Here is a 72089-nt window from a genome sequence, read left to right as displayed (position 1 = left end):
GTATACTAGCATAATTGATGGACTGAAACCAGTTTAAACCTGTTTAGGATACTTAGTTCCTCACAATACAAGCAGTGATTGCCACACACTTGTATTCTTAAGTGATTGAGATGCATCAGAAGAAGACAGGGCACCCTGCAATACTTTAAAATGTCTTGGATCTTCTCAGGGCATTTGGAGTTTGTAAATGGCTTATGGAGTGTCAGTTCCATTACCTGGACTTTGCTGAATCAAAATTAAGTGAAGTACACAAGTGAAATAGAAGGGGCTATAAAATGAAGGGACACCATGGAATCCACTTTACATTTAATGGAGAGCATCATCCGCTTTTGGAGACAGAGGCACCAAATGGGGGTACTTCAGTGATATCGTTCAGTCAGAAACATTGATGCACAGGTCAACATTGATCTGAGGGAAAGGAAAAGGAAGGGGCAAGCTTTTGTAGGGAAAGACTCAGCATCTTCCCTTGTAGCCTAACAATCCTCAATACACATTTAAACACTTTGAAAGGACACTGCAAGAACAAAATACTTCTTGAAATATGAAGACAAGTGTCTCAATAACACTAAAAGACCTATCAAACTCTCTGTTGTTCAAAAGTTCTTACAACCCAGATAATAAGGGGGAAAATTTCAATAGTGTTTCAGAATTCAAGAGGCAAAAAATGTTCCTTTTACATTCTCCAACTTATTTAAGACATTTTCAAGATGGATTCCTTTAAGATAGTTTGCTTGGTGTTCAATGTTGGGGTCAATGGAAGATCTATGACTGGTTTTCACAACTTTTATTTGAACATTAAAAATAAATTTTGATTTATCTGGGTTCTCTGGCATCATTTTCTCTAAAGTAAACTGCCACCTTCTCTGAGCTGCTATGGGCCCAAAACACCAACAGATGCAATAGGGGTATCTATAATTTCCACCCATAAGAATTAATAACAGCTGATGAGATGTTATTGAGTTGATTAGTACTAGAGGAAAAAGTTAACCCTCCCCCAATTAATCCTCACACAAGTTTGTGAGGTAGGTTTGGCTGAGTCTCTTGTAGCTTTACAAATAATTCACAGAACAACCAGAGGAGAGAAGCTATTCTTGCTAGCCAAGGGCTAAACTTGGTATGTGGAAATCAGGTGCGCAGGGAGGGGTGGTGGTTCTGTAGACTATGACAAAAACAAAAGTGTAATTTTGGCCTGCTCTGTAGAGCCTCAGTTTCGTAGACAATGGCCACTCTCCATGCTCAGGTTTTACAGAAAACCTGAATATGCCAACCCAGTTTGGCTCATTATCTGGCCTGGATCCCCCACTTTTCTTTTTCTTCTTTTAGAGTCTTTAAGATTTCTAGATCCAGAGCTAGAGTAGAGAATATGCAGAAGGTCTTCTGCTGAAGTTAAGCAGTGAAAACAGGCACATTTTGCCTTCTCTTTGTTCTAGCTAATGAGGGAAGTCATTATAGTGATTGGCAGATAAGGAAAGCGAGAGGGACTGCTAAATTTCTCTATTGCTTTGAGAGAGTTGCTTCTTCTGAGCTTCTAGGATTTTCAACTCCAGGTTCGGAAATTCCTGGATATTTGGTGGTGTACCCTGTAAGTGAAGGGGAGGGACCTCAGCTAGGGTTGCCAGGTCCTACCTGGCTGCCAGTGGGGGGAGACTTAGAGTTTTATACCAAAATGCTAGAGTGCCTTCCATATGACATGCCCAGTGCAATTACATCACTTCCAGGAGACATCATCATGCCAGGCATCAACAGAGTTCTTTGGGGGTGGGGCTCTCCCCCTGCTGGCAGGTTAGAGATCCCAAGATCAGGGGAAACCCCACTCCCAGTGGGAGCTTGGGAACCCTAACCAGCAGAGTACAATTCCATAAGGGTCACATTCCAAAGCAGCTATTTTCTCCAGGGGAACTGATCTGGAGGAGGTTGAGGAGGGACATGATTGCTTTCTTTAAGTTTTTGAAGATCTGTTGCTTAGAGGATGGCAGGGAGTTGTTCCTGTTGGCAGCAGAGGAGAAAACTTGTAATAATGGGTTTAAATTAAAAGCAGGAAGGTACCTGCTGGATATTAGGAAAAACCTTTTTACAGTGAGAGTTGTTCAACAGTGGAATCAGCTACCCTGAGAGGTGGTGAGCTCCCCTCACTGGCAGCCTTTAAGCAGTGGCTGGATAAACACGTTGGGGGTGAGTCTAGGCTGATCTTGCATTGAGCAGGGGGTTGGATTAGATGGCCTGTATTGCCCCTTCCAACTCTGTGATTCTATGATTCTGTCTCCTGTATTTTGGAGATCAGTTGTAACTCTTGGAGATCACCAGTCCCCACTTGAAGTCTAGCAGCCCTAAGGCCTGTCAAAAGCAACTGATAGCTCCCTCAGTGTTTTCTGGCTTCTAAAAGCAAGTAATTTTTTAGGAAAGCTACCTCAGACGTGATTGTGAATTTTCAAATCATTTTTGCAAAAATAATAAAAATAGAATCTTTCAATCACATCCCCAGATACTAAAGCTGGAAGCAGGTGAAAAACTAAGAGATGTTTATATTTTCAAATCTGGGAAGTTGTTTTTGAGGGTGCGTGAGTAAGTGCAATAAAGCTAAATTGGGTAGCATCACATAGTAGGTATAAGGTTGCCAACCTTTTCCAGGGTTGCCAACTTCCAGGTGAGGCCTGGAGAGCTTTTGGAATTACAACTGATTTTCAGTCTACAGATATCAGCTCAGATGGAGAAAATGGCTGCTTTCGAGGATGGGCTGTATGGTATGACATTTCTACTGAAGTCTCCCCTCCCCAACCCCCCTCCCCAGACTCCACCCTCAAATCTCCAAAAGTTTCCTAACCCCCAATTGACTAAAGACTAAAGCCTGTCTTTCAGGTGCCTGAGGCCACATCAGCTCCTCTCAATTACATTTATATTGTGTGTAATGTTCATTTACAACATATTTTATTGCATACTGACAGCTTGAAATCAGTGCACACAATTTAAAAGGTTGTGTAAGAGCTTTTTCCCTCTGGAGGCTTATTTGTGTGTGGATATTTCCACTTTTGTGGCATTGGTTGGCTCAGCTGAATTTTTTTTTAATCAAAATGAGTAGCTTTTTGGCATTAGTCCCAAAATCAAGCCTTGCTGTATAACAGGGAGTGCCAAGGTTGAAGCATAATCAGAGCTAATCTCAGATTTGTAGGGTCAACACATACTGGGAAGATCCATGTCCTTTGTTCCTAAATCACATACTGCAAGCCAGAGATTTTATATTAGAAAACTCTAAGGATTGGAGATAATTTGGTTTATTGAAATAAAAGTTACTGCCTGGTAATTACTTTCTTTTTACACTGCCCAGGTTCAAAAAGCCTGGAAAGGCAGATGAATAACAAGAGTCTATTTACAGTATGCTCACAAAAAACTTTGCAACCCAGGCTAAACTTTCTGCCCCGTTGGATTCTCTTCTTTCTAGTTTCAAAGGGTAGCCATGTTGGTTCACAGCAGAACAATTTTATCATCAAGGGATGGAATCAATTCCCCCTTTCTTCTGATTCATGCTTCCAGATCACCTCTGAGTACAAGACAGAAAAGGTATTGATTGGTCACTGGGACTCATGGCTCAGCCCTAGGGCCCTTAACTGCTTGAGTGGCACTCAGGCAGTATATAACTCAGCTGTCCACTCTATTTTCTAGTGGAAAGGTCTGCACCATAGAGATAGAGCTATGCCACTCTGTGTCTGTAGACAAGAATAGATACTTGTCACTTTCACTTGAAGATTGGAAGTTCAGATTTCTTTTCCTATTTCTATGAGAAGTTCTGAAAGAACCTCAAGAGCTCATTTCATATGGAAGTAGTACAGGAAGAAAGGGTTAGCCTTCCATTGCATAGCACTGCTATCTTAAAGCCATATTAGCCCTCTTCACAAACTGGAGTGAACACATGTACATCCTTCATTTATGTGCATACATCTGTAATAAAGAGCCAACATGTCTTCTTGTTACAAGTGGAGCTGGGAACCAATATCTGGATAAGTGCATTGTTTCAATCACAAGCTTAGCTAGACACACATTCAATGTAACATGAGAATTCCTTATGTGAAGAGAAAAAACAAGTGTATGCTGTACATGGACTATATGTACTAGAGAACAGGGCACATACAGGTTTTTGAAGACCAAACAAAATGTCTGAAGTCTCAGGCTGCGATCACAATAACACAATAATGTACTTTCAATCCATTTTCAATAAAATTTCCAACTGGATTTTACCAGTTCACACAGTAAAACCCAGTTGGAAAGTACATTGAAAAGGGATTGAAAGTGCATTATTGCATGCATGTGATTGTAGCCTTAGTCTCAAAAGTCCAGGCCACATTGTTTTAGACCTGTAAAGCTTGCATGTCAATGATGGTCATGATCATTGATCTCTCGTAGACCTAAACAAACTAGTGAGAAGCCTTTTTTGGCAGGTTGACAATTGCATTTTGCTGTGTGTTTAGAAGGTTATTCTGGGGCTGCTGGTTACTTATACCTGTACTGTTTTATCATTGTAGTAAGTGTTTTAGTTTGTCTATTGTTTTATTGTGGACTTAAATTTTGTATGCTTGCTTGAGCACTGCTCACACCAAGATACCTTAAGAGCCATCTTCTCCCATATGAACCTGATGCTAAAAAGCTGGAACTTCTGGCAGCCAGACAGTTGTAGGATGTGGCTACACTGCACACAGAGGATTAGATAAACATATGGAGCAGAGATCCATTGGTGGCTATTAGCCAGAAAGTATAGATGGAACACTATATCTGGGGCAGTGATGCTCTGTATTCTTGGTGCCTGGGAGGCAATGGTGGAAGGAATTCTGGAGTCTCTGGCCCTGCTGGTAGACCTTCTGGTGGTACCTGGGTTTTGGCCACTATGTGACACAAAGGCTGCATACAGCCAGGCAGTTTTAGGTGACTCAGAGATGCCTCAGAAATCAACTAGAAAAACCTGTCTGAATTAGCACATCTGCTGCCCGCCCCCATCCCGTACTCAACCTGTCCTCTGGTGTCCTCAGAGCAGCTCAAAAAGCTACCACTTCCAAAGTGGTAGCACATTTCCGAGCTGCACGGCAGTCACCCCACTAACTTCTGGACGCGGATCTGTGCAAGCGAGGTGCCTTGGTGGTGTGAACCTGCCAAGTCACCACAAGCCATTTCCAGCCTTTTTTTTTTTTGTTAAAAATTATTGATTTCAACCACATAAGTGCATGAGCACACATGCACATAACCAGCAAATAAATAGGGAAAAAGAAAACCCAGACCAAGCTACAGGGATGGCATGCAACAGTCATCTGATCGTGCCAAGTCACCCTGCAGATGGGATGGGAATGGCTTGCAGGGGAACATGTGGATGGTTTTAGGATGCTTCTTTCTGAGCTGGCCCAATTTGGAATGCCTCCCATGCACCCCAAAGTGCCTGTCCGTAAGCTGCCAGAGTGTTGGACTGGATGGTACATTGGCCTAATCCAACACGGTTTCTCTTACGTTCTTATGTTACTTCAGTCACCTTCTGTTGCCTTTGCCATCTGAGGCTAGATAGGTGGTGATCCAAGAAACACCTTTCTTGGTCATGGCGGTAAAACTCTGGCACTCCCTATCCAGAGATATTTGTCTGTCTATTTCCCTCTATTAGAGTCTTCTGCTAACAGATGAAGAATGTTCTGTTTTCATTTGGCTTACCCCCAATAACACATAGTGACCCTCCTCCGTGGTTCTAGCATTGTTTGTTTACATGTTTTTATTGAATTTTTGTATAATTCTGTTTCTAATTGCTCAAACAATTTAATGTTCTATGTGTGCTGCCTTGAGGACCCTGATCACATGGAAAGGCAACATCAAAATATTTTAAATGAACTAACCATATAAATCAGTTTAGAAATAATGCAGGTTTGATTTTCACAGCTGACTTGAAGAAGGAGCTAATCTTGTGGGGCTCCAAGATTATACTGGTTGCTTGAGCAGGGAGCTGTTGCTGCCTTATAGAGTAGGGTAGCTTCCTTAGGTGCTTTGGCCCTGTATACCTGGAGAAGGTGGTTTACATATCTCTCTGGAAAGCCACTCACCAGATTTGTACTGCTGTTTTACAAAAAAGAACCCTGGTATTACAGGTTCCCCAAAGCTTGCTGCTTGCATTGGGAACTGATGGTGTTTTACAGATGAATGCTATCTGGATGTCTGTCTGTTTTACTATTCTCAACCTTTTAACCTTAAATAAACCCCCATCCCTTCTCCCAAATTTTGTAGGTTTCCAATAGTCTCTGATGCAGAAGGAAACCAAACCATGTTAAGTGTTGCCACTGGTTCTTTGTATTGCTCAAGCAAGGGAGGAGCATATCATGGTATACATAGCCCTTGCTTGCCATTTGTTATATTTTATTATGCATACAGGGAGAATGTATACACATTATCACTATTTTGTCTGAAAGGAGCAACACATGCATTTTATGCTTTGGTAAAAACACAGACGTTCTGGTACATGTGTAGCATGGTTGAAAATATGGGTGTTGCTCCTTTCAGACAAAATGGCAATGATGTTTATTGGGAGGATCATGGGTATCCCCCCCTGGGGATGGATTTAACTTACAGGGAAATTTCCTGGAGTACCCCTGGTAGCCAGGAGAAAGCAGAGCCAGGCCCCAGAAACTGTATCAAAGCCTCAGGGGCCATTTGACCCACCCTCTCATCAGCAGTGGTGGTTGATGTCAGCTCAGCAACTCTCTCCTCCTGCATTGCTTCCAGTTTGGGGGATGATGCAGTATTTGAGTGAATGCCCATTGTCAGCCCCACTGAACTCTATGGCCCTGCAGTGTTGGCTGGTAGAATGGCAGGGGCCTCTCAGCTTGACTTCCTCCAGGGACATTTTCACTTCCAATTTTGCTCCTGAGTCTCCCCACATGCAGATGACTGTAACATCTTAAAAGGGCTAATGTTTCACATGTGCACACATGCAGAAAAACAGACGACGTCCTTCCACTGATTTGGCGATGTGTAGATCACAAGGCAGAAATGTCTAATGCCTTTCTGATTAATATTTAGTTGACCTGGTAAAACTCAGGTGTGAAATCTGAAAGGTCAGAGGCTAATTCATCATGTCATCTGTCACAAAAAGGGAACCTAAGCAAATATGTGCCTGGACTGATTATTGAGCTTTCCAGGAAAGAAAGCCCCTGCATACCATATGTATACGTATATGTTGTTGTTGGAATTCCCACCCCCACCAATTTCTCACCTAGCATTCATTTACTGGATTTCTGTCTCACTCTCTCTTCTTTCTTTTTAAAAGATCTCATCAGAAAGATAATTGCAAGCATTTCATTTCTCCCAGAGACAAAAAAAAAAAAAAAAAAAAAAAAAAGAAAAAAGGAAGGGAAGGGAAATCAGCTTGCTAAAGTTCTAAAAAGGATGCAACATTCAGCCCCAGTTTTAGCTGTGCTGTGTGTGGAGTGAAACAGCAATGCAGGGGTGGCAGAATCAGCTTGTCTGTGACACTGACCAGATTTTTTTCCTTTCCTTTCCTTTAAAAAAAAAAGAAAAGAAAACCAAGGGAAAGGAGAAAGAAATAGCATAAGAATGCTAAAAATTTTATGGAAAAAGGTAGAACTTTGCTCACAAGCTTACTCATAAATTCCAAAAAAGTAGTTCTTAATGATACACTTAGAGTAAATCATCTGCCTTGAGAGACAGGCAGTCTCTGGTGACCCGTACGCCAGCCACCAGAGACTAGCAGCCTCACTGCTTTCAGCTAAATGTACTCTCATATTAATATTTTAAAATGCCATAATGCCTCTCTGAAAACCTCAGAGGACAGATACATCAATTTGCGAGGTCTTCACTCCAGGAAATAGAAACAGGGATAATCTGCCATTAAAAGAAATAGTTCATTATGCCTGCTTCTTGGGAGCACATAAACTACGTCCTGAACATACTTAAGTTGCAAATCCTCACTTTAATGGGAAGGGAACCACCGTGCCCTAGAGCATTATTGTCCCACTGTTTATTAGTACAAAAAGGTTTGTTGTGGTATGAAATCTTAAGCGCGTCGCGATGATCAATCAGCTTCAAAGAGAGACTCTACCCTCAGCCAGAAATCATTACAGATCCATCAATTAAACATAAAGTTTCTATTTTCAGGATGACTCGCAGGACAAAGGATCAGCAATGCATCATAGTTAGAGGCAGCAATTTTACCAGTGCAAGGCTCCTGTCGTTATGGTTCCCCCCTTTTTTCTTTCCCATCTCCCCCTCCCTGTGCATTATATGATTATTTCCCTTTTTATTTTGCTAACATTTCTCTTTTATTCTCATCCAAAGGGAAGAGGAGGGGGGACCCAGTGTATTTTCATAAAGATGACAAAAAATAGGTAGGCACTTTGGAAGCAGAAAAGGTGGGAGAGATTATTCATTAGGATCCTCTAATTCATTCAGTGTACAACATGGATGATTGGTTCTGAGGTGGAATGGCTGCTATGTAGAGAAATCACTTTCCTCTGGCCAGAATCCACACCACAGCAGCTGAACATGTATATGCCGATTATGTAAGAGCTCACCTAGACACAATTTATTTATTGAGAAAATGTATATTCCACATCTTGAGGCATATTTCAAACTAAAACAATGCAGCAAAAGCAAAGAAGCTATTAAAACAAGCCAGGACATCAAAACAGAATAAAACAAACATTGAATTGCCCAAAATGATGTTAATAAAACAGCTTTAAAAACAGGGGTTTTGTTTCCCTTTTAAAAAAGATGGACTCCCTTAGTTCCCTAAGCTTAAGTAAAAACAAATGTTGGCCCTGTAAGCAAGGAGATGGAAAGTAGGTGCCAGCAGGGTTGCGGACTCTGAGGTGGGAAACATGGGGAGATTTGGGAATGGAACCTAGGGAAAGTGGAGTTTGTGTTCAATTCTGGTCACCACACAAAAAAGACATTATAGCATTGGAAAAAGTGCAGAAAAGGGCAACTAGAGTGATATGCGCAATGAAATACTGAAAGATGGGAAAAGAACAGTAGCGTTCTAGTAATGAAAAAATTAGAGAAAGCCTGGAAAACAGTGTATAGTAAAGAATGGCACCATCAGATTACTCAGAGGAAGGATCATAAAGATCCAAAACAAGAACGGACCGGTTTTGCATCGTTGGATTGTATTGTTTGGAAAGAACCTGATATTATCTTATGGACAGTAGTGAAGTTGTGTGCTTTGGATGGTATTTGTCACTGAATTTGTTACTGAAATTTACATTGTAATACTATGTTGTGAATGGAAAGTATTGTAATTATATTTTGATATTGTTTTGTAACACGGAGAGTATCTTTTCTGTCATTAATCTGAATTATGGCAAGTATCCCAATGCAAGTTTATTTAAGTGGCAGACAACCCCACCATATAGGTCACATATGGACCAGGACAAATGTCATGGTAGCATTGTACAATTCACTTTTAATTTTTGTTTTTGGTAAAATCCCATGAGTTTGGTTAGGTAATATTTGAATTACCTTCCACTCAGTTTCATAGCTGGACAGGATTAAAATCTGAAGCCGATATGCTATCTACCACAGCAGACCATCAAAGTCATCTGTTTAAATGAGTCTTATTTCATAAATGATGATAAATACAAAATAAGGAACTATTAACCCTGTACTGGATGGCCCAGGCTAGTCTGATCTTGTTAGACCTCAGAAGCTAAGCTGAGTTGGCCCCTTGTTTGTATTTGGATGTGAGACCTACAAGGAAGTTCAAGGTCATGGTGCAGAGGCAGGCAATGGCAATCACATCTGAATGTCTTTTGCCTTGAAAACCCTACCAGATCACTGTGTTGGCTGTGACTTGATGGCACTTCACACACACACACACACACACACAACATTGCTAAATATTATTCAAAATAGGCCTATGTACACAATTAAATATCTATTTACACATAATGTTTTGGTTGCACAGTGGGACTAGAGAAGCACTGCGGAATAGTAGGCTGCAGTAAAACACTATGCTCCCTCCCAATACAAGGCAGTGTCTGCCACCCTCCCTGATTTTTTATTGTTGTTTTAGGGCAGTGTGGTGTTCTAAGGTCTCTTTCCTGCATAATTCTTTATAATGTTAATGCAGGGATGCTCATGCCACCCTTTTTTATAAGAATGGCATCGATATATACAGGGATGGGGAAAGGAGTGTAAGAATACCCATGCACAGGGCATTTACTGTTCAGTTTTGAGTATTTGATAAGGCTTCACTTATTTCAAGTGTTTGATGACACTGCTTGCCCCTTACAAACTGATTGTGATTTGAATAGACAGGCAATTCTTGGTTCTGAGCAAATATATGGTTGCATCCATAAAGACTGGTAACATGATTTTTTTTAAGGAGAAGCTGCAATTCTCAGGATGTTAAATGTCTTTGGCAGTGTTCTTTTCTCTTTTGTGCTTCTGAATAATTGTCAAAGGCACACAGCTCTGAGTATATACACCTGTCCAGATGGACTCTAGTGTAGCAAGCAACCTGTGTTTCTTTCCTGCCTTTGAGATCAAGATTCAAGCAACTCTAGAGGCTCAAACAAAGGGCAGTCAAAAGATTCAGTAATGCCTTTTGATTTCCTCCACCCCATCAGCCTTTATCAATATTAAATTGCAACTTGCACTTATTTTTCAGTTTTAAATCTTCAGATCCCGATTGGAAATCCTTCTCATCAGGCTTTCAAAGCTGTCATGATGCATCTTGCTCACTTCCTACATAGCAGCAAGCACCGCTCAAGACCTGTCGCAGGGACTTGGCTGCTCCATGAGCAACCCAGGGTGATTTGTTGATTGCACAGGAGTTATTTGGGAGCTGAATTAAGGTGATGGTTCATGGATGGTTACACACCAGTCATTGCCCATAATTCATTGACGTTTTCATCGATGTCTTCACACCTCCACTGGAGTGAATATGTGTTTGTGTACCGATCGCTCAGATTGCTACACACCTAAACACTGATGTGTTTATCTCCATCTAGGAAGTCATAGGCTGCTGTCTGTCTCTAAAGGCAAAACATTAAGAAACAAGATTACCAACTCTCTTGATGTCAGACGTTCTGTTATCTGGTTGGAGGCTTGGGCTGATGTTGGACCAGGGGATGAAACCATGGAGACAAAGCTTTAGAGTTTTGGCAAGGTCTGGGTGGGGGAGGCTAGTGGGGAAAAATAATATGTTTGGCAAAAATGTGCAACCAAAAAAAGTGGCTAAAGTGGGATGTAAGTTCAGTTTTTAGAAGTTAAATCAAAGAATAGTTAAACAAAAAATGATATCAGAGTTGGTTAGCTATTCAAACTAGTAAACTGCAAAGCAATTAAACAGAAAATGAAAAAATCTGGAAAAACTGATGGAAGTATATTGAATTTTTAAAATATAATTGAAGTATTCATATAATTTTTCTTTAAAATATTTAGCCACCTTTTTCCCTTGCAGAACTCAAGGTGACTTACAATATAAATAAAATGATTATTTTAAAAATCACAACAAAATAATATGATTAAAACAGCAATTATATAGACACATAAAAGGTCACAATTCAAAACCTCCAATCAGAACTGCCAATAAATAAAAACCATATCAGTCAAATGCAGTCCTAAATAAAACTGTGTTCAACTGCCTCCTGAAGATTGAGGAAGGGCAAAATAATAGAGCTTTTAGTTTTAGTTTAGTCCTAGTCCTATTGCTTTAAAAATACACACCTTAAGGAAAAGATACATGTATAAAAATGTTAATATCACAACTTGGATGTTCTCTGAATGACTGAGTGCAGGAACATAGAAATGCATAGAAATTAATAAATAATTTCACATCTACATGCACACACGCACACACACACGCAGCATTACTATTGTATTTTTGCCTCTGTTTGAATTAGAGAAGTCTGCTGATGAGTAATAGGTACACAAAGAGGTACAGATTTGTCCATAGTCCAAAGGTCAGGTGTGCATGATTCAGAAACGCCACTTAGGTTTCCTATGATCAAATTTCTATGGGATGAAGCTTCCTTCCTCCTTCCCAAAAAAGATGTATAAGCAAACCTTGGTATCATCCTTCCAGCATCTCTCCTTCTTCTCTTTCCCATCCTCCTCATAAACAAAGGGGGAGGATAAATGAGACATTAAATGCCCCTTGCAATATGCCTTGAAAGTCAGCAGATTCAAGCTGCACCTATAGAAGAAACATATTCTTAAACAAGTCAAGGACTTGTTTAAAGCAGAAAACATCCTTTTAGACATCACATTGACTCCCACAGGCTTATACAAATGAGGGTCAACTATAGAATTCTCAGATGTAAACTCATGATGAAGGGCTGCCTTGAACTCCACCCCCATTTGCCTTAAAATGCCTGGCTTCAGTTGAGCCCAACATGTTTCTGAAAAGGCTATGAACACAGCAGGGTTTTTACTGAACATACTTTGATCATACTTGCAGTCCTAGACTGATATTAATTACATACAAATTAATAAAGCCATTAATGACTATAAAGTAATTACAAGTACAGATTAAAAGATAATATGGGTTATACTTGAACAAAGCAGGAATCACATTGCAGCTTTAAGACCAACCAATTTTTATTTAGAACGTAAGCTTTCGTGTGCCCTTAAGCACACTTCATCATGCTTTGTTCAACTGCTTCAGACCAACACGGCTGCCTACTTGGATCTATCTACATGGGTTATACTTGTTTTGCATGTCCTGACATGACTATCCCAAGCTAGGTGGATTTCGTCGGATCTCAGAAGCTAAGCAGGGTTGGCCCTGGCACTATTATTTGGATGGGAGACCTCTGAATAATACCAGAGGTTGTGACGCAGAGGCAAGCAATGGCAAACCACCTCTGAATGTCTCTTGCCTTGAAAACCCTACAAGGTTGCCATAAGTCAGCTATGATTTGACAGCAAAAAATAGCAACATTTTTTTTTTCGCTTATTCTATTCAGAAGTGCCAATACAGTTCTGAAATCACTTTTCTTTAGTATCCCATTCACCCAAAGAACTCGAAGTTGCTCACTGGGAGTCCTTATCCCTTCATATTTTCTCAACAATGCTATGGACTAGTGTAAAGTACTGGGGTCGGCGCAGTAAGAGACCAGAGTCGGAGAGTGATTTCAGCAAGCTTTACTTCAGGAACACCAACACAGACTGAGCTCTATTCAAACCTCCCGCTCCTTTATACAATTCTTGCCCCCTTCTGATTGGACCTTAACTATGTACATGGATTGGCTATTTACAGAGGCCTAAGGGCCTATCAGGGTACAGTATGAGCCTAGATGTAGATTGGCTACTTATGTTTCAATCCTTCCCCCGATTGGGCACGCTTAGGCCTTCTCTGGAACCCTGGTGTGGAGTACAAGCTTGGCTTGTTCAGCTTCCCTCCAAAAGTAACAGTTCCCTCCAAAAGTAACAGTTCTCCATTTGAACCTAGGACACAACACCTAGTCACTACTTCAAGCTAGCAGCAGCTTAGTTCAGATGTCGCAGGAAACCAAGGTTTTATGAAACTATCGATGGCAGGGGTCCCTTGCAGGGACCTTTGAAATTCTGACACAGTGTGGTGGACAGATGCAAAATGACTGCCACAAAATGGCTGCTGCAGCAGGTGGAACCAACCATGAAATGGCTGTTGCAGCATACCTTCAATCACACAGTGAAGATCCTTGTGCTGTTGTGGTAGCTGCCACCAAAGCAATGTTTTTAAAACTGTACAACCAATCAAATCTCTAGCAACCAATCAGAAGCCTTGCTAGGCAAAAGCCCCACCTGGCCCCACCCTCTTTCTTAAAACAGTTGGCAAGCACCAAGAATGGTATTGGCATGTGCCATGGAACCATACCATGTACGGTTACTATGAATATCGAAACACCAGCCACTCCACTGACTATGATTAGATAGAATACTTTAAGAAAACATCTTAAATCATGTTCTGAAGTTGGGTCCCAGTTTTCTAGAAGATGTTGGTTAAAAGGTTGGTTAAAATGTATTAAATAATTACATTTATTTAACTATGATTAAGTCTTTACAATGGCTTGGATGCAGACAGCTCTCCAACTTCATCTCACTGAATTCATATGGTTACTGTAGCCCCATCTCATATGGCTTTTGTCCATGTAGGTCTCATGCTCCTTTGCATAGCCTCTGGTTAAAAGGATCCACCCTTAGGGGGCCCACTATTTTCACCCAGAGAAAAACTGGCTGGCTTCAACCCAGTGGTTTTGCATGGGATATGAATATGGATCCAATTTAATCAAATTAAAAGCATCTCATTTTCACTGAAATGGCAAGCCAGTGTCTAGTCTGCACAACTTCAAAGAGTAAGGTTCTTATGATTGAATTCTTCCCCATTTTAAAAATAATAATAATCTTCATACAGAAAACTACCTGGTCTGTAACTGGACCAAGTTAATTCCAATTATTTGTTCAGTACCACATAATTATCTTGTACATTTTCCTGTCTTTGGCTTCCCCTTTCCTCTCTTCGAAGTCACTCCTTTCACAAAAATCTCTTTTTCAAAGTAGCTTCCTGAACTATAGCTGTGCAAGAATTGATTGGTAGTACATCAGTGACTTGGCACTCAGCAGGCGGTATCGAAGGCCAAATCATCAAGGCGCTCTTACAAAGCTGAATCTTGATAAGCCTAACCAGACATGTTACGGTTGTGACCTTAAAGTGAGAAAGCATGAAGCTGGGGGGTGGGGAGAGACCTTTGCTATGCATGGCTTTCTTTTATTGTAAGGGAAAAATATACTTCCTTAAAGAATAAGAATAAGCACTACAAAAAGAGAGAGAAACACATGATATTATTGCTTGGGCAGATTTACAAATACCAAGACTTCATAGCATTACTCAGTATTAATGACATTTTTTTTGTATATTTAACCAAAGACATTTGTTTTGCATGGATTTTTAAAAACTTTATTGCTAGCACACCTGGCAACTGAAAGGTGAAGGGCTAAGAGCATTTAGGGTAAACATTGCTTTTTTTCTTGGACTTGTGTGTGTGTAAATTGCCATCAGGTCTCTGCTGACTTACACTGACCCCTGCAAAGGGCTTTCAAGGCAAAGGAGAAGCAAAGGTGGTTGACCATTGCCTTCCTCTGCAGAGTTTTCTTTTGTGGTCTCCCTTCCAAGTACTGACCCTTCTTAACTTTTGAGATCTAATGAAATCAGGTTATACCATGCTGCCGTCTTTATCTTTTCTTGCACTTAAGCAGAAATAATTATCTTGTATATATGCCTTTAAAGAAATGCAAAATAGTATAGCATATTGTCAGATTTCAAATGCTAAACAGAGTCAGTACTTGAATGGAAGACCACCAAGGAAGGGTTGGAGGGAAGACCACCAAGTGGAAGGCAATGGCAAACCATCTAGGCATCTCACTTGCCTTAAACACCCTGTGGGGTAGCCATAACTCAGTTGTGACTTGACAACATTTTACACACATGCCTTTAATCCTTTGAACAAGCTTGCTTCTCCCAAGCCTTGATGTTCAGGCCAGTTGGTAAAAAGAAATAGTTGTTTCTTCTGTGCAATGGAAAAAATGGAAGGGGATTGTTGGATAAGTAGGCTTTGGATTTCCGTTTATTTACCAGATCAATGTTAGCTAAAGTTCCGATGCCAACTGTAGAATAGTGGCACCAGACACAGCAGAATCAATACTGTTCTCCTACTAGATGATTTCAGTTGCCTTAAGACTCAGACAGTTCCATCTTAAGCAGAGTTGTGTCCTTTTAAATAGACTGGTGCACATCTTCTTAGGATGGCACTGAGAATCTGAGAAATTTTACATCATCACTAGGCCTATCCAGTTGACTGATCAAAGAGAGTGCTGTCGTGAAGAATTAGAGGACCACTCTGATACTTCATGACAGACAGCCACAGCACTTACATACACAACACAACTCCAGCCACAGAGACCACCCCATTGTGTTCAGCTCTGGTGTCACCATAAGTTGCGATTTGGCCCACTATGACCCCATCAGGTTTTGTTTAAGTAAGTTGATGAACACTCCTAATTCCTTTTCCAAACATGATTTGGAGCCTCCCTCTCTGTGATGTCAGGGACCACATGGAATAGTGTAATGGGTCATCTGATTGCAGTGTCATGCATCACCTGATATCATGCCCTGAGGATATGATCGAGGTTATAAAAAGCCATGTGCTTGACCACTCAGGTGTGCCTCTTACAGTATCCCCACTTTGCTGAGCAGGAGACTCTTCAGGAATCACTCCTCTAAATATTGTGATGCAATTTTCTATTTTAATACTGACAGGGAATTATAAAGAAATAGGATAAATAATGTATCTTGTACAACTGGGGCAGCTGTGAGATGCACAGAAAGTCCATTGGTTCCTGCCCCCTAGGAGGACTGCTGGGAGCTGTGGCCCAGGGAGCAAAGGGGATATGGAATTCCTAGGCCTAGTCCCTTCTCTGTTTTAAGCAAGCATGCTCAATAGTATTTTGACAGAAAATGTAACAAGGAGCATTTTCTGACACTACACTGCACAAGGTTGATGGATTTTTCAGAGCTTCCAAAAAGCAAGAGATGGAATATTGAACTGAGAACTAAAAAACAATTCTTTAGCTGCTAGCTTCTCATAATGTATATAAGAAAGGTAAACTATCACAGTTTCTTACTGGGATTCTTGAAGACATTTAACATCAGTGCCAGCAACTTAATGGAAAGATTAACTGCTTCATTTTCATCCCCCCCCCCCCCCAAGATATGCCTGGGTGTCAATGTAAGCTGAAGGAGATTTCCATGCCATTTGCCAACTTAAATGTATGCATGATATACTTTGGCTTTAATGTAAAGTTATCTAGAGTATGAATCTACTCTGAAAATGAAAAGTGTTAGTCTCCAGGGACTAACCTTCTTGCAACTGTCAAGAAGTTTTAAATTTTTTCTGAGCTGACAGCAGGTAAGAAGAAGAAGAAGAAGATATTGGATTTATATCCCGCCCTCCATTCCGAAGAGTCTCAGAGCGGCTCACAATCTCCTTTACCTTCCTCCCCCACAACAGACACCCTGTGAGGTGGGTGGGGCTGGAGAGGGCTCTCACAGCAGCTGCCCTTTCAAGGACAACCTCTGCCAGAGCTATGGCTGACCCAAGGCCATTCCAGCAGGTGCAAGCGGAGGAGTGGGGAATCAAACCCGGTTCTCCCAGATAAGAGTCCGTGCACTTAACCACTACACCAAACTGGCTCTCCTGAGTGTGTGCGTGTGTGTGTGTGTGCAAAAGATAATTTATTTGTAATATTTATGCAGCAGCTATTTCTAAAATACCTGCATATGCCTATATATTATTACATATCATCGTAGCCCACAACTGTATTCTACAGGATGATCAAATGATGAAGACAGACTTAGCATTTTAAGAGCAGTGGAGGTGGACAGATAGTATTTCTGCTGCTCTATCAACAAACATACATTTGTTCCTAACAGTACAGTACACCACAATTAGCTTGTTGTACATGTATTTTCTCACTCCTGACCGAGTTCTACTTCTGCCTATCCTTGCTGTGCTACTGCTGCATATGGCAAGCAGTTGCTTAAACAGTTAAATCAGTCACATAAAAATCCTAAGGGTCTAAGTAGCCCTTAGTGACTTTAATGGCTGCCCTTTTTGCATGTGCACAGTTTTGCAGAAAAGTGATTCAGATCTGTTTGGCAAGCATTCAAGGTCCTTGGTGCTGAGCTGAAGGGGCTGTGGCTCAGTGGTAGAACATCTGCTCAGCATGCTGAAGGCCCCAGGTTCAATCTCCAGGATCTCCAGTTAAAAGGGATCAGGTGGGAGGTGATGTGAAAGACCTGTGCCTCAGACCCTGCAGAGGTGTTGTCAGGTGAAGTAGGCACTACTGACCTTGATGGACCAAGAGTCTGGTTCAGTATAAGGCAACTTCAGGTGTGTGAATATCTGTACATGTCTGACTGCTGCAGTCAAACATAAGTTTGGCTTTTGAACACATCTGCTGCAAAATTTGTGGTGTCCCTGGCTCAATGGTAGAGCATCTGCCTTGCATGCAGAAGGTCCCAGGTTCAATCCCCAACATCTCCAATTAAAGGATCTAGAAGTAGGTGATGCAAAATACCTGTGCTCGAGATCCTGGTGATCTGCTGCCAGTCCGAGTAGACAATACTGAGTTTGAAAGACTGATGGCCAGATTCAGTATAAGGCAGCTTCATGTGTTCTCCCAAACCACCTCATCAGGTTTTGTTTAATAATAAATATCCATTTCTTTTGTCATGTGTGAACAGGAACTGTTTGTCTTTTCACTCTCTTGAGCTTTCATGTGACATTCCAGAATCCAGATAATGAGAAGTGTCAGACTGTGAACTACTAGTTTTCTCTCATGTATAGAGATCATTTTATACCTCCCCTTCACTGGTATCTTGCAGGTCATCTTATTTTGGTGTGTATATTTTAACTGTTGGGTAGGGAAAATTTTCTGCCTTTGTTACTGTAACCTTACAATATATAACCTTACCTTACAATATAGTCCTTCAAAAGAGGTACGTAAGTCAGGCATATAAGCACTTCTAGAGAAAACTTCATTTCCTGGACCATTCTTACTTAAAACTCACTGTTCCCAACTGATCATTTGTTCCATTGCAAAAAGATTGGGCTCAAAATACACACACGCACACAGACACAAAATACAACTCTGAAATGTATTTCTTCTCCTTGGCCACTATCCCTGTAAAACTTCATTTTTTCCCTCCTGTCAAAAGTCCTTCACTCCTTTAATATACAAAATTAATTCATCTTCCAGTGCCTTTGGTTCTCGTAAAAACACACACACCTGATGTCAGAGATAACAAGACACATGCACTCTGCACAATCACTAAAGAATGCAAATTGTTTTTCCTTGCTTCACAAGACTGAAGAGATTGTCAAAGCAAAACTCAGTCAAAGGTTGCCAGACTGGTGTGCATCCATGATAAGGAATTTCACTGTGAATATTCTATATGCATTTTTTAAAAAAGTAATAAATACTGCCCTCTCTGTTTGTCTGCGGGGTATGCAAAATGCTATCACCAGGAAAAAGATGATAACACCTGAACATCTGCCTCTATTCCCTCATGTCTGCCGGCCTGCTTCCCAGCCTGAGGATACATGTGAAGTGTTTCCCTCTGCAGCTTGGCTGGCATGGGAGGGGGCAAACCACAGCCTCATTATGATTTTTCTCCATAACTGCCTGCCAGCAGGTACAAACAAAACATGTTCCCTGCCTGCCTAGCCTAGTACTGCTCAATCCATACCCCAAAGCCAGAAATAATTTTGTTTGTTGTGGCCACTTGGATAGTTCTGTGGGGATCAAGTAGCATCAGCACGGTCCTGGCAGTCCAGCTGGAAGAAAACAGGGCTGGGCCAGAAGGACTCTGGGGATGCTGGCAGGAGAATGGGGGTCATGCCAATTGGCAGCACAGTCAAAAGGCAGCTGGGAGCCAAAGAAGGGAGTAACAGGGCAGAGGAAGGCTTGCTGGAGCCAAGGATGGAGTGCAGCAGTGCCTAGTCAGGAGATCAAGTGATGTGGTTGAGTCAGTGAGGCATAGACAGCAAGGCAGCTGGCTACTATCACTGGGACCTGTGCGGGTGACCTTGACTCAGTGCAATCCAAAAAGGCAGCTAAGCCCTCCTGCTAGAAAAAGAAGTCAAGGAGCTTGGAAGGGGTGAGGTGGAAGGAGAAGCAAGTAAAGATTGTGGGCAAGCAGCCACAGTAGAAATGCCCAGCCTTAGAACCCCTGGAGAGGTGTGACTGCCAGGGCAGTGGAGACCTGAGATGCCAGTCTGAAGCCTTCTTCTGGGATGAGGAGCCCCCCAAAAAGGAATTTTTTAAAAATATCAAAACCCCAGAATTTACATACAATCAGCATATCAGATTGTCAACCAGTAAAATTAAAATTAATTAAAACTAACAGAGCCCCAAAAGTAGTTAACATTAAGAAAATGTTAAAATATGGATGAGCATTCTTCTACTGCTCAAGCCATGATGTGCAATAAAACAAAATGGTTAGATATTGAGAAAGATTATCCTTTGTAATAGATTTTCGTCTCAAGTGTGTATATGTTATTAATTATTATAATTTATTTCTGTACTATATTTTGTGAAGCCGTTCAGTTATAGATGGAACATTGGCAGGCTTCCATTTAGAATTTTTGCTGATAGCAACAGATTAGCAATTAATTGCACTTTTAATGTAGCTATGCTGTATTTTATTCAGAACAATATAATGTTTGGATCCAAATGTATTTCGCACTCTGTAAAACTTTTATATATGTAATTACATTTACTCAATATATCAGCGGGCATTCCTACCCTATATGCTTGAAATCCCTTTTGTTCATTTCTTATAGAGCCAGATTTATGCACATGCCAAGTAAACTACCGTTTAGGGTCTCAGATTATGAGAGAAGTCTAAATATTTCTTAAAAATGCCATTTGGGGGGTAATGCAATGGAGCCTCTTAAATTTGACCTCAACATTTCTGGCATTCTGAATAATTGAACCTGTGTTGGTTTTTGTAACTGGATTTGCCTTAGCATTTACACATGGTCGAACAAAAATAAATATAGACATTTTTGTCACAAAAAGGCTTTCCAAACAACAGTCCCCATTTTATTTTACCATTGATTACTCAGACCCAACTTTAGTGTATGCATTTAAATAATAAACCTTTGAAATGAAAACATTCCAAGTACAACTCCTCGATACTAATATTTAACAAGTGTATTCCAGTTGCTTGGGGGCAGTAACAAGAGAAAGCTATTACTTCCATGCCCTGCTGGAGGATTTCCCAGAGGCACCCTGTCACAAACAGGATACTGTGGGCCACACAGCTATTTTTGATTCTGTTCAATTGGTAAATGTGCCTTTCTGTCAACTCCAGATGATCTCACTGTAGGATAATGTTATATAATGATATTATGGAGCAATAGTCTTCTTCCCATGATCTTTTTAACAGAGTTGTTGATGATGTTTTAGGCAGTGTTCAAATAAATTTGGCAACCTTTCTTTGCTATGGTAGCTAAATATTATATAGACTTTATCTCTTAGCTGATATAATAACTGCTATATTGGTGGTGGACAGTATCACCAAATTGCAATCAGTTTACGGTGGCACATGGGGTTTTCAAGGCAAGACAGAAACACAGGTGGTTTGCCATTGCCTGCCTCTGCATCACAATCCTGGACTTCCTTGGTGGTCTCCCATCCAAATACTAATCATGACTGATCTTGCTTCGCTTCCAAGATCCGATAAAAGACTGAGCTAGCCTTGGCCATCCAGTCCAGAGCTTTCTCAATTACAGAATAGTAAAAAGAATCTGAAAATTGTGCTGGTTTATAATGGCTGCGTCCCCACCACCACCACCAACCATGAACAATTAATGAAATCTCATGCTCTGTGAAACTTACAATAATTTTGAACTGATTTCAAAATGATGTCCTTTGTTAGATATAAAATGACCAGATTAGAATCATAGCATCATAGAATCCTAGAGTTGGAAGGGACTTCTACGGTCATGTAGTCCAACACCTGAACAGTGAAGGGAACTCACAAACACCTCCCCCTAAATTCACAATATTATTACAAGGAAACACAATTTCTTAACAATAAATCTTTCAGAATTCAAGTGGAGCATGATATGAGCTGCTTTGGGTCCCCACTGGGGGAAACGTGGGATATAAATGAAGTAAAAATGAATAAATTTACAATTTTAAGACAAATTCAGTTTCTAACAAGATTTAGCACTGCAAATTTTAAATAAATCTAATCAGGGCTTTTTTTGTAGAAAAAGCCCAGCAGGAACTCATTTACATATTAGACTATACCCCCAGGTGGCACCATTGTTTCACATAGGGCTTTTTAAAAGAAAAAGAAAAAGCCCAGCAGGAACTCATTTGCATATTAGGCCATACCCCTGACACCAAGCCAGCTGGAACAGCGTTCCTGTACGTTCCTGCTCAAAAAAAGCCCTGAATAACATTTTAGGAAGAGTTTCACCATCCATATATCATCAGATTTCATGGTTCTAAATTCTAGTCCCTTCTCTTTTTCATGTCTGATTTTAATTGTCAGTGATTCAATGCTTGTAATAAACAGAGGTGCAAGAGAAGAAAATATAAGTAGTCCATGAACCCTGGACATAATTCCAAAATTATGGAATTCCCTCCTCAGGCAGATTCATCTGTCTGCCTCTATCATTGTCTTCTAGCAGCAGATGAAGACATTTTTTTGTTTTATCTGGTGTTCTCTTCTTGATTTCCATGCACCCTGTAAAGGAAAAAAGAGACATTTAGCTTTCATCCCTGAGCCTATGATTGTGTGGTTCCAGCGTCCAATTGCCTTTTTTTTTGGGGGGGGGGCAGAATTTTATTTTTATTATTTAATTTGATGGGATTTTTATCTCACCCATCCCACCAAGGCAGGCTCATGGCAGGTTACAGGCAAAAGTATAGTACAATATCATAATAAAAGCATAAAAATCACAATGTAGACAGTATACAAATAATAAACAAAAATATGGCAATATCTCCTGAATATATGCAATAGTATTCAAATCAGAGTTCATGCATAATAATATAATTCATATGGGGAGGTCTGGGCCAATGTAAACAGGTTTACAGCAGGAGAAGCCAATCATGTCATATGTTCATGGCCTCTATTCAGAGTCTTAGTTAAAAGCCTGGCAGAAGAGCTCCACCTTACAGCCTCTGTGGAACTGTAATAAGTCCCACATCTCATTCCACCAGTCAAAGCCAGATGGACCTCTTTTGGGCTGTGGGCTACTAGCCAATATTGATCGGCTGATCTTAAAGCCCTTCATGGGACATATGAGTGGTGATCCAGTAGGTATGTTGGTCCCTGACTATTTAGGGCCCTGAAGGTTAACACTAGAACCTTGAATCTGATTCATAACTCTATTGGCAGCCAGTGTAGTCCACAGAGGACCAGCTGAAATGTTCACCTATAAAGGCAGCAGGCACACTGCTCTGTTCTGCACCAGCCATAACAGGCACAAGGGTAGGCTCGCGTAGAGTGAATTATGACAATCTAGCCTGGAAGTGACCATTCCATGGATCACTGTAGCCAAGTAATGGGAAGAGAGGTAGGAAGCTAGCTGACAAACCTTCCAAAGATTTAAATAGGCAGTACAATATCATCATCTAGCAGCCATTATGACCTGGGACTCCATAGATAAAGAGGCATCCAGGACCACACCTGGACTCTAGACCATGGACACAGGTGTTAATGATACTCCATCCAGAGTAGGAAGTTGGATTTCCCTACTCAAGTCCTTGCAGCTCAGGTACAGGACCTCCATTTGATGGATTCAGCTTCAACCAACTCTGCTTCAATCAATCAGACATGGCCTCCAATGCCCGGTCCAGTGTATTTGAGGCTGAGTCTGGCTGGCTATCTATTAACAGATGCAGTTGAGTGTCATCCACATACTGATGGTACCCAAGCTCAGACTCCCAGATCAGCTGGGCAAGAGGGCGCATGTAGATGTTGGAGGGAAGCACCACATCAGTGTTAGTTTGGGGCTGCCTCATGGAAAGTTCATACACAGTTTAGATCTGCCTCAGCAAAAAAGCAAACAGGTTGATAGCATGGTGGTTTAATACTTGTAGGAGAGGATAGTGTACCTAGGCCTGTCTCAGGTGAAGAGCAGACCTTGTACCATTTAGTCTGACTCTTTGGACAGACAGGTGTAGGTGGAATCCCTTGTGTATAGAAAAGTTAACCTAATGACTAGTAAGTGAAAGCCTGCTTATACCTGTAAGCATTGAAAAGAATTCAAATCCCATCTGAAGCAATAACTAGTTTATATTTATGTGCCTCAGTCAAGCTTCTCCTTTGACTGTCTGGAGACCTGTGCCACTAGTCTGTTCTTTAAAATCAACCTGTAAATAAATAAATCTTTTGTTACTTTCCTACAATTCCTGCCTCAGTTATCTCCATGTTGTTCTTGTTTACCACAGAACTTGCCTCATGGCAATGAACCCAAAGCCTTTACACCTGCTACCCTAATAACACCTTGTATCCAAGGGGAAGGTTTAGAGTTATAAACAAACCTAGTTCTCCAAAATCATCAGGCTATGTGGTTTCTTTCAATTCCAAGAAAGGGCCTATCACCAACTCCTCCTCCTATCCATGTGTTTATTGGTTTATGTATTCTGGTTTAATTGTTGTTGTTGTTGTTTGTAAAACATTATATGTGTGGTTAATCTTTTAATTTTTCTGTTCGCTGCCTTCAAGACCCCAAATTCGATGGAAAGGCAGCTGAGAAAAACTTCAAGTAAAATAAAATAAGTGCTGCTTCCCTACTTCACAAGTGCTACGGATGCCAGCCTCCAGATGGGACCTGGGGATTCCATGGAATTTCAGCTCACCTCCTGAGATCAGTTCCCCTCAAGAACACAAATATGTTAGAGGGTGGACTTTATGACATTGTACCCTACTGAAGTCCCTGTCCTCCCCAGGCTCTATCCCCAGATCTCCAGGAGTTTCCCAAACTAGATCAGGCAACCCTAACCCCCTATCCCCTGCTGATGGCCTGGTGGGACCCAGCAACCCTAATTCTCCAACATAGGTTTGCTTGCTTGGTTTTTTTAAATTGGAAAAAAATACCATACAACAGAACAAAAATATAGTTATAAAAAGATATGTACAAGAACACAAAATTAATCCATCGTCAAATATATTGTAAAACTTCCAGCTGTATAGTAACTATTGGACTTATCTCGTTTCAATATTCAGTAAAAGGCAAATATTACTTGCCCCATATGATTGTTCCCTCCAGCAGATACTTATATAATTTTAATTTATTAACACCTTTGTTTTACCATTCTTCAAAACCAGGAGAAAATTTCATTTTCCATGACTGGGCTAAAAATACACAGCCGTTGAGAAATCCAGTAACCCATTTTTATTCTTTACTTGCAATTATTTTTGGAAGATTACCAATTAGTAGCAATTCTGGATCTTTACTCACTCTTATACCTGTGGATCTTATAAAAATGTCCCTCTGTCAATCTAAAAAGTTATACCAGCACTATGTCTGCTCCTCTCTACTGAGTGTCTTTTCTTCATGAAGTGACATTAATACAGGTTCCTCTTTCACTTAACATGATGTATATTATTAATTGTTCTGGTATTATATGAGAATAATCTTCCTTCTATAAAGCTAGCTTGATCTAAGTGAATATACTTAGCAATGCTATTGTTCACTTTTAGCAAAAACTGATGTTAATATCTTATAATCAGTGTTCCAGGGAAAAATTGGTTTATATAAATCTATCTTCAAGAGATCCTTTTGGTGTTTTACATTCAGCAGCATTACATTTGCTTCATACCAAGTATCAGTTATGACACTATCAGTTAAGTATACATTGAACAGTTTAACAAATGGCTCCATTAAGCTAACTTTCTTATATTCCATTGTTAGAACATTAAATCCTAGAAACTTTCCCTTTGTAGTGTAATGTTATATCCTTCTTCCACAGAATAACTTTTGACACACTGTGAGTTAACAAATGAAGATTTTTGAAAACATTTTCGTTTGTTATGTGGAAAGATTTCTAACTGACACACTCAACAAAGGACTTAGTTGAATTTGACTGATCTGGAGTATCTATGTAGTTGTCCACCAACATATGATACCCATAGTTTACCTGAAGTCAGAGGCTGTTAGCCTTTGCTGCCTGATAGCAGTATGTAAATTACAGGTTCAGAAAAACCTGTAATTTATGAAGCTTAATAGTGCTGAATATCACTCTGAAATTAATCACTCTGCTACAATGTGGAATTGTTGAAAAAGCTTCCCATACACAGCAAAACAGACTGAATGGTAATACTTTTTGACAAAATTATTTAAAGCCATGACAAGACTGCTGCGCATAAGAACATAAGAGAAGCCATGTTGGATCAGGCCATCCAGTCCAACACTCTGTGTCACACAGTGACCAAAAAAACCAGGCACAATCAGGAGGTCCATCAGTAGGGCCAGGACACCAGAAGCGCTCCCACTGCACCCTCCAAGCACCAAGAAACAAAGACACTAAGGACTGATTTGCATAGTCATGTACATCACATGATTTAAAAAAAAAAACATCCATGACATAGCATGGTGTAAATTTCAGTGAACTGCTGTCATTTTATCAAACAAGAGCATCCTAAAATTTGTATCAGAAGCACCATGATAATTAGGGTTGTGTATTATGAAATTCCTGAGCTGAGGATATTTATTGAAATTATTGGTTTGAGTTGTAATTTTCCAGAAAGGGAAGGCAAATATGGAATACTTGAAAATTATGAACTTCCTTCTCCCAGAGATTCTCTCTCTCTGAGTTTGAGTGCTTACAAGCCATACAACATGCAGTCATGTTTTCCTTTGATTCTGCTGATTTCTGAGGCAAAAGCAGCTCACCATTCCATTCAGATCCTTGCAGTGGAGACTCACAGAGTGCTCCCAGCCAATCACTTTTGGATATAAGCTGCAGACAACTGCCATTCTCCTTTGTGCCTTCCTCTGTGGGGGGCGGAGCCCCTTTTTTTGCTGTTAGGATATCAGGGACACATTTTAAAGACACATAGAACTGGACCTGTTAGTCCAATTTTCTTGAAACTGGGCGGGGGGGGGGGTTCTTGGGGTGTGTGTGTGCTAGCTCTGCTGTAATTTTGGTATGATTCAGTTGAAAAACAGCCAGTTCAACCCCTCTGAAAATAGTCCCTCCTTCTTCACTTTGTGAATGGAAAAAAAGAACAGACCACAACAAAAAAAGGGTGACAAACGTAGAGTTTTTAGTGGAAACATTTTTTTTTAAAAAAATGTCAGAACAGGAGAATGAAATGACTGTAGACATGTCATAGGGGTTTTGTTTTAAGTGCTGATTACCGCCGCCATCCCCCTACCCCAATAGGAAGCAGTGGAGAGAACGCCACCTGGTCAGAGCGTTATTTCAATTCTATCCTAAAACTGTTCATTTTAATGAGTTTAGACTGAACTAACTAACTCAGACTAGGATAATCTTGGAAATACATTGCTACATATCTGTTGTTTAGTCCTGTATTTGTCTTCAGTGTTTGAATAATAATAAAAAACTTTATTCATTTCTGGTTGAATCTCAGATTAGAAGGAGAGTAGGCAACATTACAAAAATATGTAAGGCAGGAGTAAAATGTATGCATTGCTATGCAACATATTATCATAGCATTCCCACCATCCCAACTGGACTATTCATGGTAGTTAAGGAACCTTAGTCAAGGTGTTAAAATGGTCAGTGAAAGGGTTTAATTTTTTTAAAGACTCCTTCACAACTCCTAAATTTCATCTGACAGGATAATTCCTTAAAAAGAGCTGTTTTCCATATCTGTTCATTTTACAATGTAATTGTTAATGACATAGAACATTTTCCATTTTTATTGAAAAGTATTGTTTTATGATTCAGGAGCAACTGAAGATTTGCCCCACTATTTACTGTACTTTCTTTTTTTTTTGCATTGCACTAAGATGTTGCATGCACTAATCAACAGTTTTCTATTTTTGCTTGCTTGTTTCATATCTAGCATCGCTAAATCAGTGGCTATATTTGTTTCTGTTCTGCTAACATCAGGCTGATGTCAGAAAGAGACTTAAAGAATAGAATCAGTAACATAAGGAAGTGGCAGGAGGTACTATTTTGGGGCACTAATAATAAATGCATTTCTGAGCAGAGAATTGAGAAGGGCAAAGCTAAGTGGTTCTCGTCAGTACTGTTTTAGCAAAAAAAGAAAAAGAAGAAATATTCACAAACTCTGTGGAGTGGATCATGGAATCCAGAGTAGATTTTTCAATTAACTTTTGACATATTCAGCTGCCAAAGGCCTGTAGTATCATGAGGTTAGCAAAAATGCCCCACATTGTGTTATATGTCCCCAAATGTGTGGAGAGCTGCTGTGATTAGGATAGTCATTTGCCCTCTGGCAGTGGACAATCCCCCTTCCTTTAGTTGCCTCCATTTGATAAATTGAGGAGCAGTAGAAAAATGGGGCTCTGACTTAGAGACCACAGGCTAGCCTGATGTCATTGTATCTCAGAAGCTAAGCAGGCCTGGCCCTGGCAAATATTTGATTGGGAGACTTCCAAGGAATACCAGGGTTGTGATGCACAGGCAGGCAATGGCAAACCACCTCTGAATGTTTCTTGCTTTGAATATCTCACAGGGGTCACCATAAGTTAGCTGTGATTTTACAGCAAAAAAAAAAAAAGGTGGGGGGAGTGGCATCTGTGGTAATGTTTTAGCAATTTCCTCTTGTCTCTATTGATGTCACAATCTGTTGAAACTCCACCTTCTCCAGGCAAAATCTCCCATTCTTTTCTGGCAAGATCAATAATTATCCACAAGTAGTGTTGCCAGGTCACAGTGATAATTGTGGATGGGGCAGGGCCGTAGCCAGAAATTTCAAGGTGCAGGGCTTTTAAAAAAATTCAGCGGGCATTTTTAAAAAGTGCCCCGCCCACCTTAAAAAAAACACTCTAGAGGTGCAGCAAGAGTGGCTGCCGGCCTCTGGGAGTGATTTCAATACCCTGCTGGTCTTTAAATCATACATGGAGGCTGGAGCTACTTCTGCCACCCCTCCCGTGCAATTTGAATTGTGAGGGAGGCAGAAGCAGGCCTCAAGCCACTGTAGGGAGGGAAGGCCTCAGCCACCACCTCTCATAAGAACATAAGAGAAGCCATGTTGGCCAATGGCCCATCCAGTCCAACACTCTGTGTCACACAGTGGCCAAAAGAATTATATATATATACATATACACACACACACACACACACACACTGTGGCTAATAGCCACTGATGGACCTCTGCTCCATATTTTCATCTAACCACCTCTTGAAGCTGGCTATGCTTGTAGCCGCCACCACCTCCTGGTACTTCCTTCTATCCGTTTTAACCTTACCGCTCAGCAATTTCATTGAATGCTCACGAGTGTTTGTATTGTGAGAAAGGGAGAAAAGTACTTCTTTCTCTGCTTTCTCCATCCCTTGTATAATCTTGTAAACCTCTATCATGTCACCCCGCAATTGACGTTTCCCCAAGCTAAAGAGCCCCAAGCGGTTTAACCTTTCTTCATAGGGAAAGTGTTCCAACCCTTTTATCATTCTAGTTGCCCTTTTCTGGACTTTTTCCAATGCTATAATATCCTTTTTGAGGTGCGGTGACCAGAATTGCACACAGTATTCCAAATGAGACCGCACCATCGATTTATACAGGGGCATTATGAATCTCTCCCCCAATTCAAATTACATGGGAGGGGCAGCAAGAGCAGACATTGGCCTCCATGTGCGATTTAAAGACCCCACAGACCAGCTGCTCAGTGGATCTTTAAATCACTCCCAGATAGGGTTGCCAAGTCCAATTCAAGAAATATCTGGGGACTTTGGGGGTGAAGCCAGGAGACATTGGGGATGGAGCCAGGAACAAAGGTGTGATAAGCATAATTGAACTCCAAGGGAGTTCTGGCCATCATATTTAAAGGGACAGCACACCTTTTTAATTGCCTTTCTTCCATAGGAAATAATGAAGGATAGGGGCACCATATTTTGGGGCTCATAGAATTGGACCCCCTGGTCCAGTCATTTTGAAACTTGGGGGTATTTTGGGGAGAGGCACTAGATGCTATACTAAAAATTTGGTGCCTCTACTTCAAAAAAATAGGCCCCCCAGAGCCCCCAATACCCGTGGATTAATTCCCATTGTTCCCTATGGGAGTGCCCAGTAGACATTTCCCTCCCCCCCACGCTTTCTAAAGTGGCGGGAGGGCCTCCAAACCAGGGAATCCCCTGCCCCCTCCCTCTCTCTCATACACAAATACTTACTGAGTCTTGTTCCTGAAGAACTTCACTTGCTCTGAAAACGAAAGCAAAAGAAAGGGAGGGGCCGTTCTCCGACAAAACTGTTACTGACTCTTTCCCATGATGCCCTTCCTGTTTCCTGCTTCCTGCTCAGCCTTAAAGGCTCATATTTTAAAAACGGATCTGTTTGCAGTTTTCTAAACCTGCAGGCGATCTAAAACTACATGATGACTGTGGGGGTGGGGCTTCCCCGCCGGCCAGCTGACTGGGGGCGGGGGGAAGCCTGTATAAAGCGGGGGATCCCCCACTGGGACCTTGGGATTGGGAAGCCTACTCTCAGAGGCAAGTGGCTGCTTTTGCTGCACCTCCAGAGCAATTTCAATTGTGGGAAGAAAGGGGAGGTGATGACAGAGGCCCTGCAACTGGTTGGGGGACATGAGTCAGAACCCCCCACTCACAGTCAGGGGCAGGGCCTTCACATGCCCCCCCCCATAGCTATGGGCCTGGGATGGGGAATGTTTCAAGGCTCTCCCCCCCGCCCCGTTTTTAATGTCTTGTCTTCTTTAATTCACTATAAACAATCTAGGCAGCTTTTACAACTCTTTTTTCACCTTCAGAGTGTCAGTATATCTAAATGCCAAAATCAAAGAGGAATTGTATTTCCAACAAATCCCTGGGTTTCCTAATACTATTGATCTACCAGTCCTCAGGATCAACAGAGCACTATATGGTCTTAAACAGTCAGCAAACGAGTGGAATAAGTGTTTGAGCAATGCACTGGAAAGTTTGGGTTTTACTCAAAGTGTGGCTGATCATTGCTTATTCTGTCATAAAGTATATGGACAGGAATGTTATATTCAGTTTCATGTTGATGATCTGTGTTTGCTATGCAAAAGTACTAAGCAGCTTGAGTGGTTTATTAGAGAAGCTCAAGCTCTGTTCAACATAAAACACCTGGGAGAGATACAACACTATCTTGGTATGGAGATCACTAAAAGTGCTGAAGGTCATTTCCAATTATGCCAGGAGGAAAAAATCCAGAATCTCTTAAAGGTATAGGGGATGGCTGAGGCTAAGGTTGTACAAAGTCCTATGACAACTAGTTTCATTAAAGAAGAGGATGATACTGTGATAGAGAATAAAAGCATGTATCAATCCTTGATGGGATCTCTTTTGTACTTGGCATGCTGGACCAGACCTGACATTTGCAGGGCTGTACATCTACTGAGTCAGAAGTGTGCAGAGCCATGGCAAAGGGACTGGGTTGCAGCCAAACGTGTACTTAGGTACCTCAAGGGCACATCAGGGCACAAATTGGTAATGAGCACTAACAGTGAGCAGGTTTTGATGGCTTATTGTGATGCAAGTTGGGGGGAAAGAGAGGATGGCAGGTCTACATCTGGGTGTGCAATATTTATGTTTGGTGCTCTGATCACTAAAACAAACGCACATATCCATGAGTAGTTGTGAGGCAGAATATTCTGTGATAAGCGATACTGTTATACAGATTGAGTGGTTGAAACAATTATTAAGTGATCTAGGAATAAAGAATTCAACACCTGTAAATGTGTACTGTGACAGTACGGCTGCCCAACATCTCGCAAATGACAGAGGAATAAAGGGCTGGAGCAAACATATTAACATCCGATACCAAAATGTAAGGGAGGCTGTTAATAAAGGTTTGGTAATCCTAAAGCATTGTACATCTTCTGAAAATGTTGCTGATGTGTTTACAAAATGTGTAACAGTTGGCAGGTTCCTGATGTTAAGGGAAATGTTAATGCTAATGGTCTAAGACCTGAGGAGGGGTGTCAGTATATCCAGTCTACAGGCCACAGATAGATCTGCATGGTCTGAATGACAGCTGGATCCAGGTTGCATTAGCCAAGGTGATGTAATGGGGTAGTGCTTAGTGACTCAGCACTAAGCTGATTGGGTACTGAATTGTATAAATGTGCTATAGACCTGTTCTGCTTGTGGTGTGTGTATAGTGAACGTGTTGGCGGAGCGCTTTGTCAGTCTGTATAAATATTGTAAATAAACCTTGTATATAGCAACTGTGTACAGTCTTCATTCTTCAAGTCTCGAGAAGACCCCACGCTAAGCACAAACACAGAGAGCTATGGGTATCCTGTGGTTGCCCAGGAATCAAGCTTTTACAGCCACTTCAGGTAATTTTATTGGGCAGAAGCAGATCCTGGACATTTCAGAGAACAGGCCTCAAAAGCAGATTTCTCACTTGGCATCCCATTTCACCAGATCCAGTTTTCCAACCTTGAGGAACTGAGGTGAGAATGACTTCTACATAGTGATGCAGTCCTATGCAATTCCTAGACATTAGAAAGAACTTCCTGAAAGAATGATTCCTCAGTGGAACAGACTTCCTCAGGGGCCCCTTCCTTGGAAGTTTTTAAGCAGAGCCATCTGACAGCAATGCTGATTCTGTGAATGAGACAAATCATGAGAAGAAGTGCAGGAAGGGTTTCATCAATGCTTAGTTCTTGTGGCCCTTTCTTACACACCCAAGGAAATGCTGATTGACACTTTGGGCAATTTTTCTCCAGGCCAGTTTGGCAAGGGATCCTGGAGGTTTTTGCCATCTTCTGGGCATGGAGCAGGAGTCACTGGGGATGTATGAGTATGGGGGAGATATTTATGAATTTCCTGCATTTAGGGTTGCCAAGTCCTCTTCAAGCCCCAGCAGGGGACATTCATAGGCGCACAATGAAATGACATCACCCAGAAGTGAGGTCATCAAAATGGTGGTGTACACGCAGGCCACTCTAGGCGTTTCTGGGAAAACTCTATGGTTTCCCTGGACACTCTAGCCATTTGCAAGGTTAAAACTCTATGGTACCTATTGTACCATAGAGTTTTACCTCCCATATGGCTAGAGCATCAAGAAAAACCATAGAGTTTTCCCAGAAATTCCTAGATCAGCCTGTGTGCGCACCATTTTGATGACATCACTTCCAGGTGACGTCATCACACAGACAATGCAGGGGGAGGTCCCCACCACTGGCCCAATGTTGGCCGGCAGGTTGGGAACCTCCTGGGCAGGGGAATCCCCGCCCGGACCGGGGGCTTGGCAGCCCTACCTGCATTGTGTAGGGAGTTGGCCTAGATCACCATAGAGATCCCTTCCAACTCTATGATTCTATGCTATGCTCTATGCTTTCCTCTTCTTTCTGTGCTAAAGATCATAGATAGGAGACAGACTAGAGTGCCAACTGAAAGTGCCACCACATCTTCCTCAGATTCCACACTCTAATGACATCTGCTGAGGGAATGTTGGGAAGCCTCCTGGCTACTCTGTTGCTGAGCTCTGAAATGATTGTACCAAATTGGCTAGCAGGCTGTTTCCATTGATAAATAGTAATGCACATGGCTGCCAGTCTACCATGAAGCACCTAGTTAAAAACAGTAAGACACAGCAGTGGCGCCTAGTCCCATGTGGGGCCATCTATATGGTGAGGGGGTTGTGAGTCCATGCCCCAGTCCATTCCATTGTGATGATTTTGCTAGAATAAATTCATGACAATGCAGAGAATAATATACACACCAGGCAGATTAGAGGATCGATTAATAGTACAGTACACTTTACTTAACCTTGTATATATTTTTTTCAAAGTGTACATGTATTTGGTCTTTTCTGCCTTCAGAGTTCCAGAAGTATGAAGAATCCATAAACATTATGAACAGGAGGCAACCCTTGTCTCTTCAAAATTTGGGGAGACATCCATGAAGTTCAGGGAAGTTTGAGAGCAGCAAGAAGCTCAGACTTGGTTTATCACCACTGCAACTAATGAGGTTCCTTTGGGGATATTTCAGTGACTAACATCTGCTTTCCTTCCATCTTTTTACCATAAGCAGACACCACTTACTCTAGAAATGAACCCACTTATTCCAGAAGTCCAACCTGCTTTAATGAGATTACTCCAGAATAAATTGTTTGAAGCTGGCAAAATTGCTTCTTTGGTGTCTGGCAGCTGTCTAGTCTCTTATTTTGAAAACGATCTGCACATTAAGGATGTGCAATCAATACAATTTAAGCAGATTTGAAAAGTGAATTACAGCATAAGAAAAGCAGGCTCTCCTTCTCAACAGCCAGGGATGTTCTAAACTGAAGTTTCCGTTGCTTTCAATATGGAAGCTATTGCTTACATTTAGTTTAAAGCCTAACATGTTTTTAAAAGAATCTTAGTGGAGCTTTTTATTTTACAAGCTTCATAAAGCTTTGCGAAGTTCTATAACATATACCAGCCTTTAGATAAATTTATCTGCCTCCATAAAACCTGGACTTTTTTTTTTTTGTTAAAAGTTTAGAAACAGTAAGAAAAATATCACAAGGAATTGACATATCTCCACTTCAAATGTATGTCATTTAGACACCACTTTAACTGTCTTGCTTTCCTGCAAACAATCCTAGTAACTGTAGTCTAATAAGGTGCGTAGTATTAGCTCTTGCTTATGTAACTACAATTCCCAGGATTCCATGGCAAGACAGCATTGCAGTTAAGCCAGCAAAATATTCACAGTAGATGTTCTCCCTATAGTCTGACTTAGATAGCTAGTCTGACTAGCTATTTGCCTATCTTACCTATTCTTTGTTATCCTGCCTTCCTTCAAGTAGCTCAGGGCACCATCCATCTACCAGACCTCCTGCACTTTTCTTTACATTAATCTCATGACATAAATTTAGGTTGAGAGAGAGCAGTTGGCCCAAGGTCACCCAGTGAACTTCATGCGAGTGTGAGAATTTGAATCTAGGGTCTCCTGTCTCCCGATAAGACAATGTTAACTACTTTTTTAAAAAAATAACCATTGTATTTTTACAACATAAACATAACAAAATAATGTAGTACAGTATTTATTTATTTATTTTACTGGATTTTTATCCCACCCTCCCCACCGAAGCAGGCTCAAGGCAGCTCACAACAATAAAACATTTACAATTCTGAACTTTAACAGTTAAAAACATTTAAAAAATTAAACAATGAACAATTAAAACATTTTAAAAACAATTTAGTGCTAGTGTTATTTCCAGTGTCTCCAGATACCTCATTGGGTGTCCTCACATACTACTATCAGTCGAAGGCGAGTCGAAACAGAGTTGTCTTACAAGCCTTGCAGAACTGGGGAAGGTCCTGCAAGGCTCTTACTTATTCTGGGAGATGGTTCCACCAATAGGGGGCCACTAAAGAGAAGGCTCTCTCTCTAATGGTGTAGTACAATAGTGGTCTAGTACAATAGTTATAAATTAATAGTCAGACAGTAATAAAAATACGACATTTTAACTGTTTATGTTAAACATATACTGGAAATTTTCAATATTTAGAAGAAGAAGAAGATATTGGACTTATATCCCACCCTCCACTACAAAGAGTCTCAGAGCGGCTCACAGTCTCCTTTACCTCCCCCCCAACAGACACCCTGTGAGGTGGGTGGGGCTGAAGAGGGCTCTCACAGCAGCTGCCCTTTCAAGGACAACCTCTGCCTGAGCTATGGCTGACCCAAGGCCATGCTAGCAGGTGCAAGTGGAGGAGTGGGGAATCAAATCCAGTTCTCCCAGATAAGAGTCCGCACACTTAACCACTACACCAAACTGGCTCTTTAGTTGTTTCAAACACTTTCTCTCTATAAAGAATCTATAGTCTAAGGAATTTAAAATCTGGTAAGTTTACCACAAACAGAGTATATCAATCAAACTGGAAATATCATATTTTGATAAATATTTCATTATGAGGAACCAGATTGTCTGAAATTTGGATGAAAGTTTTTGAGAAATAAAAAATGATAAATTGTCAAAGAGTTTGGCCACAACGTATGTGTTCCACAACCGTTTGTGCCATAGTGACAAATCTGAGGGAGCTTTGACTTTCCAGCGTAAAGCTATAGTTGATTTTGCTGTGAATAAAAGAATTGAGGTAGCTTCAGATCTAAATGAGAAGCAAGAATCAGACTTCCAACAATTGAGGAAAAAGTGGTCAGGATTAAGTAGGATTTCAATACAAGTTATTGGGTGGATTTGTTTAGTGTTAACCACTTTACCATACTGTCTCTCTGGTCCTTTTCAGATTTGCCATTTGAAGAACATCACTAAAGATGCTAGTTAGCATGCCCAGTCTTCAAGCCATGCATTGTGACATCTCTGTGTTATGTCAATGGGCAGCCCTGCACTGGAAGGTGCTACTTCAAGTAAGAAGGACATTGTGACTAGGGGTGTGCATTCGGTTTGGCTGAACCAAATCAACTGCCGAATCACCCCTGATTCGGCTGTATACGGAATCGCATACAGCCGAATCCAGTTGGGGCCCATTATGCCGGAGCCGAGTATGGTTCCCCGTATACTTCCGTATAAATATTCGGAAGTATAAGAAAATCCATGGAAAAGGCGAGAAAGGGGCTTCTGCAGCCTCAGGGGAGCTGCTTGCCTCCTTTCCTGCCTTTGGTAGCCTTTTCCCGCCTCTCCCATAGCCTCCCTGGGATCAGGGAGGGGGGAGAGGGAAGAGGAGCCCCAGCAGCCAATTCAAAGCATGCATTTGCAAAATGCATTGCAAATGCATGCTTTGCAGGGCTGTTGTGTAGCTGATCCCCCAGCCATCAGCAACATTGTTGTTCTTTTGATCTTTTGCTTACTTGGGTATTCAAGTAAGCACTGTTGTCTGGCCAATCACAGAGCAGTGCTATTTTTTGAAACTGCTCCCTGTAGGGCCAGATAACCTTTTTAAGGAGTCTGCCTGGCTGGACTCCTCCATTGCTGCTGTGTTGGTGTGTGAGAGAGATTGTGCTGTGCTGGCCCTTGGCCTCAGCTGCTGCTGCTCTCTCTCAGCCTTACCAGACTTGCCTGGAGTAGAGAAGACGTCTAAGGTAAAACAGTCTTGGGGATCTTGTTTTTATTTTAGTTGGTAAAAGGACTTTTTAAGACTCAGAGTCCCTTTACTTATCCAGATTTGGGTGGTGGGTAGCTTATTTGGGCTTAGGGTTAGGGGGTTCTGCTGGGGGAGGGGGCCTGGGGTGGGGTTTTTTTTTTGCCAATTTGCCCATATCTTACTTTAGTGAGAGGGCTTTTAAAAGTGCAATGTCCTTTTACTTTTCCTGATTTGGGTGGCTTGGATTTCTTGGGGTTAGGGTGAAGGTTTTTTTTGGGGGGAGAGGGGTTGGGAAAGTTCCGGTATTGTTAAAAGTTAAGTTTTTTACTGTTTTAAAAGGATTCTGTGTTTGATTTGTTGCTGCTGTGTTGTGCTGCAGTTGTTCCTTTTCTCTTCTGGTTCTTACAGGGGGGAGGGCTGTTTGTCCTAATTTTCATTGTTTAAAAGGCCACTTTTTTAACAGTTGAGTTTCTTGGCTTTCTCCTGTTGTCCCTTTTCCTGGTTCTGTTTTTTTTTTTGGGGGGGGGGGGAAGCTGGCACCTGGGTGAGAGACCCAGAGCCAGCATGCTTGTTGTGCTTGGCCAGCTCTCCCCGCGAGAGCTGGCATCTGGGTTTGCTGCAGCCAGGTCTGCAGAGCAGACCTTGAGCAGATTGTGTTTTGTGTGGCAGGGTTCATAGAGTAGATACATGTATATAGTGCATTTGGGTCCTATAGAGATTCTCTGGTGTGAAGTTAGGTTTGGCTTTGGGTGCCCCAGGAATTGGACCCCCTGGTCCAATCTTTTTGGGACTTGGGGGGTTTGTAGGGGAGAGTTTTTGTGTTGTGAGCCGCCCTGAGCCTGCTTCGGTGGGGTAGGTCGAGATATAAATTGAATGAAATAAATAATAAATACATAAATAAAGAGTCCCCTGCAAATTTGGGGGCTCTCCCTCAAATCCTCTCCCCTCCAGGCGGCTTCAAATATACCCTATTTGCCATTGATTTCAATGGCCCATAGGGTATAATGGGGCCGTATATTTGGAAATAGCCACGCATCTACCGTATATGCGGCTATTCCGACTACGGAATTCAGAAATATACGGGATTCCGTATTCCCCCCCCCCCGTATATTTCCAAATCCGTGTACTACCGAATTTTTTTTTTGCATATCCCTAATTGTGACCTGATGCGAAGAAAGCCTTTCTTCTTGTTTTATAGTGATTGTCAAGATTTTGTGGGGTGAGATGTTCGCACATAATGTGATTCACCTTGGCAGCTGTTTTTAACTCATTTGACACTGCCCCCCCTTACAAAACCTGGTCTCATTTTGGCCAAGAAAACTATGAAGGAAAGAGTAAATTCAGCATAAAGGGCTGATCCTTGACTTTGTCAGGTGGATGTTAAACACAAGTTTTTGTTTAGCAATGACGGCCTGGCATCTGGTAGGAGCCTGGAGGGAGGGTCAGGATGCCCCATCAGGGATGGCATGATGGCATATCAGGAGAAAACTGGGAAGCAACATCATTCCTCTCTAGGATTTGCCGGTTTCTGGTAATTCCTAGAGATGACTGATGTCACTTCCCAATTTTTCCTGGATGTGACATCATGTTGTCAGCCCAGTGGTGATTTTTTTGTTAATTTTTCTCCCATTGCTTTTTGAGTGGTGGCAGGAAAAGCAGGATGACAATGAGTGGTCTCCCTCCATAGTGAGAGACTTGGCAACCATACTTGGGATTCAAACATGTCTGCAGCATGCTTAGCAAATTAGAAATCACTCCCAGGACAACCCAAATCTGTGGGAAACTTCAGACCTGCCACCAGGGCCATGTCACCACAACCTCATCCCACACCCTCTTTCAGAGACAGTTGGTGTTTTAAAGAGAGCCAAAGAGAGTAACTGCTGTATCCCACCCACCCCAGTCTCTAGAACCGCCAACTCTGGACTTGGAAATTTCTGGAAATTTGGGGTGGAACCTACGGAGGGCAAGATTTGGGGTTGGGTGACATTGTATAATGCCATAGAATCTGCCATTCAAAAGAGCTGTTTTCTTCAAGGGAATTGATCTCTGTGCTCTGGAGATTGGTTGTCATTCTAGGAAATCTGCAGATTCTTTCTGGAGACTGGCAACTCTACCAGTATCTCATCAAACCAGGAGATGGGAGACTGCATTTTCCATTTTCTAATGGGAGTAGTATTGAAGTGAATGGAAGTCAAATGATATCTTGCTGGGCTTCAGAGGGCATTGTTGCCTCTGGGACAATTTCCTATTCCCTGATGATAGCAAAGGTGCCAAGTGTCTTAGCATGGCTGGAGAATGGGCTTGAGCCCCATCCTGACCATTCCTGATTTACAGTAATAACCTCCAGTATTTAAAGAGCTTTACTGGCTTCCAGGTTGTTTCCAAGCCCCATTGTGAGCAGCTGTGGTGCAGTGGTAGACCATTTCCTTGGCATAAAGAAGGTCCCAGGTTCAATCCTCAACATCTCCAGTTAAAAGGCTGGTGATGTCAAAGACCTCTTCCTGACACCCTGAAGAGCCACTGCCAACCTCAGCAGAGAGTAGTGACCCTGATGGACCAATGACCTGATTCAGTTTAAGGCAACTTCATGTGTTCATGTGCTTCCTTTCCATGAAAATAGATTCAAGTGTTGGTCTGAAGCAATAGAACAAACTTTAAGTTCAATAGCACTTTAAGACAAACAAAATTTAATTCTTTTGTGTGCATGCACACTTCATCAGATACATTGAAATAGTTTTCTTCAAGCCTTAGATATAGGTAGGGGGGATTGGATGCCAGGAAGGACTAGTTAGAGTCAAGATGCATAAATAATTGGGCAATAAGTATTTATTTATTTATTTATTTTATTTACATTATATTTATACCCCGCCCATTCTATACAGACTCTTTCTCACGCGCACAGATCCTAGACAGTAATAAAAGCGTGATGGATCCAGATGTGGTGGTAGCCCTCTACCATTAGATGTTATATGCCATCCGAAACAGTTCAGTCTTGCAGGCCTTGCGGAACTGTGATAAATCTCGCAGGGCGCTGATGGCTTCTGGGAGGATGTTCCAGAGTATTGGGGCCACAACCGAGAAGGCTCTTGGTCTGGTGGAGTTGAGCCTAGCCTCCTTTAGCTCAGGGAAAGCCAAAAGATTTTGAGACCTTGATGGCAGTGCTCTGGGGAACATGTGGTGCAAGGTGGTCCCGCAGATAGGTAAGTCTTAGGCCATATAGGGCTTTGAAGATTAATACCAGGACCTTGAAATGGATTTGGTATGCAACAGGCAGCTAGTGCAGCGCTCTCAGCACTGTATGGCTGAGATTGGATTAAAACAGTAGTTATGATCTGTGAATGGCAGCAAATTAGCATACTAATACAAGAGATAACAGATGTAAGACCTAAGTTTGGGTCCAGTCACACTTCCGAGTCCAACAAAAGTTCATTTTTGGGTATAAGCAAGAACTTAGCATGTTCAGATGCACACTTCCTCAGATATATTGAAACAGGTTTCCTCAAGCATTACATATAGGTAGAGGTGAGAGGGTTAGTTGCCAGGAAGGGCTCAGAGTCAAGATGCATAAGTTCAGTTAAGACTGCAATAATGCAGTTGGTAAGCAAATATGATACAGATAATAAAATAGGTAACAACAGATGTGATAACTAAATTTGAGTCTAGTGTCACCTTTAACACCAACAAAGTTTAATTCTGGATATAAATGATAACTGAGTTTTTTAGCATGTGTAATGTGATAAGAACCCAATATCTGTTAAGCCCTGATGGTTCCATTGTCCTGAGTATTGTATTAACTTGTAATTCAGTAATCTCCCATTCCAGTCTGTTTCTGAAATTCCTTGGGAGTAAAACTTTGAGGTTCCCCACTGAATGTCCTGGGAGGTTGAAATGTTCTCCTATAGGTTTCTCAGTTGTGGTTCTTGATGTCAGAAGGTCCATAAGTAAGTGGCTTTTTGAAAGTGCACTAGTAAGTTCAAGGTTGAGTTGTCCACAATAAGGGTGAGCATGAAATAAAAGTTTGTGATGAATTTTGGCTGGTTTGTGGCTCACAAACTTAAGAGCTGCCATGAATTTCCATTAATTTAAAGGCAGTTCCTGGTGGTTCATGAAGAGGAGAAAGCAGAGGTTTAAATGGTTCTTCATGAGTGGTGGGGACATCCCTGCTTTCTGCTCCTTGCCACTTTTCACAGATCAAATGATATTCTCTTTTTTTCATCATAACAGAAATAGAACCAAAATGGAGCTAAGTAGATAAAGGGACAGGTGATGCAAGTTAGCCTCAGTGGCTTCCATGATAATCTTAGGGCAAGGTAAACTGCCTACAATGGTGAAATCTTTTTTTGTGTGTGTGTGTGAATCATCTGGAACTTTTATTACACCGATTTGGTTTACAGTCTTTGTACTTTGATATTTCCAACAAAAAGGCAACATTGTGATATACCTTTTATACATACAGAGAAGACAGACAGAGCTAGATCATACTGAAAAGTTAAAAAAATGTTCTCTGCTCACAGAAAAGGTCTGTCAGAATCAGATATAGCCCCATAATTATTTCACTGTGTGTGATGGATACAATTGTCCATCCAGGGCTCTGCTGCCTGCATACCCCTTAGCCAGTGGGGCTTTCCGCTGCTTGATGTCTTGGCCATAATAGGTCAAATCTATTGTGAAAGGGACAGAAATTGCTTTTCCCAAGAAAATTTAGTTAACAGGGAAATGAGCCTGTTTACCATTCATTCCATTGGTGTCACTTAGAACCAGGACTTTTTTTTTTTTTAGCAGGAACGTACGGGAATGCAGTTCTGGCTGGCTTGGCATCAGGGGGTGTGGCCTAATTTGCAAATAAGTTCCTGCTAGGCTTTTTCTACAAAAAAAAATTCTGGAGATTTGGGGATGAAGCCTGGGAGATAGTGGGGTTTGGAAGAGGAGGTGACTCAATGGGGTATAATAGCACAGAGTCCACCCTCTGGAGCTGCCATTTTCTCCAGGAAAAACCAATCTGTCTTCTGGAGATCAGTAGTCATTCTGGGAGATCTCCTGGTCTCACCTGAAGGTTGGCAACCCTTTCTTCCATCAAAGCTATAAAGAAGAGAAGAGTTGGGTTTTATACCCTGCTTTTTTTCTATCTCAGAGGGTCTCAGAGTGGCTTACAATCACCTTCCCTTCCTCTCCCCATAACAGTCAGCTTGTGAGGTAGGTGGGGCTGAGAGAATTGTGAGAGAACTGTGACTGTCCCAAGATCACCCAAATGGCTGCTTGTGGAGGAGGGGTGGGGACTCAGACCTGGTTCCCTAGATTAGATTCCCCCACTCCTAACCACTACACCACACTGACTCTCATGCTGGCTATACTTACCAAGTACAAAGAAGCTATATTTGAAATCTGGGTTGCACAATAATGGCACCATGTTCTGCTTCTCTTTTAGGTAATAATGGATTAACATTCCAAAACAAACAAACAACAACACAAGTGTTTATCTGAAAAAAAAAACACCTGGTTTTATTCCTATGTAAATATAGCCAATTCATCAATTAAATAATCGCTTAAAATTCATATTTACCGTATATACTCGAGTATACGTCGAGATTTTCTGCCCAAATTTTGGGCAGAAAAACCCCCTCCTCGACTTATACTCGCGGCACTATTCAGCCGTCAGGTAAAAAGGGAGGGAGAAGCCCCGGCGGAGTGGGATCCTTACCAAGTGGCGGCTCGGCCGGCGGCAGCAGCGGCGGCCCCGCTTTTCCCCGCGGCTTCCGCGCCTTCGCCTCCTCTCAGGGACGGCGACGGCATGGCGAAAGGGAAGGCTCGCCGGCCGGCCTGGGGTCGTTGAGGAGGGGGAAAAAAAAAATTGATTATCAGTCAAGCCCTAAAGAGAATCACGCCCTTTGAAGCTCAGTGACGTCAATGGATTTAAAAGGGTTAACACTGTTTAGGATTGCACTACAATTTTTTTCTACTGGTGTAACAGTTGTAGCAAAAATTAAAACACTTTAAAAAGCAGATTGGAGAAGTGGCATGAATTAGAAATCCCAGATGTGTGTGTGTGCTATGAAAGCTTGAAGCCAGGAGCATGTCACCTGCATCCCCAGAATGCAAAATGTTCTCTTCCATGTTTAAAAAAGGAAAAATGAGGCACTTATCAAGCTATGCATTGTTCAATCACACAAATAATCTCTCCTCCCTCCTTCTCAGTTACTACAGAGATATTTTACTCATGCTCCATTTGAATGACAATAGCTCATAAGTCAAGGCTAGGCTTAAAGCAAAGCGATGAGAAGCCCTGTTTCAATGCATTTTCTGCTGAGGCACACAAAGCATAATTTTTGTCTACACACAGAAACCCATGATATTTGCTGTAATCATATAGCAATTCAACTTTTTTTTTCTTTATTTAAAAAATAGATGTAGTACACATTGATTGGAATGTGAAACCCCCAATATATTAAACCCAGAATTGTAGGGGTTCCCCCGCCAGTTGTCTCCCACACGCAAACAGATGCCCTGATTGAGCTGTTTGGTATTTCATCTGAATGCAGCTGTTTAGCAATTTGTTTGTCCTGCTCTTGTCCCCCCCCCCCCTCAAAAATATGTGGTTAACAGTGGCCGAGCCCGATTTGCATGTGTGTGTTCCTGATTTGTTCACCACGATGCCTCCTGTCTTCTACATCTTAATCACATCTAGGCTCCCGCCCCATTACATTACCAGAAGGGAAGTGATGGACGTCCCTTGACTTCCTCCGTGACCCCCTGATAATCCTGTTTCACACACAGGCTCCCTGCTGGATGGAACACAAAAGCTGCCACTGTAGTTCTTTACTTCCAGTCGATATTCTGACAGACTTGATCTAGCAAATTAGTATGCTGCGGTAGGGGCTCGACAAAAGACCCCTTTTGACACACTCTGAATCGATACAAAGGCCAAGAGAGAGCCATTTTACCACAGTTCTGTTATTTTTTCCCCTTTTGATGACCCTGTTTCTCTCCCCTCCTTTTTTAAAGCTCGTGTGACCTTGTCAGATTTTTTTTTTTTAAAAAAAAACAACAACCCATAATGTTAGAAAAGTCAACCTTCTTCAGGAAAAAAAGCTCAACATGCTGAAATTCAAGAAGACAAATAGAAAATTCAAATATATCTTGGTTTGCCAAAATGTTTCTTTTGCTTGTGTGGTGCTATTATTATTTTGTTCAGCTGTTGCTATCATCCATTTTACATGATACACAAATCCTTTCACACTTCTAGCATCAATACACATGCTCACCACCAAAGAGAATGGTCTTAGTATAACTTTCAACAAAATACCTGATTTAATTATCAAAAGATCTTTGAGAGCAATTCATGTTTTCTGGCATTACAAGCAACAAACAATTTTAATTTATAATTTATAAACAGCTTGAAGTAAACGTGACTGTTCCCTCCCCCTCCCCCCCCTCGTTATGTGTTTATATGCTGTTTTTGGAGGTTCTTGATCATGATTCACAGATTGGGTTGCCAACATCCAGGTGGTGGCTAGAGATCTCCCGGGATTACAACTGATCTCCAGGCAACCAAGATCAGTTCACCTGAAGAACATGACTGCTTTGGAAGGTGGACTCTATGGAATTATACTCAAACTCTACCCTCCTCAGGCTCCACCACCAAAATCTCCAGGTGTTTTCCAACCCAGACCGGGAAACCCTATTTGATCCGGAGGAATGAAGCCTGATTCAGTAAATAAATCCAACTTTTCTCCTCAGCAAGGATAACGAAATCACAATTAATCACCAAGAAACTCCAATATAATCAATGGCAGTCAAATAAATAAATGGCTGCACACTCTATAAGCTTGTAAATTAGGAGTGTGTCTGTAATATGTTATGCACACACAGCTACAGCCATTCTTTACAAGCAAATGTGCAGAGTGAGCTTCCCTAGGGAGAGGGTTCCATCAATATGGGCCACTCTGGATAGGCCTAACTCTGCTACTGTAAAAGCTCCAATAGAGGAAGGACATGGAACAAGGCCATAGAGTGTATGAGATGCTACTGGCTGCATTCAGACAGGCAATTTGGTCATCACAGCCCACTCTCATACCCTGGTTAAACAGGTGCATTTACTGCTCAAGAGCTTGCATGGCAACTTTCCAGGTTGTCTGAACAGCCAGGGTGCACCATGAAAGTGCCTTCCAAGAGCATGAGCAATGTGACTGCTCCTCTGGGGGCGTGCACAGTCTATGCCTCTCTAGGCAGCCGGGCATGTGCTGTCTGCTCATGGTGGGGTGCCTCAAACTGTGCCAGTTTTTTTTTTTTTTTAAGCTCAGAGGCTGCCACCATTCCTGCCAGTCTGAATGCAACCACTAATCCCTTTTTGCTTCTTTGTGACTAGGTCTTTACAGTTCTATTATTTATTTACTTAGTTACCTACTTACTTACCCTATTGCCTATACCATCAGCTATCCCTCACACACACAGTGATTCGTCATCTGAACCATTATATCTGGGCCACTAATTATACCTCAGCCTGCACGATGAGCCCACCCACCTCTGTTATACTGTACTGTACTGTGATGTGTTGTTGTTTTAATGGTATTTTATTGATTTTATTGTATTCTGCTGGTTTTATTGGATGTAATCTACCTTGAGCCCACTTGGGAATGGGCGGAATATAAATCTACCAAATAAAATAAAATAAAATAAATAAAATTACTTTCTTAGTTTATTTCTATCCTACCTTTCTCTCCATTGGGAACCCAAAACAGCGTACATCCCTCTCCTCTCCTCCATTTTATCCTTACAATAACCCTGTGAGATAGATTAGGCTGAGAGTGTGTGACTGGCCCAAGGTCACCCAGCAAACTTCTATGGCATGAGTGGGGATTCAAATTTAGGTTGTCCAGATACACGTCTGATACTCTTAACCACTACACCAGACTTGGCTTCAGGAGATCATAGCTGACAGTATCTGCTGTCTGAGAAGGATCAGGGTTTCCCAGCTGATTTAGCAGGGACATCACGTTGTTTGGGTACAGGTGTGGAAGAGACTTGAGTCACTTAAATTTAAGCAGATATGGAGGAACTGAGTCCTGAACAAACTTAAATTAGATATGTACTTACTAAACAATGTTGTTGTTGTTTTGTCATTGCCAAAAGCAAAATCTAAGTGGTATTAAATGATGTGGCAGTCATTAAATGGAATGAGCACAGGCCTATATACAAGCTTACTAAGTAGTCATTGGCTACTGTACTATCATTGAACAATAACATTGTCATTGGCTACTGCACTATCATTGAGCAATAACAATCAATTCCAACTAGATTATCTTTTGCAGTTAAGACAAGCCAGGAAATAGATGTATGCTACAGTACAACAACAATGATGTGTAGATGCAGGCTAACAGCCAAGGGTGGACCTCACAAGCCACCTTTGCTATGTGTAACTGCATTGTCTACGGCAGGGGTGGCCAAACTACAGCTCAGGAGCCACATGTGGCTCTTTCAGACATATTGTGTTGCTCTTGAAGGTCTCTCTCCACAGTCTTTGGAACTCCTGCATTAGCATCTGTTGATCGATCTGTTGCTATAGTAAGATAGACTGCTCCACAGTGTGTGTGTGTGTGTGGGGGGGGAATCTGTTGAATGGTGACCATGTTGAATGTTTGCCTAATAGACTTGTCAACCTCCAGGTGGTGGCTGGAGATCTCCCAGAATTACAACTGCTTTGGGAGATGGTTTCTATGGGATTACGCCCTGCTGAGGTCCCTCCTCTCCCCATACAAGGCTCTGTCCCCCAAATCTCCAGTAATTTTCCAACCCACAGCTAACTGCTCCATGCATAACTTGCTCTACAGAAGCAGCCTGACAAAAGAAGTCTTGGGGAGAGCCAAGACTCCAGTCCATGAGAGTAACATGCAGAAATTGTAATTGCAATACCAGCCCCATTCTCATGCTGACCTGTACTTACTATTCCATTTATTGCACCACGAGCATGGACTTTAAAAGAAAGACTGCATGATTATGGCTAATATGATCAGAAGATTGTGGCAGAAGATTATTCTTACAATATGCAAATTTGGACTGTACTTGTAATGCAGCTTTTCATCAGTCCAGCATATATATAAAGAATTTAGTGCTTCAGAACTATGAGTTAGAGCTTCATTCTGTGTAGATTGGCCTAATTCCATTAATCTAATGGAGCACTAAAGACTAAAAGAAGTTGCAGCTATATACCTATATTGAGTCAGCTGCTCTTTAAACAGGCCTCCCCTCCCACACACACACACTCATCCTCAACCTTTGACAGCTGGAATGGGAAGAGCTGATATAATTTTGCTTCAGTGTTTTCAAGATGAGTTGTCTGAAGTGGTCTGAATTTCTTACACAATATGTCATATCCCATGTGGCCAGAGAGTTGTTCTGTTGGAGAGAACAAGGTTTATATGTTGAAAAATGATGAAAGGTGGCAGAGGTCAAATCTACATTCTGTATGGGGAAAAAAATGCTAGATGCAGTTCATGCACCTGTATTTTTGGAAGAGATTTCTTTTGTACGTTAAGAGCAAAGTGCTTTCAAGTGCTGGGAACGTCTCATGTGATATTGACTTAAGTTTTCTTTGAGCCAGGAGAACTTAAAATGCAAAGAATGGGCTGGAAGGAAGGGGGGAAGGAACTTGGGGTGGGTTATTTTAGTTTGTTGCTTACAAAAGAGAGATTATTTATATGATTTCAGTGCTTATCTCATGCCTCCAAGGATGGATGGCATGTTTTATCTTGTAAAGTGTGCATAAAAGGCATATAAATTAAGCCAACAGAGCCTTATAATATGCATAATTATACCTTTTAGATGATAATGTAATATCTATGTGTACTGGCATCTAAATATACATTAACAGGGGGAAAGCAGCTGCAATCAATATTTAGATGTTTATTTCCCCAAAGAGAAACATTTGAGTGGCTTATATTAGTGACACAGAGGAAACACAAAAATCAGAGACATTGCAAAGGATTAGCATGTACTGTGTTATGGTTAGGCCGTAGTCTGGCTGGTATCACTGGCAATATGCACACATACATGGGTAAGATCCAAAACAAACACAGGCAGAATTCTGCCTGGTCATTCATGTGCTATTACCAGTGCAGCCCTCAGATGCCCTTAAATGCCACTACCAATGGTGAAGAGACCATTAAGACTGGCTGCACTGGGGTAGGGCACAGAAGAGAGGGAAAATCAGTGACCCTTAGGGTTGCCAACTCTGGATAGGGAAATACCTGGAGGTTGGGGGGATGGTGTCAAGCATGGTGAAATTCCATAGATAATTGATTGTTATAGGGTCCTGCCTAACACTGGTCTGTGAAGTATCATGAAGGACCAAGCTTTGCTAGCTCTGTTATTCTTTCCCTCCCCCCTTCTTGCTTTATTGCCTGAAAAGTAGAAGTAGAGAGAAATGAAACTAACTTGAGAAGAAGTAATCAGCACCTTCCCATACATTCCTGGTAGGGAGTGCGACACATCTGGGGAAAGCAAGGACAGAGTCCTGATAACACTATGAGAATGTAGACATTTATGATAGTTTATGTGTGAGAGCTACCCCACTCTCCCACCCTATGGAATCCCTTTGAAGTAAGCCTTAAAAGTATTGTATCAATGCATTTGTAGCATTACTCTCAAGAACCTGTTACACAGAAAGTATCGGTCTATCAATAAATGTAGTGTTTGTATCAACTTCGACTCATCATTGAACCTGCATGCTTGACAGATGGAGCCTGGGGAGTATGGGGTTTGGGGAGGGGAAGGGGAATGAAGGGGCTTCAGTGGGGGTGTCATGCCATAGAGTCCACTTTCCAAAGTGGTCATTTACTCCTGGTGAACTGATCTCTATTGCCTGTAGACTTGTTGTAATCATATGAGATCTCCAGCCCCCATCTGGAGGTTAACACAACAAAAAATGCAAGCTAGTGACCAATTTATTAAGAAGTATATAGAAACCAGTCCAAATGTCCAAAACATGTATTTTCAAGTCCCAAAGTAGTGTGGTGACAAGCCAATCGATTAAGTACTTGTTTCTTTCCAGTCTTCATCAGACCTGGGACCACTAATATACAAAAATATCTGAAGGACATTCAGACACCACCAACCCTCTTCCAGTGAAAAAATATATCATACTTACATATTGATTCAATTATATAGATTCTTTACACAATTTTCAAAAAACAGGGATGCAGAGCGTCTCCAGCAGCAATTTCACATCGGCTACAGCTCAGCATATGGCTTTTTTGAGCAAATACCACCTGGAGGTTAGCAACTTTACTCCTTTCTCATGAGCTAAAAGTACTCCTTCCAGTCATACATGGAGTTCTTTGGATCCAGTATATACAGAGAAAGAAACAAAGGGTAGGTCAGAAACCTGTTAACTGAATGTGAGTCATTTAAGGGGAGGGATGGTGGCTCAGTGGTAGAGCATCTGCTTGGTAAGCAGAAGGTCCCAGGTTCAGTCCCTGGCATCTCCAACTAAAAAGGGTCCAGGCAAATAGGTGTGAAAAACCTCAGCTTGAGACCTTGAAGAGCCACTGCCAGTCTGAGTAGACAATACTGACTTTGATGGACCGAGAGTCTGATTCAGTATAAGGCAGCTTCATATGTTCATATATGTTCATTTAGGAGATGGATCCAGGTGGGCAATCGTGTTGATTTGAAGCAGTAGAACAGATTTTGAGTCCAGTGGCATCTTTAAGACCAACAAAAGTTTATTCAAGGTATGAGCTTTCATGTGCATACACACACTTATAACAAGAGTAAAAACAATGGCTTAGATCCAAAGGTTTCTATTAATAGAAGGCATTTTCACTCGTAGAACAGAACTTTCCTGCTCCCTACCCCACTAATCTCTTTAAATGTTCTTCTGGGAGACAAGAGGTCAAGAACACCATGATAGGGGAGGAGAAAGGAGAGCTGCCAACAATTGCCCAATAAAGGAAAAAAAAAATAGGCTGGATCCAACCCCAAAGTCTGCAGATGTAGGATGTATTTTCCATAGGTTTTGTGCAGATAGTGTACGATTGGCTGAGTAAGATTTATCAGTTTAAAGGTTTTTTTTTCCGCACACAATACATTTGGGATTGGACACACATACCTAATGAGCTGAATTACAAACTGTTTCAGAACTCTTTCATGTTCAAAAGTTCTTTTATCATTCTTCAGGAGAAACCATTGTAGACAGAAGGCCCAGAGGGAAGGAAGGGGTGCAAGGGAATCTAGTACACTCACATTTCGGGTTGTCAGCACCTGGTTGGGAAATACCTGGAGACTTTTGAGGTGGAGCCTGAGGAGGATGGGGTTTGTAGAGAGGAGAACTTCCATGAGCTATAATTCATAGAGTCCACCTTCCAAATTTGCTATTTTATTCAGGTGAACGGAGATCAGTTGTAATCCCAGGAGGTCTCTAGCCATCACCCAGAGGCTGACAACCTTAATACCAAGTCTCCCAGGACACTCCTTTAGTTTGAGCTTGGTTTTTGCCTACACTATAGCTAAAGAGAGTTAAGACACTGTAGTGGTGCAGAAAAAGTGGGTGATTCAGAAAAAAGGTCAAAATGTTTAATTTCCTACCATGCAGAGGTAGAATGATCCTACTAAGCTCAATACTTGGCCCTTTGCCATCTTTTAATGGTGTCACAGCCTCTCTTGCTAGAGTTGAGCATAATGCTCAAGCCATGTCTGAGCCAACTTCTACACGATCCTAAAAAATGCACAGGCTGGCCACACAGCAGGAGGAAGAAACATCATGTCTTGGATGCAACTGGAATGTACTCAGCAGCTGTTCAAGAGAGAGAAGGAAGCACCAAGTATCACTGCGCGGAACATCTTAAAGATTCATATTGGTAATCACTTATTTATGAATGTGTTTATTTATTTAGTGTATATTTACTCTGCTTTCCAACTCCCCCCCACACACAAAAAACAAACAAACCCTGGCTCCTGAAGTAATTTACAGCAATTGAAAATGAATACAAATCTAGATTAAAAGTATATCCATGAAGATCTAAGCTGGAGTTTATGCACTGTTGAATGTAAAAATATGTGTCTCAGTAACTTGTCTCTAAACACTTCTCCTTGACCCGGATTTCCACATTGTTGGTTTGTTTGCACTGGATTATATTTCTTGTTAAATTTAGTCTCCATTTATATGGTAGAATGCTTCTCTATTAGGCTGCCAGCCTCCAGGGGCAGCCTGGAGACCTCTCTGATGTACAACTGACCTCCAGATCAGATCCCCCAGGGAAAATAGTGGCTTTGTAGTGTAAACTCTATGACATTATATTCCACTGAGCTCCCATTCCTGCCCAAATCCTGCCCTCTTCCATCTCTGCCCCAAATCACCAAGAATTTTCCAACGCCGAGTTGGCAACTCTATTCTCTCTTGAGGAGGTACCACAAAATGTAAGATCAAATTGTAAGCATTCTGGCTACAGTGTACCAGAGCTCAATCCTTCTTTCTGCCACTAAACAGTCATGATGTTCAGCTTGCCAGTCCCTCTGGAGGAGAGAGGGATTTCCAATGGATTTATAGAAAAGACCAGAGAATGCCAACAGCCCCCAACAAGCATAAAGACTCTCAGTCTTTGGGCCAATAAGCAAAACTGAGAACAAGAATATCTTTTGCATAAGCTGTTAAGCAGCCTGCTTGCTGGTTTGGCTGAGTTCTCTGAGGTTTTCTGGTTTGGCTGAAATTGGGCTACATCTCTGACTGATAGCCCCCCTCCAGACTGAGGCTTCCAGTCCTGATTTTAAAAAAGCTCAAATCAAATGTATTTCTGCTTGGCGATTATTGAACGTGCCACTTTAGTTATATCGATGTAAACTGTGATCTGAGATTTCACAGCTCAATCTGTGCCTCATTATAACATCCATGACAACATTGATTGATCTGTGATTTTCTCCAAGATCTTGACATAACAGTAATTTTAAGCTGATGGATGTCACTGGCCTTCAATTAATGAATCGGAACCTACAAATGTGTTGGAATTAGACGTAAAATATAAGTTGCATCAATAACATCTCTATAATTCCCTTCCCCATAGGATATTCTAGGAGGAAAATGGAACAAACAGAAGCATATGAAAGGGGAGAACGCGAAAGTCAGAATTGATCTTTATTGCATATTTGGGGTCATGTGTCTCAGAAGAATGAGAAGTTACTATGGAAAATTATAACAATGACATGTCAGAGCTACTCCCTTTTAAATCTTGGTCTTTAATCTTACTTGCATTAAAGGAAGGGGGGGAGCTGAAGTTGTGTCACTGAGCACTTGCACTGAATGCAGAAGGTCCCAGATTTAATTTCTGACATCCCTACTTAAAAGACCTTTTCTGGCTGAGCCCCTGGAGAGCAGCTTCTGATCGGAGTAGACAAAGCTGAGCTACAGGGATAAATGGTGTGACCCAGTGGAAGATGGGGCTCGGCAAATCTCAGGTCTCCATAATACCTATCAATTCCTGTGTGCACCTAGCATTATCAGCAATGATTTTATTATAATGTCTCAGCAATCCTCAGTGGAAGAACAAAAGGTTATTTATCATTTCATGTCAGGATATGTTTTGTTGTTGAGCAGACTTTAGAGGATGGTGGAAGACAGGATGGCCTGGCGTGACTTGGTCCATGAGGTCTCAAAGACTTGGACTCAGCTGTGCGACTGAACAAGAAATCACATAAGAAGGCATCTGCATGACATTCTTGTCACTGCTTGTTTATGTGTTAAGTTTACACCATTCAGTGGTGAAAGCTGAACTTGTTTCTTAACTAGTTGCTTTCTAGACAGGCTCTGCTATTCACTTCAGCTGCTGACTAGGGATGTGCAAAAAAAAAAAAAATTCGGTTTTCTCCTTGTCCTTGTCCCCAGGGCCCCTCTTCTGCTGCCTGCCACTCATGTCACCCTTGGCCAGTCTCACACAACCTGAACTGAGAGTGGGTTTTTTTACAAACCTAACTCACTGCACTGTACCCTTAACCAACAGGTGCCCTGACTTCTTTCTAATTACCCTCCCACCAAAACTTGTTTGTTTGTTTTTTTGGTCCCTAACCTGTCCCTCTTTGGGTTGGGGTAGTAGTAGTCTGGTAAAGTTTAGGAGACTAGGTGATCCTGCCTCTACCTGGCTACAGTTTTTTACCTTGAGATGAAGGCAATCCTTGTTATAACCTCCTAGTTAAACTTCTCCTAACTAGATCCTGGGACAAACCTGATTTCCTTGCAAACTAGAAATCAGTCGTCCCCTATAACTTGAGAGAAGCTGTGGTTTACCCTATGGAAATCTAAGGATGCACCTGCTTTCAGTGGCTGAAAGCAAGATGCACTGCAACCCTAGTCTCTTTAAAAGGGAGCCTGATGTGGCCTAGTAGTCATGCTGCCTTTTATGAGAAACCTAAAATCTTTTTAAATCACCCTTATCTGGCTACTTGAATTTTGAAAGGAGATAAAGCCCTAAACTGGATTTTTTTTTTAATTTCAAAAAACACAATCCCTAAAAGCACCCTTATTAGTGTGGCAGCCTATTTAGTGGCCCTAGCCAAACCGAAAGCACACAGACTCCAAAAATAACTCTATAAAAACATGAAAGTGACCCAGCCCACACAGCCCACATGCACCCTCACCAACCCCCACTCCAACCAGAGGTAATTTAAAAAAAAACAAAATGTGACAGAAAGAAACTTAACCAACACACACCAACACAGCAGCAATGGAGGAGTCCAGCCAGGCAGATTCCTCAAAAAGGTTCTCTGGCCCTACAGAGAGCAGTTTCAAAAAATAGCACTGCTCTGTGACTGGCCAGACAACAGTGCTTACTTGGATACCCAAGTAAGCAAAAGATCAAAAGAACAACAATGTTGCTGATGGCTGGGGGATCAGCTACACAACAGCCCTGCAAAGCATGCATTTGCAATGCATTTTGCAAATGCATGCTTTGGATTGGCTGCTGGGGCTCCTCTTCCCCCTCCCACCCTCCCTGATCCCAGGGAGGCTATGGAAGAGGCGGAAAAAGGCTACCAAAGGCGGGAAAGGAGACAAACAGCTCCCCTGAGGCTGCAGAAGCCCCTTTCCAGCCTTTTCCATTGACTTCCGTATACTTCCGAATATTTATACGGAAGTATACAGGGAGCCATACTCAGCTCCCGCATAATGGGCCCCAATTGGAATTGGCTGTATGCAATTCCGTATACAGCCGAATCAGAGGTGATTTTCCGGTTGATTTGGTTTGGCCAAACCGAATGAACACCCCTACTGCTGACCACTCTGTTGAGGCCCTGCTCAATACTCTCTCTAAGCTGTGGAATTTTGTGAGCACAAATTCTATTTTGTGAGCTACTAGCATTAAAGTTGTGAGCTACTGCATGCATTAGTTTGTTCTGGGGCCATTTTTCATGAGCTAAGACAAAAATTTGTGAGCTGGAGGCTAAAAAACTGTGAGCCAGCCCACAGTAATGAGAAGGGAACACTCACTAGAGAAGATCCTGATGCTGGGAAAGACAGAAAGCAAAAGAAGAAGGGGACAGCAAAAGATGAGATGGCTGGACAGCATTACTGACGTAACTAACACGAATTTGAGCAGACATTGGAGGATGGTGGAAGACAGGAGGACCTGGCGTGACTTTGTCCACAGGGTCGACACCCGGCCCGGCTGGGAAGGGGCTGATCTGCCCCCCCCCCCAGTCGGAATAAAGAGGCTGACACAGTATGTTGGATAAACCAGGCCGCTTTATTAAAGATAACTTAGGGTCAACCACAGGACTCCGCCTTGTCCTTAGAGGGCGAGCCACGCTGCCCCCAGCACGAGCCCAATATTCTGGCTGGTGCTGAGCGGCCAGGCCCAAACTCCACCTCCACCTAGGCCAGCTTCAATCCCTCTGGAAAGATCTGCCTCGGTGATGCTTTGCCGTGATCTGCACTCCCTGCATTGAGCCATACAGCCCATCTGCAGTTCATACAGACCACCTGCACCTGCTGGTGCAGGGCCATAGGTGCTCCCCTGAACAAACACTGTAGCACATACCTCATCCTGCCACCGCCAATGCCAAGCCTCTGCTTGGGCATTAGCACCCACTGGCCGGCCCAGAGCCGACCGCAACCCCAGCCTAATCTCTTCCAAAAAGGCCCAGTTACCCAATTCAGATAAATGCACCCCATCCAACCTATACAAGGCGGCATCCTTGACTCGTATGGCCGGATGGGGGAGAAATATCCCTAAACCCCCCTCCATGACTTTCTGCAAGGCCCTAGTGGCCTTGCGCCTGGTGCGTTCTATCCCAGCAGGGGACAAAGCATACCCCCAGACTCTGCGTGGCAGAATTGCTGACCACACCAACAGAACTCTTGGCCATCTCTGCTTAATGGCCCGCATATTGTCCCATGCCTGCAACAAAAGGGCCTTCCCCTTCATAAACCCAAGGTCATTGCCACCAAGGTGGATAACCAAAATGTGTGGAGGAGGCGCACTCCACCCACGGAACAACAGTGGCATGATCCCTGGCCAACTCAGGCCGCAGCAACCCAGCCACTCCACAGTCGCCCACTCACTGAAACCCAGCTGGGTGCTAACTGGCAATCTCTTGGCCTGGTGGGCAGCCCAAAAAATCATACTGTGCCTGCAGATGAGGATTCGACGCCTCTCCCTATGAGCCGCAGCACCTGAAAAACAGAAAAGAGTCACAACCCAGAAAATACATGCCAACCGGCAACATAACTACTACCTGCCCACCCCCCCACCCCCCACGATCTCACTGAAAGACCAATGGGCACACATATGACCTGTAGGCAGATGACCACCAACGGCCCAACCGCTGTATGGCCAGAGGGGTGTAGCCCATAGCTGTCACGGTGGATGTGGCACCAATTTGGAATGAATGTGTAGCTAATTTAATCCCCCCTAACCCCAACTTCGCCAGTGCCTTACCGGTCACTGTCCAAAATTGCTATTTAGTTAGGGGGAACCCCCACTATGGCGAAACAAGGGGCCATCTCCCTCTCCCCTGAGCGATATATACCACTCCAATGCAGTGACGGGGCACAGCTCCAGTTGCAGGCAATTGTAATTACTGTGCCTCTCTGATGCTGGTCTGTGTTGGACCACCTTACTGTCACCCGAGCTTGCCCCCCTTCAAATTTGACGTCCTTAGCCTGAAGCACCCATTCAGAGGTATCCTTTTTATACTGCACCACCAACTCACTGATCCACAGTGCACCGAAAAAGACCACCAAAGAGGCCACATGAAAAAGTTTGCCCTTGAAGGAAGATAAACATACGTCAGGCCAAACCCTGTAAAGCCCCTTCAACACTGAAAAAGATATGGGTTGCCGGGCATCCACCCGTGGCCCGCGTTTCCTTGTCCAACCTTCCAGCATCTTCCTCACTCTGAAGTCGCCAGTGCCCTCAGCAAGACCCTGAGATTTACTTATAAAAGACAGTGCAGCCAATTGTCCCTTAATTGACTTGAGCCCCAACCCTCTGCCCTTCTGATGAATGCAGAATTGCAATATGTGAGCCACTGGGACCGGCCAGCTATCCGGAAGCCCCGCCAGGTTTCTAAAAACCTGGAATTGCGTCACCGCCCTATCATAAACTTTCCGATTGCTTGGTGCCAGAGCTAATCGAAATGTCCTACCGGCTTCAGCTTCCCAAGCTGCCAAAGGTCCAGTGGCATTCACACTGGCTGCAAATCCGCATCCGGAGCGAGCTGGTGAAAACGCTTGATCTCTTGATGAGATCGCCACCCCATTGCACACTCCCAGAACATGCCTTGCCAGGAACAGAATGTTCAAACGAAGTCATCGCAATGTGAATGCCCGCACAAGATTCATAACTGCTGGAGACTTGTATGACAGGGAGTTGATAACATGTTATCACACCATGTTATCACACCAGAAATGAACTGTGTGGTTGGCCAGCTGCTCTCCCCAAAGCCAAACCACCACTACAATGGGAAAGAACTACAAAAAGGTGAGGTCCCGACAGAGTCCAGTGGCCAACCACGCAGCGAGCCACTGCTCAGCGCACCAGTGTTTCCGGAAATATACCCCGAAACCAGTGGCCCCCGCTGCATCAGAGGAAATTTGAAGCGCCGCTTCTATCTTCAAATCCTCCCACCAAAATAAAATCCCATTAAAGGATTCTAAAAATTCCTCCCAAACCTCCAGGTCCCTCCGCATACCTGTGTTCATCCGAACTCTATGATGAGGAAGCTGCAGGGACCCCATGGCGTCACACAGCCGCCTCGAGAAGGCCCTACCAGGCGCAACAACCTTGCATGCAAAGTTGAGGTGCCCCACTAACTGCTGCAGCTCCAAAAGCGACACCTTGCGCTGCTTAAGAGATGCTAAATGATCCCTCAGACCCTCCACTTCATCTGCAGGCAGCCGTGAAACTTGCCGAATAGTGTCCAGCTCAATGCCTAAAAAGGTAATCACCGAGCTGGGCCCCTCTGTTTTTTTCATGGGCCAACAGGACCCCTAGCTCCCCTGCCACGTCCTCAAATGACCGCAACAACCTGGTGCATTGCCCAGACCCCACTGGGCCCACGAAAAGGCAGTAATCCAGGTAATGCACTGTGTTGTTCAACCCAGACTTAATCCGAAGCACCCATTCCACAAAGGAACTAAACTGCTCAAAAGCGGCACAAGATACCGAGCATCCCATGGATAGGGCCCTATCCATGTAATATTTTCCCTCAAAGGAGAAGCCCAGGAGATCATAATCTTCCGAGTGTACTGGCAACAGGCGAAATGCTGACTTACTGTCACATTTTGCCATTTCAGCCCCTATACCACAACCCTGTACCACTTTGACCGCTTGGTCAAAGGAAGTATGCCTGACTGAACAGAGAACGTCCGGAATGGCATCGTTCACTGAGCTGCCCTTGAGGTATGACAAGTGGTGTATCAAACGGTATTCCCCCGGTGCCTTTTTTGGCACCACCCCTAAGGGAGACACCTGTAAATTAGGCACTAGTGGAGCGTCAAAGGGGCCAAGTACCCTCCCCTCCGAACATTCCTTGGCTATTTTTGCCCTAACCACATGTTCCATCCCAACCACTGAATGAAGGCTAGGGGCCATACAAGGGACTCTAGGTCCCTGATACGGAATCCTAAATCCAAAACTAAATCCCTTCAGTAAATAGGCCCTGTCGGCAACTAAGGGATAATTGCCCCACCACCATCTAAGTACCTTCAGACGTATGGGACTGGGCCCCTTTTCCCGACGGCTGCGGATTGCTCCCACCACTGGGGCGCTTGGCATTCCCCTTGGGTTTTGATCTGCTGCAGGCTGAGAAGGCATGCGACCCTCCTCATAGCGGGCACTTGTGTTTGAATTTACAGGCTTTTCTAGCACACATGCCCTTGGAGGTAAATTCCCAGCATAGCAGCTGGGGTTGAACCGACTGGCCCGCCGAACTGTGGGCACCAACCATGTTCTGCTGCCTGTGCACCAAATGCCCACTATCCACCCTATCAGCAGTATTGGGCTTCGCTGGGGACATCAACTGCAGCCAGAGCTGCTGATTAATTTGATCCCAGGAAAGTACAGGATTGACTGCGGCCCTCATTCTGAATGCCTCGTCATATTGCAACCATGCAGCCCCGACGATGTCCGTATATGCACAGTGCACTATGTCACAATATTGGAAAAGGGCTGCAGCCCGTAAAGGTTGCACCCTTGCTATCACCCCCGCATAAATCAGGAAACCTGACAGCCAATTGGCCCAAGTCCTGTCCACCTTTCTACGTTTCAGCTTCTCCTTGTCGTCTAGCTCCTCTTTGTCTTTCTTTTCTAGTTTTCTAAATAGGAGACTGAAAACATCCACATATTCACCCCTTAGTATTTTCTCCTGGGTGGCCATTGCCAAATGATCACCCAAGGGCAATGCAGTGTCGCCATATGGCAGGACTTGGAACGGTATGGACCCATAAGGATTTGGTGGATAGTGCCACACACCCCAAGGATGCCCTGGCCACGCCCCTTGTTACAGCAACTGCTGCTGCCTGCCCCACGGCAGCACGCCCAGCGCTGCCTGTGAAGTAGAGGCACCTTGCGACGCCAGCATAGCCACTGACTGCAAAGGGGGCTGTAAGGCAGAACCGACCGCATTCTGGCTTTGAAGCGGGGTACAAGGTGCACCCCAAGCCCAAGAAGGTCCCACCTGACTGTATTGCCCAGAAGAGGCCAACTGCCCAGGTGATGACACCGCCATACCCGGTGTATTGTGGATAACCAACAGCTGGGGGAGGCCCCATGGCCAAGTCGGAAGCTGATGTTCCAATGGGGACATACCAGCTACCCCCGAAGGGGTAACAGCAACCACCACGGTTGTCTCCACCACCACCCCTCCTGCGCCAGGATCCACAGGCTCCCCGCTGGGGGCCTCTCTCGTGTCCACCTCCAATTCCAGGTCCAATTCCTGCTGCATATCTGAGCCGACAACCACGCCCTGTAACACAGAAAGGTGAGCCAACACCTCCTTTTCAACTTGGACAAATGGCCTGTTGCCCTACGGCGCCCTTCCCATGTGGGAGCCCCTACAGCACCCCTCTGTTGCTCCAAAGCGTCCAGCTGTCTAATGATGGCCTGCCATAGGTGGGCCTCCTCACCCAAGTCACCAGGCAGCCTAGCTTGCTGCCACCTCTTTCTAGTGGGCTGTTTTCCCTTAGAGGGGCCCTGACCCTTCTTGGGAGCCATCCCCCCTTACTAACCACCCTTTTACCTGACCACCCCTCAAGTAACTGAGCTCCCCACTCATGGGCAACCAATATTCTGAAATTAATATTAAAGAGCGCCCTGACCTGGTTACTTGAACCCAGCTTCCCCCGGGATCAACTCAGGTCATGAACAGAGTTTAGGACTGCAGGCCTGCAGCTTAACCACTCTGCACAACAGAGCTGCTATATGTGTGCTTGGGGGGGGGGGGGGTCAGGCACCGGAACTAAGCCCCACTACTCTATTAACCATCCAGAGGGGGAAGGTGAGTGAATACACACTTCTGCCCTCACGGGGGGGGGGTGAATAGGCCTCTGCGCCCAATGACCCCTCTCCTGCCTACTCCCAAAAGCACCCCTCCCCAACTTGCAGTCAGCTGGAACTCCTGCCCCCACGTGGGGGAGGGGGGGAGGTGACTAGGCCACCGGCCTGGTGTCCACACAGAGCAACCCCTCTCTAGCCTTCCTCTAAAAGCACCCCCCAACTTGGCTAGAACACCAGCACTCAAGAGAAAAACCGCAGCTCGCGCAGAAGCTGGCAATGCCTCGTATGCGTCCTCCGATGCTGCTCGTACGCGCCGCCGCGCCCAGGCCCTCGCGCGATCAAAACAGCTCAACAGGTGCTCTCCCTCTGAGAGTCGAAGAACAAGTGCGTGGGTTTGGGCGGGGGCAGGGCCTTTATAGCCCCGATGCCACGCCCAACAAGACATCCCCGGATGCCAGAGATGATGGGGGCCAGCCTTCCCTCCTTCCAGGATGGCAACAGTAGCCCCCAGCCTCTAGTCGGCAAAGCCGGCCTGGCTGGGAAGCGGCTGATTTAATTCACGGTTTAGCCATGAACCATAAACCGAACTGCAAAAATGCAGTCTGTGCTCATCCCAATGATGACAGTGAAGAGGCGATATTTCTCTGCCACTATTGTGTCTGCCTATTGTTGTCCAGCTGAGTTTGTGTGGTTTGGAGAAGGGACTGGACTCTGACACCTGTGACCATAATCACAGACAAAATGGCCCATATCCATGTTCAGATGATGTACCTTTGGCACCTGCTTGTCTGATTTATATGGATGCTTTTCAGCTTGTGGACCCCAAGGACGTGGACAAGATCCTTTGACAGGTGGTGGCAGCTCCAGGATTATGGAACAAACTCCCCAGGGAGGTGCACTTGGTCCCTAACTTTTTATTTCTATGAGACAATTGAGTACAGTTTTATTAGGACTGTATTTGACTGATTTAGGTTTTATTTACTGATAGTCCTGAGATGGTAAATTGTGGTCTTTTACATGTTTTTCATAATTGCCATCTTATTTACATTGTAAACTGCCTTGAATTTCACAAGGTAGAAAGGTGGTAAATAAATGTTTTAAATATAAATAAATAAAATTGAGCTTTCTAAAACAATAATGAAATTATGAGAAATTTGGAAGAAGCTAGGTTAGGGTTAGAAGTGGAACCCACAGGAGAGTTCTGAGGGTGGAGCATGGAAAGAAAACGATGCCATTTAACTTGTAAGCATCATTTTTGTCTAAAACCTGGAAATGGTAAAACCATAGAGATTGGTGCAATTCTAGAGTGTTGGCAATGTCATCTCTGGGTTTTAGCAAGAAGTGACATTTGATGCATTAACGATGTCTCCCTGGCCCCCTTTTTTAAAAGCTGGAAGTGATATTGATGAATTAACAATGTCTCCCCACCCCACTTTCCCTCCAATGATTATTCAAGTAGTGTCAAGGTATATTGGCAGCCCTAATCAGAAGTTAGATACTTGTAGTTATGACAATGAGGGTTACCTCAGGGTTGCCTGCTGTGAGTTGGAAAATTCCTAGAGACTGGGCAGACCAGAGTTTGGGGTAGGGCAAGACCTCATCAGGCTATAATGCCTCAGAGGTCATTCTCCAATGTGGCCGTTTTTTCCATGGAAACTGCTCCCTGTCATCTGAGGATCACTTGTAATGCTGAGAGATTTCCAGGTGAGATGTGGAGGTCAGCCACCCTAGTTGCCCTTCTATTCTATAACACTTTTGTCACAGCTTGAATAAAATCATAAGGCAATGTGACTAAGTTTTGTGGCAGTACTAGGTTTTGTGGCAGCAATAATGAGAAAATATGGTAATTAAAATACACACACACCTCAAGCCTGAGGGCTGAAAAATTAGTCTGGTGCCTAATTGGCTGGCCTTGTATACAGCAGCTGTGTATGTTCCTACACAATTGATATGGTCTGAAAGGGTCTTCTGGCTGGATCTTCCGGGCCTAGTCTCATTTCTAATTCAGGCTGAACACTGAAGGCATTGATCCCTGACCACACAACTGACCCTCTAAATCCCTGCTCTCAGGTTCTGGGCCTCTTACATAAGTTTGCTTGTAGCTTCACATGACACTCAAACGAGCTCTAATATTAGTTCCTCTGCCGCAAGGTTGTCCAAGGATGCAGCCCTCACTGCCCTATTGTTCATCAAAAAGCAGGTAGAAAAGGTTTTCAAACCCCCACCCTACCCTGCTCTGAGGTATCTCACTGACTAATCTACAGTGATCAGGTGGGATGTCATTCTGCGGGCTTCCTTGCTGAGGCAAAGGGTGAGAGAACAGTCTGAGTGATGCTTCTGCATTGCCCAATGAGGCTCTGGGGAGAGAGAAGTACAACCTCCTGGCATGTCTGAGCCAACTTCAAGCTGTGTCGGAGGAGGCATCCGCTCTGACATCAATTATTAAAGCAGTTGCTTCTTCATAAACTACATTAAGAGCCTTTGTTCATTTTTAATACTGTTTACAGACTGTGGGCCAACTCTCACTGCTCTGATTGCCAGGGAGGAAAAAAAATGTAAAAAGAAGAAGAAGAAAAACTGGGTATCTTCCGCCTTAGTGCTGCCTACCAGAAGCAAGTGCCAGAAACTGTGTGATGGGTGAAGAAAGGCACTTCCAGGCAGATACTACTATGGGGATTAGTTCCACAGGATTTATGTTTCTAATCCACTGTGGGGGCGGGGGGGGGCACTAGTGGAGGAAGCCAGCATGCCCTAGGCTGTGATCACACATACTAAATATAACACACCTTCAACCCCCTTTCAATGCTCTTTCCAACTGGATTTTACTATGTGAACTGTCAAAATCCAGTTGGAAAGTGCATTGAAAGTAGATTGAATGCATTATTTAGTGTGTGTGATCACCGGTTACTAGACTAGCAAATTGCTTCAGGAGTGAGAACTATTTCATATGCTGGAACTAGCCAGTTGTTAATGGGACAGGTTTTCTTTCTTGTCTCCAACTAGTTCAAGTGCTTCAGCCAGTTTGGTGTAGTGGTTAAGAGCAGACTTTAATCTGGGAGAACCAAGTCTGATTCTCTACTCCTCCTCATGAAGCTGCTGGGTGACCTAAATTGCAGATGATACTAAATTGGGAGGGGTAGGAAATACCTTCATCGTCTTGGAGAGGAGTGACAAGTGGAGTGCCTCAAGGATCTGTCCTGGCACCTGTTTTATTCAACATTTTTATAAACAATTTGGATGAAAGAATAGAGGGAATGCTTATTAAATTTGCAGATGATACTAAATTGGGAGGGGTTGCAAATACAGTAGGAGACAGAAACAGGATAATCTTGACAGGCTGGAAAACTGGACTAAGACAAATGTCCCGCCCAGCCCGGGCGAGGACTGCGCGGGGGGGACCCCCCGGCGCCTTCCAGCCATTCCCAGCCCCTGTCGCCGCCTCGAGAGCCTCCCACACCTTCCCAAGCCCCCGCGGCGGCCCCACCCTTCACCCGAGCTGACGAGGCGCCAACAGCCACCCGAATGACGCCTCTCAGCCCACGAGCCCGTCTCCGGGTCCAAAGAGCCTGGCCAGAGCGAGACGTTGGGGAGCAGGAGGGAGAAGCTGAGCCCAGCACTGGGCAGAGAGGAGGAGAGCCACCTGACCTGTGGTGGCAAGAGACGCCACACCCCAGCACGCTGCAGAGGTCCAGGACGCCCAAGGCACGCCCAGGCAGCCCAGCCCCGGCTCGCCTCTCCCGGGCGTCTGGGGCTTTGAAGGGGGGGAGGAGCCAGAGAGGGGCGGAACCCAAGAAGGGGGAGGATTGGGATGGGAGGATAAAGGGAAGGGAGGCAGGAGGTCGGGGAGGAAGCTGGCCGGTGCTTATTGAGGCTGCCTCGCGAGAGAGAGGGTCAGGAGCCGCAGCACAGCCAGGAGGGGAATGGGGGCCTGTGGTGAAGTAACCCGGCTCCCACCCCCTGTTTCTGAGACCTCCGGGGAACGCCGCAGAGTGCCTGGGAGGGGCGACGGCGGCACCGGCAGACCGGGAGGGGTGCCCAGGGTGCGACAACAAATAAAATGAATTTTAACAGGAATAAATGTAAAGTTTTGCATTTAGGTAGGATGCATCATTATAGGATGAGGGAGACTTGTCTTGGCAGTAATATATGTGAAAAGGAGTCTTAGTGGACCATACGCTGAACATAAGTCAGGAGTGTGATGTGGTGGCTAAAAAGGCAAATGAGTTTTTGGGCTGCATCAATAGAAGTATAGTGCCCAGCTCCCGTGAAGTAATGGTGTTGCTTTACTCTGCTCTGATTATGCCTCACCTGGAGTATTGTGTTCAGTTTTGGGCACCACAATTGAAGGATATAGACAAGCTGGGACATGTCAGAGGAGGGCAAAGAAGACCAAGTCCTATGAGGAAAATTGAAGGAGCTGGGTATGTTAAGCCTCGAGAGGAGATGACTGAGATGAAATATGATAAACCATCTTCAAGTATTTGAGCGGCTGTCACATAGAGGATGGTGCAGAGTTGTTTTCTGTTTCCCCACGATGTTGGACAATAACCAGTGGGTTGAAAATGAATCAAAAGAGTTTTTGGCTAAACATTAAGAAAAACTTCCTGACAGTTTGAGTGGCTCCTCAGTGGAACAGACTTCCTCGGGAGGTGGTGGGCTCACCTTCCTTGGAGGTTTTTAAGCAGAGGCTAGATGGCCATCTAACAGCAATGCTGATTCTGTGAATTAGGCAGATAATAAGGAGGGCAGGAAGGGTTGCATCAGTGCTTAGTTCTCGTGGACATTTCTTATCTGCCCGGGGAAATGCTGATTGACACTTTGTATTCAGTCAGTTATTTTTCTTTAGGCTAGTTTGGCAAGGGATCCTGGAGGTTTTTGCCATCTTCTGGGCATTGAGCAGGGGTCACTGGAGATGTATGTGTGAGGGGGAGGATTTGTGAATTTCCTGCATTGTGCAGGAGGTTGGTCTAAATGACTCTGGAGGTCCTTTCCAACTCTATGTTTCTATGACCTTAATGTCAGAACTTGAAGAACTTCAAACGAAACTCATTACTTTGTTTCAAAAGTATAAGCTGTTTATTGAGAACTGTGTTCAGGGAAAGCACAAGTTGACTCTGATAACGGGTTCAGCTATCGATACATTCTTTATGCAGTTGTAACAGAAACAATAAAACCATTTCTCACACTCTGGGAGACAATTGTCTGTTCCCAGGGTCCCTCATCTCCAAGGAGGAGGAAGGAGCCCTGCTGTGATGCTCTGGCAGGCTAGCTTCAAAGGACACCTGCAGATGTTTTCCAGAGGCTATCTGCCACCCTTCAGTGGTTACAGTTTGTTTGAAATGCAAAGCATTGGGTTAGCGGACCTGACTACAAGGACATAGGATTAGTAGGCGGTTACAATATGGAGTCGGTTAGGCTAATATCACCAAGCTCAGCATACATAACAGATACAAGTTCTGACATACTGCCCCTCCTAAGCTCTCGCCCGGGGCTTGTGCGGGTACAGTAGGTGGAATTTCTTAAGCAATTGCGGGGCAGACACGTCGCTAGCTTTGACCCATTCGTCGCAGCCAGGGGGAAAGTACTTCCACCTTATTAGGCAGTACAATACCCCCCGTTGGACCCTGGAGTCTAGGATCTCCTGCACCTCTTGGTGGCTCTGGCCCTTCACTCGAATAGGTGGTGGCTCTGGAGGGCGAGGGTGCCAGGATGTAGCTCCAGGATCCTTGCGAAGAAGGCTGCAATGAAAAACAGGGTGGATCTTACTAAACATTTTGGGTAGCTCCAGTTCTACGGTAACCTCATTGATCACCCATTTTATTTTGAAGGGGCCCAAGTACTTGTACGAGAGTTTCCAACATGTCTGGTGGAGGGGGAGGTTCTTAGTTGACAGGAATACGCTCTCCCCCTCCTTGAAAGTCCACTGGGGGGAGTGCCTCCGGTCGAAGTGTTTTTTATAGTCCCCTTTTGCACTCTCTAAGTTCTCTTGTATCACCTTCCATCCCTCCCGGATCCCCTCCCACCATTGTTGGCATGAGGTCGGTTCCGGGGCCCCCGGTGGCACCGGGAAGAGCGGGAAGGGTTTCCCCTCGTAGCCATTAACGATCTGGAAAGGGGAGGTCTTGGTGGAACTGTGCAGGCTGTTGTTGTATCCATACTCTGCAAAAGGCAGAAGCTCCACCCAGTTAGTCTGCTGGTAGTTGACGTAGCATCTGAGGTACTGCTCTAGTAACCCGTTCAGCCTCTCCGTCTGCCCGTCAGTCTGAGGGTGGTAGGTGGAGCTGAGCCCCTGTTCCATGCCTGTGATTTTGCAGAACTCCCGCCAGAAGTTGGCAACGAACTGAGGCCCGCGGTCACTAATTACCTTGTCTGGGAATGAGTGAAGGCGGACCACGTGGTGAAAGAATAAATAGGCCAACTTCTTAGCCGTGGGCATGGAATAAAGTGGGCCTGCTTCGAGAAGGTGTCCACCACCACCAGGATCACGGTTTTCCCCTGGGAAGCTGGCAGCTCTACTATAAAGTCCATCGAAACCACCGCCCATGGTCTTGTGGCAGTAAGCAATGGTTGGAGGAGTCCGGGTGGCTTCCCCCCCCCCCCCCTTCGTTTGGCCATGATGCAAGTGCGGCAGGAGCTTACAAACTCTGAAATGTCTTTTTTCATCTGTGGCCACCAGAATTGACGTGCTACTAAGTGCAATGTCTTCATGTAGCCGAAATGCCCTGCTAGGCGGCTGGAGTGGCATTGCGTCAAGATCTCCCCCCCCAAGCACTTTGGTACATATATTTTCCCATTGTAATACCACAGTCCACCCTCCCCCATCTCCACGCCCTCGGGTCTTTCCCCTCCCTCTGCTTCTGATTCGGCCACTAGGCGTTCCTTTTCTTTCGGTTCCGGGGCCCCCGTCTTTTTCCCTGACCGGGTAGTGACCCCTCCCGCGATCTGGGAGGGAGGGATGAGCGAGTCTATCACCTCTTCCTTTTGACTCTCATGCTAGGGCATGCGGGAGAGGGCGTCGGCTAAAAAGTTTTTAGTTCCGGGTATGTGCTTCAGCACCCTTCACTACCAATCGAATTTGGCAAAAAACCCCGCCCACCGGATCTGCTTGGCTGTGAGTTTGCGCCAACCGGTTAGCGCCTCTAGGTTTTTGTGGTCGGTCCAGATTTCAAAAGGGACCCGCGCCCTTTCCAAACACGATCGCCAGGTTTTTAGGGCGAAGGTGACGGCGAATGCTTCTTTGTCCCACACTGACCAATTTCGCTGCTCATTGGAAAAATTGCGGGAGATGTACACACAAGGCCTCCATCCCCCCTCCTCGTCCCTCTGCATCAGTATCGCCCCAACAGCAACGTCGGAGGCGTCGCATTGTACCACGAACGGTTTAAGTTCGTTGGGGTGGCCTAGCACAGGCTCACTTGTGAACAGCCTTTTTAGCTCATCGAACGCCTCTTGACACTTGGGCGACCAGTCTAGGCGGGCTCCGGGTTTCTTTGCCTCCTCCCCTTTCCTCTTGGTCTTGAGGAGTTCAGTGAGGACATAGGATTAGTAGGCGGTTACAATATGGAGTCAGTTAGGCTAATATCACCAAGCTCAGCATACATAACAGATACAGGTTCTGACACTTGAGTCAGTCACAGTTCTTTCAGAGCTCTCTCAGCTCTACCTATTACCTCACAGGATATCTGTTGTGGGGAGAGGAAGGGAAGGAGATTGTAAGCTGCACTGAGACTCCTTTTGGTAGTGAAGGGTGGGGTATACATCCAATCTCCTCCTTTCCTCCTCCTCCTACTCGTTTCTGCCTAAGATCATGAAGTGTCCCAAATTGTCCATACAACAGCAGTCAATGAGGAAATGGAAGTATGTCATACTTCTTGTCATACTTTTTGGGAAGTTTCAGAGGGCAGCCATGTTAGTCTGCAATAGAACAGCTAGATCTGAGCCCGGTAGCAGCTTAGATATCAAGAAGATTCTTGGAGTATGGGTGTCCAAGAGTGAAAGCTGGTGAATGTTATCTGACAAAGGGAGATTTGACTGTCAAAAGCTCATATCTTGAGAAATTTGTTGATCTCTAAGTAGATACTTCACGGGGTTCCTTTGTGTGTGTTTATCCAGTCTCATGTAGGATTACCAACCTCCAGAGGAAGGCTGGACTTCTCCTGGAATTATAGCTGATCTTCAGAGACCTGGTCCTTGAAGGAACAACAACTCCAGCAGGTAGATTCTATGACATCACATTCCTGCTGAGCTCACTCTCTTCCCCAAACTCTACCCTCTCCAGGAACCACCTCTGAATTCCCAGGAATCTACCAAGCAGGAGTTGGCAGCCCTATGAGAATGAGGAAGTCACTAACCTTCTCTCACAATAGACTTTGCTATCCTTGTGTCAGGGCCCAAGGCTCAGCCTCCTTTGCACCAGGAGGAGAAGCAGAGAATGAAGGTGAAGAAGAAGATGCAGCAGAAGGCCTAGCAGACAGTAAGTTTCTCTTCAACTGATCACTCAGACTCCAAGAAAAATCCCAACCCTGTTGGAGCACTTGCCACTGTGACTAGGCATGACACCTTTAAGAAGAGACAGACTGTTACTGGAGAGGTGGGGCTTGTGCAATCTTTGCAGGCTGGGCTCCCTGCCCCATGTGGACGGTTTGACTGAATACTCTACTTGAAGTACATCCCAACCCAGAATTAAACAATATACAAAATGTATAGAATTAGGGAAGTCAACAATTTGTAAATATATAAAATATATAGTTAATATGTGTGTGTGTGTGTGTGTGTATATATATATATATGGATTTTTAAAAATTTCTTCACAGGGGATTTCAGAAAGATAGTAAGGCATATAAAAATAGGTGCCAATCTATTACTTTAATAAATCCAGTTTGAAGAGCCATAAAAATCAGCTTTCACGAACTGCAGGGCTCTTTTTGTAGCAGGAGCTCCTTTGCATATTAGGCCACACCTCCTCGATGTAGCCAATCCTCCAAGAGCTTACAGTAGGCTCTGTAAGAAGAGCCCTGTAAGCTCTTGGAGGATTGGCTACATCAAGGAGGTGTGGCATAATATGCAAATGAGCTCCTGCTACAAAAAGAGCCATTAATAAAACTATCACTTGTCTACAAATTACAGGAACAGAGAATGGCATGGTCCATATGCAGGGACTGGGAAAAAATACACTTGAGTTGACTGGAGATTCAGCATATAATTTTCTAAATAAATAATAAATAAATTGTACAAATACTTAGAAAAATCATGACAAAAGAGTAAGAATCTAAAGAGTAAGGATTTTTAATTTACTAAAGTCTAACAATTTAAAAACATGTTTCATTCCTCCCCAAAGATATACCTATACATAACTATGATGAAAGTTATTGCAATTGATTGTCTGTGTGCCCTACCATGTATCAACAGCCACTGAGATAAGGCTACCATATGACTCAGTTGTTAGGGAGGACCAATATAGTATAGTGCAAGGGTGGCCAAACTTGCTTAACATAAGAGCCACATAGAATAAATGTCAGATGTTTGAGAGCCACAAGACATGAACATCAGATGTTTGATGAGGGGAGGGAAGAGGGAAGGAGAGGTGGAAAGAAAGCAACTTTAACTTTAAATGCCTTCTCCAAGCTGCCAGCTGGCCTGACTTGGAGAAGTAATGTAAAGAGAGAAATGCCTTTTCCAAGCTGTCTGACAAGGTGGTGGGGGCTTTGAGAGCCACACAATATGTGTGAAAGAGCCACATGTGGTTCCTGGGCTTCAGTTTGGCCACCCCTGCTATAGTGGTTAAGAGTGCTGGAGTACTACTGAGGAGACCCGGGTTTGAATCCCGACTTGTATCATGGAAGCCCACTGGGTGACCTTGGGTTTGTCACACTCTCTCAGCCTAACCTACTTCACAGAGTTGTGAGGATGTTATAATGGAGGAGAGAAGGAGAATGTAAGTTGTTTTGGGTCACTACTGGGGAGAAAGGCAGGGTATAAATGAATTAAGTTTTTTAAATTAGTCTGATCAGGGGCATGCAATCTGTTCTTGTTAAGAGCTTTGCTGGGCCAGATTCCCAGCTTTCCTTTGTTATAAACATTGTTAGCACCTGAAATTCTTCCTAAGCCTTTAGCACCAAACATACTTTCATTGTTCTAGCCAAAGAGAAAAGTCATGTTTGTATCCTGACAAGCTTTGCTGTTATCTGACAGCAAACTGTGAGGAAATCCTGGCATGAGGAAATGGTCAGGAAAAAAAAATGCTTCTAATGTTTCCCCAAACTTCTGTGTGAGTTGCCAGGAGAACACACACACACTGGAACTGAGAGCTAATTCAACAATTGACTGTGCTGGAACCGCACAGCGAGCAAGCCATTTGTATCATACAGGGCTGCCAGCTTTCAACCTCTAGCTGTCTCAGGTTGATCTTCAAGCAATTGTCAAGTGAGGTTGTTTAACTTCATGCCATGAAAAGCTTCAACTGCCCATTTCTACTCATTAAACCTGTTAAAGAGACATGATATTTCCTCCTACCTCCAGTTGACTTCCTTTCATATATATTGAGCTGTCTGGATCTGGGACACAGGGTATGGCAATCATAGCTCCGAAACATTCTCTGTTGCTGTTCCACATTTATTTCCCTCTTTGATTGATACTCTGGTGGAGTTGGAGCCCCATGACTGGCAAAGTGTTCATTACCCTGACGATTCAATTTTCCACTTTTACAGAAAAGGTCAGAAAAAGCACAACGGAATTATTGATGCTACCGTCTAAGTTAGGGGCTTTCTGGGTTGCCGTGTCCAAAAATCACCCAAAACTTAAGGTCAGCATTGTATATACCACATGTTCAATGTCTTCTCTTTTGAGAAGAGATTCTTGTCTATTACTTGCTTCCACTCTCATGTCCTTGAACAGTCAAGTCCAGGGGTCATTTTGTAGAAAAAAAGGTGCAGGAACTCAGTAGCATATCTCATTTGCACATGCCCCGGGATCTGTGTGCAGAAGGGAGAAAACTGGCTGGAGGTTCAGGTGCTGCGGCTCCTGTGAGCGCCTGCTGAATTCAAGCCCAGGTCAGGTCAGTAGCTGCAGCCCAACTTGGCAGCTTCTACAATAAAACATCAAGTGGTGAAAAATAGATTCCACCCCCCCACCCCCCAGCAGTAGTTTCATGGCATAGGACTTGTCCATTGCATGGATGGATAGCTAGTGACACCATCATTTGCAAAGTTGTCTGTACTAGGTGTGAGAACTGTGGAGAACCTATTTATTTAAGTTGCCTATACATTTGATCCATCTTATCCCAAAGGCTCAAGATGGCTCCAAATTAAACCCTTATTTCTTTATCCTCTGGCAAATCTATGAGATTAGTAAAGAGTTGGAGAGAAAGGAAAGAAGTTACCCAAATGCCAAGGCCTATAAATGAAATAAGCAGCTAAGGGTTAGCTTATTTCAATACTTAGATTCACTCTTATATAAATCATGATGGTGGATTTATGATCTGTCATTTTAAAAATCGTATTGTTGAGAACCTTCTCTTGATTTTGAGCTTTATATTGGAGTAATTCCCAACGTTCTACTATTGAGGGGCTGGGCTTAATGGTATAGCATCTGCTTTGCATGAAGGATGTCCATTCCATGTAGTTCCAGTTGAAAAGATCAGGTGTCAAGAAAAACCTATACATGAGAACCTAGAGCTTCAGAGTAGACCCTGCCTGCCAGTCATAGGAGAAACTATTGACCTTGATAGTCTAAAGTTCTGACTCAGTATAAGGCAGCTTAGGTCTATACAAACTAGGCAAGGTATGTATAAAATCATGTTTTCCATCAATAAGCTTTCTATGAGACCATTCTCCCCCCCCCCAAAGGCACACTCCTCTTCACACTGACACTGTGTGACACATTCAGAGACGCATTCCTCTTCACAGTGAGTGAGCATGAATTTCTAGTATTATTTATTTGCAATCAGTTATATATATATATATATATAATCTTATGCTTCCTCCAAAGGATGGCATAGGCATTTCACTCCCCTTCCATTTCCCCCTATACAACATCCCTACAAAATAGCTTAGGCTAATAGAGAAAGACTGTCCCCAAACTGCCCAATGAGCCTAGTAAAGTTACCAACTCCACATTGGAAAATTTCTAGAGATTTGGGCCAGAGCCTTTGGGGACAGAAAGGACCTCAGAAGGGTATCTTGCCATAGAATTTGCCCTTCAAAGCTACCATTTCCTCCAGGGGAACCAATCTCTGTACTTTCAAGATCACTTGTAATTGCAGGAGATCTCTAGGTCCCACCTGAAGGCTGGCAAGCCTCATGACTGAGTAGGATTTTGAACCCAGTTGTCCTATTCTGGCATGCTGACCATTGAATCATGCTGACTGTTACCTGCCATAGTCTGAGAACATGAAAAAGGT

Source organism: Heteronotia binoei, chromosome 4 (genome assembly GCF_032191835.1).
Source record: "Heteronotia binoei isolate CCM8104 ecotype False Entrance Well chromosome 4, APGP_CSIRO_Hbin_v1, whole genome shotgun sequence".
In the NCBI taxonomy this organism is placed as follows: domain Eukaryota; kingdom Metazoa; phylum Chordata; class Lepidosauria; order Squamata; family Gekkonidae; genus Heteronotia; species Heteronotia binoei.
The sequence above is the reverse complement of the archived record's forward strand: the minus strand, read 5'-3'. Positions refer to the sequence as shown.